We start from the raw sequence: 72089 nt of genomic DNA on the forward strand, positions 1-72089 counted from the left end.
GGAAGCACTATTTGTCGATATTTTATGTTTTTGTATGTTTTAAACAAAGATAAAAAGTATCAGTTATTACAGCAAAACTCCATCCTGAATGTGAATCTTTAACAAAGTCAGCAACACCAAGTGATTAAACTGATTTATGTCTCACAAATGTCAAGTTTATGCATAATAGTTCACTGCTATTTTTGTGTCTGACATGATAAAAGTATTAACTTGGATTCAGTGAATAAGAAAACGAATCTGATTCACTGAGCCACTCAGTTAATCAGTGGATGACTCAGTAGAATGATTCAAACTGACTCATTAAAAAGAACTCGCTAATTAGAGTTGTGTGATCACCAGTTAAACTACACTAGGCATGATGTGTTTGTTCTTGCCTGCAAACCTGTGAAAAATGCATAATTGAAAGCTCTGTCTATTTATTTATGTCTTTGAATTATTTTTAGGCAGTGTTTTGTCCTTGAAGTCAACCAATCAGATTAGAGTTTAACAGATTTGCTTCCAGCTTTTCTTCAGACGGTCAGTGAATGTGTGTGATATCTGAGGTGGAGACTTAGGAAACACTATCATTGCATTTTAGTCTAAGCTATAGTGCAATGTTCAAGAACCTTTATCAGCACCAGTAATGACAAAACTATTGCTTAAATTGTTGTTGTTTCTTAACAAAAAAGGAATCAGTTCTCTAGTGTGCACATATAAGTATCTCAAACAGATAAGAGAAGACCTATCATATTGAAAAAAAAAATCGTAATGGTTTTTGTTTTGCTTCTCTGCATCTTTCTGACACGGTACATCACCTGTCACCATGCACAGATTCTGTTTGTTTAGTTGCTTTCTTCACAACTCCAGGAGGATTTTTTTTTCTTCTTAACACGTAAAACGCGCCTATAGTTGCTCTGTTTTTTTTTGTTGTTTTTTTTACTTTTCACTTCCCAGAATCCTCTTGTGTCTCTTCTTGCATCCAACTCAATCAATACCTCACACTATGCCTGGGGCGCCATTCTGCAAAATACTACATCCAATTTACACACAGAAATAAGCAACTTTCCAGCGGGTAGTACATAATCACACAAAACAAAAACAGCCAAGACACAGCGGCCGCAGATTCTAAAGATGCCGCTGACCTCCATTTACATGGGAAAATCACACCTCAGCCTCTGTGAGGCTGGTGCCGGAGCGGCCCCGCTCTCGTTTGGATAAAAGAGGCTGTTTTGGGTGTTGAGTCACACCTCGAAATCTTGCTCAGATGTGTTTGTGTCACGGTGGCAGAGCCGGCTCGCTAGCGTGAACGTCGTCTTTATCCGCCGTGTTCTCTGAGGACCGTACCTGAGCCCCTCGCTGAGAGGAGAGCGCACTCGCTTTATCATCTCGTACACACGCATGCACACACACATATAGATGCACGTGCTGTGTTATGAGCTTGTTGGAAGTAGGTAAACAGAAAAAGGAAGGTGGTTTGAGCAGTTCCCTTTATAAAAACAAGATAATGTTAAAGTCATCATGAAATCAAAATGAACAATTTCTTGTTTTTAATGGAATATTGCGGTATTTATTATAAATGGTTTATCCATGCACATCATTTTTATTATTAGTTTTTCACTGCGTGAGGTCGGGACAACCTGTCACTCACATGGGATCCACCAATAGCAAACCACAACCATCCAAACATCCAATCAATTTCCGATGGACAAAACAAGTCACGCCCTACATTTTTTCTTGTTCCTGAAGCCGTTTCACTCGGATATACGTCACGGTAGGGAAGAAAAGGCTTTCACAACCTCTATTTCATGACGAATTTAAATGCTGTGCAAAATGAAGCCAAATTAAGTCAAATTAATGAGTCATACTTTTTGGAAACCAACATTATTTCATTTCATTCAAAGAGTATAACTGTTATAAGCGTTGTGAAAAAAGTTGTATGAATCAAACCTGCACTGTGCACCTACACCGCACTAATGATCGTAATTTTAAAGACTGAAAAAAGCTACAGTAAAACCTGTTAATTGGTAATTACTGAGTAATATAAGGTAACTTATATGGGTTAAGGTTAGGTTTAGGGGTAGGTTCAGGGTTAGTACCTAGTTATCACCCAGTTATTGCCATTACTACAATAAGTACATATTACTTATGTTCATGAGAAGCAGGACTGTAAAATAAAGTGCTACCATACTTTTTTACAGTGTGTGTAATTCAACAATAAAATACTGTTTTAACTGCACAGTTTTTGGAAGTGAAAAAGTTCATCATCGGCTCACATTTGATGTTTTTTCATTGAAATCACTTAGTTGCTGCTTATAAGTTATGTACATTAGGGTTTTATGTTACATCTTATGTTGTGAAATGACAGTTTATTGCATTATTTTAGTGTCATATATGTTATGGTGGTTAGTATTGTGACTACCGGTATGACACTGTTTGCACCTTCTAGTGCTTACCTCAGCTTATGGAAAAGCTATTGTGATGAGCTATTAATCACATTTCTTTCCACCTGTGTTTTTAAGGTGGTTGTCAGTATATTATAAAGTTACAACGGATTGTAGTCATTTTGTATATTAACATTATTTCAGATAATAATTTTTTTCTTACTGTAAAATTAATTTTACTCTGTAAAACGTAATATTTTGCAACAACAGTTGCTCTTTTTACTGCAAATTATACACATTATATATATATATATATATATATATATATATATATATATATATATATATATATATATATAAAATAAAATAAAATAAATCTTTACTGTGTGTTTATTCAAACCCACATTGTTGTTTCAAACTGCCTCATGCACCGATTGGGCGGATTGTGTCCGACTGTCAAATTGTGAATAACAATAATTTATTTCTGTGCGTATGTGACATAAAGAAGAATGAATGGTCACCCCAAAATACATTATTTATGGACCCCGAGTGTCAGACCAGACTGGTGAACTTGAACCGCCCCGTTTCTTCCCCTTAAATTGGTGAGATTTCATTTAGGACACTGCAAATGTGTCGCGTTTCCCCGCCAAACATTCACAAAGGCATGCATTACACATTTGATTTACATTACAACCACTTTTTGCTCTCTTACTGCAACAGAATAAGCCATCAAATGCAATGTAAACCAATAAAACAGAACGGCAGCCGAGTAAAATGTATAAAAGTGCACCTCGAAACCCTGTAAAATAAAGTTAGCATGGGCTTGACAACACAATGGCTCTCTCCTTGTGTGTACACATGTACCTTCTGTTGTCTCACCTCATGTCTGTGTCTAAATTTTCTTTGCATTGTGTTTACTGTATATGCCAATAGTGTAATATTAAACAAAACCAGTGTGTCCGGTGTCAGAATGATAGATTACGGCAGCCAGGCAAGGTCACCCCAGAGGGCCAAGGAGCCCTGTCTCACTCTTGCAGTTAACACTATATCCGTATTGTATGAGTGTCACGAGCAATCCAATGATTTATTGCTTGGAAGGGTCTGCTCAATTTTTTCCCCCCTCTCTCTCTCTCTCCGCCTCTCTTTTTCGTGCCTGACCAAATTGCACATTTTCTGGAGAAGGAGGCAAAAATATCCCAGCACATAGATTAGCCTGATCTTCTGCTTTGTTTGGATGGATTCGCCGTGTTGGGAGGAGAATTTAGGCGTGCTGATGTGTCTGGCCCGTTGTTAACAGTTTTTCATAGCTTATGTTTGCCAATGAGGAATCATTTGTATGGCAAAGAGGACGGCTGAGTTATTGAAAGTATTTTATGAAACTTGTCAACAACATTCCTGAGTACTCTTTCACCCCACAGTCAAACAAATATAAAACAAATAATATATATAGAACAGATATATTATTTAAACTGTGAAGTATTTATATATTATGGTAAAAAAAAAGTGTCATTAATTAAGCCTATATGATAATTTAATGAGAAAAAAATACATTATATAAATATAAAAAAACAAATCACAGTAATGAGAGAATTAGAGGGTAAATGTCATGAAAATGCATAAAACATATTGGTCCCGAAACAAGCGAAATATATATTTCTTTATTTTTTCCGAGTTGAAATGTCAAATTCCATTAAAACTAAACAAATTAATGAATAAACACACATAATTACATAACCATCATACTGCAAATGATCATCCAATGAAGAAAACATTAGCACTGACCTCAGAATGAGCGCCGTGTCACATTGCGGCGGCCCTGCACCACCAGGCCCATGATAAGATGGAGCATCGTTGCCTCAAAGGGGTTTCAGGCGGCCTGGAAAATAATGGTTTGCCACTTATCAAGCTGTAGTCACTCCTCACTTGCAAGCCATTTTCCTACAATCAATAAAAACATGAGGCTCTGATGCAATTAAATTGATTGCATTTCTTTCTTCTTGTTTTTATTCTTCATCTTCTCTACGACAGCAAACAAATGCACTGCCAAACTGAATACATTCAGAAGTGCTTACAATGAGATGCCCATATTGGTATAATTAACACAATCAGGTAATTGCAATTGCAGTTTAACCAGATGATGGACTAAAAGTTTATGTCTGTGACTTACAGTGCTGTTCTCTGATAGTACATCAGCCTTCTATTCGATATGCACTTTTTACGGTCACCGTGATTTTGCCAAGTAAGACATGTTCCTGGATCAACATATTTTGTTGTTCCTGGATCAACATTCCTGTCCCAAAATGTAGTCCTTACCCAATCCCTACCCCTAAACCTAACCCTACCCATTACTTTTCCCTAAAATTATAAGGTAATGAAAGGTGAATAACACTGATGTTTAAGTACTTCACCCTGGTTCTAAGCCTAAACTTGACATAAACTGTAAACTTGTCCCTCAAATCTGATTGGTTGATTGGAAAGTTGTTCCAGGATCAACAAAGATGTTGATCCAGGATTATGTGGTACTTGGTGAAATCACGTTCACCCACTTTTTACAGCATTTGCTTGCATCACATACGTGATACACTTAAAGTGTATCTTCGCCGATTTTTAACCCGCTTTGTATTGTTACAATGTCGGTAGTAGGCTAAATGAGCAATGTTTACTCGTTCCCTGTGTTACCTGGTTCGAGAAATTCACGTTTATTTGTCAGCAAAACACTTCATCCAGCGGACTTTTGATAGCTCCAAGGCTTTTGTGAAATCTATAGATTATACTTACGTATTTTTGCATCCCCGCCCACGGACAGTCGAATCGACAGAGGGTTATTAAAAGAAAAGTTATTGTAAGGGTAGGTTTATCACTGAAAATTAGTAGACTAGTATTAGTAGACTGTCTGCTAACACTTTATTTTGATGCTCTTCAACAGATATTCTACTGACTAGTAACTTGGCCACTACAATCCAACTTATTCTCCTAACCCGAACCCTAACCTAAGCATAACCTAACAATCTACTAATACTATAATGAGAGCTAGTTGACATGTAGTTGAAAAGTTAATTATAGTTAGTAGAATGTCTAAAGTGGACTATCGAAATAAAAGTGTTACCGAATTCTTGCACCTGAGAGACTAAAAGTGTCCTAAGAAGTATTTCCTACTAAAGCAAGGTAGTTTTTGACTCTGCTTGCATCCAAGCAAACAGCTAAAACCAGCCTAAGCTGATGACTGGTTTTAGACGGGGTTTGGTCACTTTTAAGCTTAAACCAGCTACTTCGAGCTAAACGAGCTAAGACCTGCCAACCAGCCTAGCCAGGGTTATAGCTGTTTTTTGTTTTGTTTTTTTTCAGCAGGATGGTGGGAGTGGCCTTGGACGGCAACATGCTCAGTGCATTATGGGGGTTGAAGTTTTCCTATATTTGGCAAAAGAAAAGACAACAGCCTTTTTTTCTCTGTTTTCTCTAGTCATATAGCACATATTTCAATTTTTCAGCCTTTCTACTGTATAGGCAGCCAGATTTTATTAAAAGCCCATTTTGCCAAGGGTGAAGTGCAGAGTTGCACTGAAGTACCAGTTACAACTGAAAAATTTCAGTGTGAATTTGCTCCTTTTTTAGATGTTTATTGGATATTTTGTAAAGAATTATGAAGCCTAAAAGAGAACATGACACTCTTTCTGTAGGTGTCCTTACTGAGTTCTTGCCTTGGTCGTGACTAACAAACTGCAAATCAAGTTCTAGGCCCACAGTGGCCATTTTACAAGCTTGTTCTCTTATCACTACTGTATATCACAAACTGGCACACACTTGGTATGTTCCAGGTTAAGAGGTGAAACCTTGCAATCTAAAAGCTCTCAAAAACAAAACAAACCTCTCATAAAAACAATCAACAAATAAATTGATCAATAATTACATTTCCTCCAGAAATCTGATTGAACATAAGGGCACAAGATGTTGCGTCAGCTCAGCTACAGCAAGACCAACATTTTCATAAGGGTTGTGAGTTTAAAACACCTCTCTTTTTTAATAATTCCATCCAATGTGAAGTCAAAATTCATGCTCACTTATTGAATTTCCAGCCATCTGCTCTGTTTAGATTTGCAGGATTTGGCCTTAATGAGTCCAGTAGAGAGAGAACCTGTTGAATTATTAATCAAGATGAGCGAGAGATTAAAACAGCCTTCTTAACCACTCATCTTCAGATTAGTTACTGTAAAAACAGTAACTGTATGATGATTATATAGGTGGTGCAGATCAAACTTCAAAAACACATTTGACATTTTAAAGAAAAACATGAAATGGATCATTATTTACTCACCCTTATGTTTTTGGACGTCAGTAGCATTGAATATAATTGGTTCTACCGTTTCTCGTAACTTCTTATCTAAATGAAAGAGGTGAAGATTATCAGCGAAAATTATTTAAATTGTAGACTGTTCCGCACACAAATATAGTATGACTTTATTTAGAAGAAATATAACACATAGGTCCTATACTGTTGTTGCATGAAAAAGGTGAAGATTGTGTTTCTTAGAAAAACTAACAGCATACGGGTTTTAAACAAGTGGATGAGTACATAATGACACATTTTTCTTTTATTTGTGAACTTTAAGTTTTAAAAAACAACAACAACATTACTTTATGCAATGTATCAGTTTTTCTTGTGCATTGCCACCATTTAATTAACTGCTAATGCACTTCCTGTATTGCACATGTTGGCGTCAGACAGGGTTTGACGCAAACAGAAAGTGGAAACAGTAGTTTTGGGCTAAAGGGCAGATTTGTGTTGCCCTGATTTTCTAATTGAGATGAAATTATTCATTGAACGTTTGAAAATTACACCGCCCACTGTTCCCGCACAAACGCCTGAACTACCTAGGGCTTACAGAATTTAACATGTAAATTGCAGAAGAACATAGAAATCTCGCTCCAAGTCCCAGAAGATCGAGATTAAAATCGAACACACGGCAGCGGTTTCCTTTCCTCTCTGACATTGTTGTGTTGAAAAACTCTTCTGAAATGAGATGTAGGCAAGGTGAAGATGAGCCCTATAATGAGATTTTGAGAGGGAGAAAAAGCTGTCTGTCTTTATCTGTTTAAACAGATTAACTAAGGATATTCGCACACTTCAAATGCCTTTTCTCCTGAAAGTCCGTGAAAATTAGTCAGTGTTTCATGCGATTAAACACTTCAGATGTTGCTTCATGAGAAAATACTTGTCAAAAGAATGACACCAAACTTAAACATATACTGTCATGATTGGGATCCATCTTATACCGTGGACCGTTAAATGTTACCATTCAATAATCTGTGTTAAGTCTGAAAAGTATGTTATTATCTCAAAGGTTCACACTTTTGACGAATACGTTAATTTGGTAACACTTCACAAGGTGTTATTTGTTAACATAAACTAACAATGAACAATAATACTACAGCATTTACAGTATTATTAATGTATTAGTTGTACATCTGTAAATGTAAATCTCTTTAATGTAAAAGATATTTTTTTTAATGTGAACTAACATGAATGAACGTGAACATTTTTATTGACTAACATTAATAAAGTTTAATAAATGCTGTAAAAATAGTTTGTTCATTGTTGGTTAATGTTAGTTAATGCAATAACTAATGTTAATCAATGAGACCTTACTGTAAAGTGGTACCAAAATATTTTACAAAAAAAATATTTAAATTCTAACAATCATACAAAAATACCAACTTATTAAAATTATTTCAATGCAAGTAAAGTATTAAAATACTTTATTTTACAGTGTCCTTATTACATATGTTACATGCAGTTACTATACACTCTCAGAAAAAAAGGTACAAAAGCTGTCACTGGGACAGTACCCTTCAAAGGGGTTCTAATATGTATCATGTATGTACTAATATGTACCAATATTTACCTTTGAGGGACTAATATGCACTCTTTAGGTGTACCTTTTGAAAATTAGAACTATAAAATATGCATAATTACATACTAACCCTAAACCAACCCCTAATCCTAACCCTGTAAGTACATTTAGTTACTTAATATTACTATAATATTAGCAAAACTTAGCGCATTATTTTATTGTAATACTATATAAACATATCTATTATACAATACAACTCCAATGATACTTTAGGACGTTGTATAATAGTACTGAGAGGTTTCATGAGGTTCACCCTTTAATTGTCCTTTTTTGATGGGGTCAGAGCAGATAAAGACATTTCACAAAGATAAGACCCTCGGTGCAAATACCTTAACGGCATGCACTGCGAGTTCCTTTTGAGCAAATGGCGTGTAGCGATATGCATTTTTCATGGTCACAAGGATGTCATACAGACCCACTGTACGCTTTGTGCTCAAAGCCTGAAACATGATGTTATCGTACGCTCACAGGAAGGACAGCACAAGCAGTCAGAAAAAGACCAGACCAAACCAAAGTCTCGGCTCAATGCCACCACGGGCGGGACGTCCCCCGGGAGAGAGATGGAGAGGAGCATTAAACCTTATCAAGTTTCCTCATGTAAATATTTCAGAAGCTTTGCCTTTTATTCCACTCGGATGCTCGCACCAGTCTAAAAGTGAAATGCTAAATTTTAATATTGATACATTTTTAATGGTTGATAAATTATAGGCTGCTAGAGTGGCAGAGTAAAGTAATTGTTAATAGATCAGGGGTATTTGCAGCAGAGGATGGGGATAAAGCATCTGACTGCTGTAAAGATGACACGCTTAAATAATGCAGGGGAGTCTGAGCCGTCAAATAATTGACCTAAAATATGTCGCCGGGCGGAATCTGCTGAAGCGTGAGAGTGGATCTCTTCACGTTAGCAGTGCTTGCTCACTGTCCTATTAACTTTAATGCTCTTTTTCTGATGTTTAAGATTGTCTCAAACATGGGCTAAAGCTCACTTAATGCATTCTCAAATTGACTCAATCTGTGTATTATCAAATAATTCTGTCTGCGTTCAACTTCCATTAGAGCTCGACACAGTTGCGCTGGATTTTGAATGAATGCTATAGCAGATCCAGACGTGTGACGCTCGAGGCATCCCTGAGGTTTTGATTGCATCTATCGCTGGAAAATTGATTTTGGACACTTTTCATGTTCATCCAGCAATAATAATAAATCATTCTTTAGGTTGATCATGATGCTAAAATAGAAATTAATATAAAGGCAAAGTTGGCGAAAACTTCCACATTTATCTTGGGATCAGAATATGTTAAAGACGTAATGGTGGACTTGAATCAGTAAGCAACTACACCCTAGCAACCGCATTGCAACACACAAAAACACATTTAGAACACACTAGCGTATAGTAGGAAAGTTTTGCACATCTCAAGGGGTCGGTAAGATTTTTTTAAACGTTTTTGAAAGAAGAAGCCTGCGTTTATTTGATCAAAAATACATTAAAACAGTAATATTGTGAAATATTATTACAATTTTAATAAATAAATAAGCAGAATTTTCAGCATCATTACACTCTAAACAATGCTGGGTTGTTTTAACCCAAATTTGGGTCACATATGGACAAACCCAAATGTTGGGTTAAAAATTTAATAAAAAAATTTAACCCAACTTCAACTTTCACTTTCAACTGTACATTTTTTTTATTACATTTTTAACCCAACATTTGGGTTTGCTTCAGTCTTCAGTGTCTCATGATCCTTCAGAAATCATTCTAATATGATGATTTGATGATCAAGAAGCATTTATCATCAATATTGAAAACAGGTGTGTTTCTCAATTTTTTATATATTTTTTTCTTCCAGGGTTTTTTGATGAATAGAAAAGAACATAATTTATTTGAAATAGAAATCTTTTGTAACATCTTAAATATCTTTCACTGTCACTTTTGATCAATCTAATGCATCCTTGCTAAATAAAAGTGTTACTTTCAAAAATAAATAAATCTTACTGACCCTAAACTTTGTATATATATATATATATATATATATACATATAAAACTGTAAATTCTAACATATATAGCGTAAATCTAAAAGCAATGACGTCAACATACTGAATTGTGATGATCTATCTTTTCATTCGTGCATCCATCTATTTATCCCATAGCAATTTTAACACTTCTAAGTCAGTTTAAGGTTGTGTGTTGTTGAATCTAGTGCACAGCCAACAGAAAACAATACGCACGCTAAATTTCATGCAACTCTGACTGACACAAAGCAAATAGCAGAAAACTAAAGCTTTCCTTTAGCTACCTAGCACACTACTATTAGAAAATGTGAATTCAAGTCGGTTAGAATAAGTGTTTGCAAATAAAATGCACAGTATCTGAACACTATGTGGAGCGCTAGAGTAGAATAGGAATGAACTGCCGGGGTTAGGCGCTGGTGAAGATGAGTTCAGCTGCTAGCAGGGGGCTGTGTAAAGGGGGTGCTGGGCTGGTTTAATGGTAGCTGTGTCCCCATGACCTCTGTGTCCACATTCATAAATTTTTCAGTGCATGAAATAGTCAGGCCACCCTGCTTAATGATGTCTGTTTTAGTGAGCACGGCAAGTCTCTCTCTTTCTCTCTTTCTCTCTCCCTTCTTCCACATTGTGCAGTTGTCTTCTGTGAAAAGTGATGAAACCAGTGCCATTTGTTCTTTTAAAGAAGTCAAATAAAATGAAAGATTAAAGTATATCGACTCTACTGTCATATATTGTATATAGAGGAGAACAGGGCTATAGTTATCATAAGTAAAGGTATCAAAAATAAAGGTTTTTGTTTTACCATGTTTATATTCTGTAGATTTGTTCTTTAAAATCACTGCAGAATATGCACACAATCCCATCTGGACCTGCTCATTAGTGACAGAAACGGATGTAAATAAAGAAAGAGAGAGAGAGAATGATGAATAATCGGAGTCAGTCATATCTGTGCGTAATGAATTACAGAGCTCACACCCTAACCTGCCTAACATTTTACAGAGGTTGCGCTTCTCTCCACAGCAACCAATTATATCATCATCCTGGCATTTACCTGGACGTGATGATTCACGGCCTCGTCCCTTCTCTGGCATAATTCACCAGCAGCCAACGGAAGGCCTAAAATAAAATATTCATTATTGGCTAACTTCTGTCCAGTAATTAAGACTTCTCTCGCTGTTGTCCTTTAAATTCTGAGCAGCTGTCTCTATTAAGCACAGGGGAGTATGGGATAGCTGATTATTCTGCCATCACCAATGCCTGGCCTGGATTCATTTGGACCCGAGCTCTATTTTAAGACCTCCTGTTTGTCACTGCAAATGCCATGTTATTTGTAACATTAAAAAAAATATGATGAATTCGTTTTTTTGTTTTGTATGTTAATATTGTGTTATTGTACTTTAATATGACAGAAAAAAAAAGTGATGAAAAAAAAAGGTTACTTAGGGGACACTTTTTTCAGTTTATTCAGAGGATCTGAGGAGACATAATTTAAAATTTTGAATCCAACTCGGGTCATTTACCAATCCCAACATCATCCCTCTATACTACTATACTATACTATACTATACTATACTATACTATACTATACTATACTATACTATACTATACTATACTATACTATACTGTTCAGTGCTATACTGTACTGTACTGTACTATACTATATGATTATGTGCTATACTATACTGTACTACATTATACTGTTCTGTGCTATACTATAATATACTGTACTGTACTATACTATTCTATGCTCTACTATACTGTACTATGATTTACTGTACTATATTTTACTGCTCAGGGCTATATTATACTGTACAATAAAATACTGCATTACAATGTACTATATTATAATGTACTATACTATACTATACTATAGTATACTATACTATACTATACTATACTTTTCAGACACAGCAATGAAGCCACACCCAGGTAGTTTTGCAGACATTGTGCCAGTGTATCATTCTAGAATTCTACAATTATATATTTAAAATTAAATTGTATGAATTATATTAAATTCTCAAAACTTACATTACCTTTCAAAAGTTTGGGGTTGGTAAGATTTTTTTCATGTCTATAAAATAAGTCATTTATGCTTACCAAGGCTGGATTTATTTGGTCAAATATACAGTAAAAACAGTAATATTGTGAAATATTATTACAATTTAAAATAACTGTTTTCTTTTTGAATATATTTTAAAATGTAATTTATTCCTGTGATGCAAAGTTGTATTTTCAGCATCATTACATCATTACTCCAGTCTTCAGTGTCACATGATCCTTCAGAAATCATTCTAATATGCTGATTTGCTGCTCAAGCTGTACACATTTTTTTTTTTTTTTTTTTTTGGAAAAGTTCAAAAACAATGTTTATTTGAAAAATAAATATTTTGAAACATAATAAATGCCATTACGTTTGATTTGATCAAGTTAATGCATCCTTGCTGAGTAAAAGTATGATTTTTTTTTTTTTTTATCTTACTGACCCCCAAACTTTTGAACTGTAGTGTACAAATACAGTACGTATGCATTATGTGAAAACTCTCTCAGTGCAGGGTGGATGAAATGGCACCCATCAAGAAATATGCATTACTAAAATTAAGGGCTCAAACACATTCTGATAACTATATTTATATGAAAAAGCATGTCAGAAGAGTTTTAATTAGGCGGCTATGTCATACAGAAGCACAAACATGAACATGCAACATCTAAGAATTCACACCAGTCACATTCAATCCACTAAAGCATCTGGGACTAGCATAACTGGAGAAGAAAATCATCTCGTGAGGAGAAAAAAGCAGACAGGGGAAAGTTGGAGAGCAGAGAGGCGTGCACTGCACAGATCCAGCAGGTCTTGAGATGTAACAAAGAGGTTTGCGAGTTCCTGTGAAGGAAATAATGGGTCTAGCTGGAGACAGCAGCGCGGCAGTAACGACTTCACACTCCAGTCTGTTCAAGAAGAGAATGACAAATAACTCTCTAATAAATGCTGACCCACATAACATCATTTGGTGACAGGACTGGCTGCTTTCTGCCGGCACGGCCGACACCTCGTCTTCTTTCTGGGTCACGCGGTCCACACACATACATGTGCAAACACACATACACACTCGTGCACGCATACGCAAACTAAGGTGAGCTCTTGGGCATCAATAACGCATGTAATTTCTACCATGATGGGATAAAACACTTTTTTTTTTTACCATCAGCAACAAAACAGTCATGGTTAAGAAGTACTATCCTTTATTTGTGGGAGTTTTTACTGTAGAAAATACCCTGTGAAGAGTGCAGTTCTCACATAACAGAGCTATTTCTACTTATAATTATTTCTACAACTACTTAGGCTTAATTATTTTGAGTGTTGTAAGCTACAGTCAAACCAAAAGTTATTCAGACCCCAGATATAATTTGTGATATGTTTTTACTAGTGTCTGCAGGACACTATAGTTCATTTATGTAAGTGAGGATGGCAAAATAAAGTAAACCATGACATTTTATACCCAGAAATTCTTCATACACATGTATGTGTGGACTACCAGTAAAATTTCCAAAAAAATTTGGGACCAAACACTATTATTCAGACACTTTGACCTGACCATGGTTTGCTTAAGTGTTTTTTCTTTAATTGATAATGCGATCTTTTTACACCACAGACTGAACAAAATGAAGCATTGCTTGGTAATTGGTTGATCTAAATTGGTATTATCTAATAGTGTAGTTAAATATAACAGCTGACAGATATTCAACCTCATTCATTTGTGAGACAGTCTAACAGAAGGATGGACAAAAAACAGTGAAATATCAGCTGATTTGATAACTCTGAGTTCTTGTCATATTTTATTACCATTTTCTAAACTATAGCGAATAAACTGTGATAATGTGAGAAATATTGAAGGTGTCTGGATAAATTTTGGTTTGACTATGTAGTTATAGCTTAATTCAGTGTTAAATAATCCAAAAAGCAACTGTAAAAAGACTACAGGGAAGTATGTGCCTAGCAATTTGTAATGAATGCAAACATACTGGTATATAAATAAAGAACTTTGTACAGTTTGTAATATATTACAAACTGTATAAAGTTCTTCACAGTAGCCTGGTTTCTGGCATTTTAATGAGCATCGCAAGTGCAAATTCATTGGACAGTTTTCAATGTGTCGTATCTTATTTTATTTTTCAAAAAATAGTTTGCACTTGAATAAAACCAGTTCATTTAGATGTTCCATGAAACATTTTTTTTTAAATGTCCTGACAAAACGTCCAAAAGCTCCTATTTGATTTCAAAGATGTGATGTATGAACAACTCAAAATGACAGCCAATATAAATGACAACACACACACACACTCCTGGCACTGAGTTCACATCAGAGCAGTTGTACAACAGAGTGCATAATGACTGTAGGCTACAGTGCGCAGATGTATCCGTGGCGACCCGGGGTGCGACTGTACTGGCAGCTGCCTGGCAACCGCCGGGGCCCCCACATGAGGGAGAGGGGCCGAGCTCATTATGAAGGATGGCTCCTGTGCGCACAGGCCGGGGGGAGGCACTTTAAAACATATACCATATGCAGTCAGGATAGAACTCATTTATCAGGGTGGAAATACTATTTTTTGCACCTCAGGTCCCTCCTCTCCACTCGCTCACCCCCTCCTCTACCTCTCCCCCTTCTCACCGGGAGATTTGACAGGTTTCAAGAGGCAAAAATTTCATCTCAAGTGCCGAGCGGCCCCTTCGAGTGCTCCATCTCTCTTGCTTTCCGCGGTAGTGGGCGACTCCTCGACGGGAAGATCGTAAAGCGCCTCCATGTAAATTAAGGTTCACCTGAAGAATGGAAAAGTGAACAGAGAGAGCGTACCTGTGCTAATGAGGTCTCGCAACCAGGGATCAGGCCTCCGTTCAAAACAGAAGGAGGGAAAAACCCTCCGAAAATCGGATCATTTGCAAACGAAATGCTTCCGACAGTAAAATCAGGCGACTATTTGTTTTGGCACGTCAGAAATAATGTGCTTCGAAAATCGGCAACAGGCGTGTGAACTCGGTTGGGTCATCTGTTATTCCTAATGGTCTAATTGTTCTGCTGGCAGACATAAAAAATTAGAGCCACTTTATGTCATTTACCAAAAATTCCTAATTAATTCAAAAGTATTTCACAGAGGCGAGGCGGTAGAGGAGCGAGCGCTCGGCAGGGAAAGATGGCGTCTGAAAAATGTCCTGCTCCCCTCGTGCTCCATTTGTCTGGAGCGCAGGGTGACGGTGGCTTTATCCTAAGCAGCGGGAGCTTTAATCAGGGTAAGTGGCAGGCAGTGTTTCTCCGCAGGATGAAGGCCTCTAATATATCATGCCACTCTGCCCGGTGGTAACAGCATCATACCAACACAAACACGGCGAGGGACAACGGGATCAAACTGATTTCTGCCTCTCATTGCATATAGTTGACTAATCCAGCTGTAAATTTATAAACCTGAAAAATGACTAATTTGTTACTCCAAAAGTGTCCCCAAACACTTGGTATTCTTGGTAACACTTGCAATATACACCATAAAGCCTCATTTGCTAACATTAGTTAACGCATTAGCAATGATCAATATATTTTCCTAGCTTTAGTAACCTTCGTTAATGTTAGTTAATAAAAATACAATTGTTTATTGTTTGTTCATGTTAGTTCAGAGTGCATTAATTGTTAACTTTTGCTCTTAAATATGAATTAGCAAATGTTGAAATGAACTAAGATTAATAAATGCTTGTTCCTTGTTAGTTCATGTTGACTAATGTAGTTGACCTTACTGGTAAGCATTACCATATCCTTAATATGTAAGCCATTTGTAGGTTAATACCCCCAAAAAGTGAAACATTGCTGTTTGCTTGAGCATTCCGACCAGTCGCACACAGCAACTCAACCAATGGCATGACTTTGGAGGCGGGGCTATGAGTTTGTCTGACCAATGTCAAGTCATTATTTTTGCAAATCCGCCAGAATGTCTCTGCATTAAATAAACTATCAAACCAAGTGGCATCAATTTAAAGATAGAGAACACACACACGCATTTTAAAATAGTAGTAGTTTGTTAGGATTTAAATGATAAAACCGTAGATAAAGTGTTTTTGTGGTTGTCAAAAACAAAGTTAATGTGATGAACTTACCTTTGTGGTCTTCATACTGTACATCAAATCACATTAGAACAAGCTAGTTTAAGGTACCTGCAAAAAATGTCAAGAAAAGGTACCTGCAAGAAAAGTACAATTAGTTCAGAAACAAATGCCAAAAGATGCCACTTGCTTTGACATATTTAAGGATCTAATGCAATGACATTCAGACATTCTTAAGTGTCCCAGTGTAGAAGGTTATTTTTCAATTGTCGAGTCTCCCAGATCTCCTCCAAAATTTAACTGAACCAGTTTGCCAAGAATTTGAGTACTAATTTGTTTCTGAAAGTGCCTCTTTTAAAAGCAAGTAATGGTTACATTTTTCTCTGTCCTTCCTGTAGCGCCTCAAGGCAGTTCCTCTCTCCGTCTGCCTTGATTCTCTCATCCAACGACCTCAACCTCAGCACCTCCGTTACGTAACAGTCTCGGCGTAAGCAAAAGAGGCAGGACCGTAGACAAACTCCTTTTTGAAACACGCTACCCACCTTGGCCTTGTTCGCTTTTTCTCTGTTTACAGTTCCCAAATATATTCGGAGGTGGAAAATAGACCGTCCGACCGTGCGGCAATAATGCGACGATGTTAAAGGCCACTCTCCTGGAAACACACCTCCATCCCGGATTCAAAAAATGTATTTAATGCAATTAATAATTGAAGACGTGAGAGCACATGCTTGTCAAGATGATAGATGCATGCTCCGCCAACAATGCAGGGCTCTGCGGGAGCTACAGGACTCGGCGCGCTGACCTTGAGTGGCGGCGTACAGGAGCCAGGCCTTCTCTCTGCTTGTGCACGGGCCCCTCATCAGTAACTGCCCTTATCCCAATTAGAGAACTGTAAAAACATTCAAATTAATGCAGCCTTAACTCCAGGAGCAGGCCCCACTCACTTAATTAGGGAATAATTATTCACATTTTGATTTCTAGGGGAGTGATCACACAGAAATTATTTCAGGCGCAGTAACAATGGAAAACTCCACTCCAAAAAAAACCCCATTAGCATAAGGAAGTGATTAACACTTAATTACAGTCGAAGCAGCATCACTATTAATGTTTGATAGCTCCTGCCAATCATGATAGGACACTGGACTATGGACTATTGCTAAGAAGCCAAGGAAGAAATTTGACTTTAAAAATGGACGCCATTCGGCCAGGCCGGCACTTTGAAAGAGTATCTCTTTTTCTTTTTCTCAATGCAGTCATATAATATATATTATAACTTTACACAGAAAAGGCCAATTAGTGATTCCATCACACAGTCTCGTGTTAACACGTTTAAGTCATAGGGTTATACTTTATGAACAGTGAATCCTGGCCTCATGTACTTCCGTTGTAAAAGCCTTACTGTGAACACTATTTCTGAGAGAGATGAGATTTCAAACAGTCATTATGCCACAAATACTGTCAATAGAGCTTCACTTACATGCCATTTAACCCAGAATGTTCCTTTAACGTTGTACCCTAAGCACATGTGTTTTCATTCATACCTTCTGTAACCTCTCACCTCAACAGTTTCTACTGTACAGGCCATTTAAAGGACAATTTAGTGAGAGGGCCATATCCTCTGTATTTGAAGGGGCTCTGAAGGAAATGACCCCTACAGAGCCATGTACACATGCACGCTCACATGTGCTCGGTTATCTCCCCAGCAGCTGGGTTTTGAACTTCTGACCCCTACACTTTCAGGGTCAACAAATTAGCGCTCTGGTGCATTGACCCTCTGGAACGCAAGCACTTTTCTTCTGCTGCTCGAATGTTGACACAAGCATAGAGCTTTAATAAGGCGATGTCATCCGGCTGGAGAGGAACGTGTCATTTTATCGGAGGTGAGCTAATGCAGAAACAATATTGACATTTTACGGCAAATCAAAATAACCGCGGCTCACAGAACAGTCAGAATGCATGGGAATGAGGTACAGTACATCCTCCCAAACCGCCTATGGCATTCACAGAGACATTCCTGCCTGCAAGGTAACCGAGAGCCGCTGAGAGACACAGGGACATGCTTTGGTTTGCATCCAGTGAAAATTTAAATCCACATCAGAGATTTTGGGGCTCGCTGTCTGATGGAATAACACTTTACCATTGCACTTATTCCTCTGGTCCTCTGCTGAGCTCTGGGCGTATAATAGAGCTTCTCTGCGCATAAAAAGCATTTTCAGAAAGGTTTTAGGAGCATTCAGCCTTTCTGTCAATTTGTTCTTGAATGCACTGAAAAAATAAGATCAAATGGTGTAGGTTTTACTTAACAACTATTTTGCATTCAGAAATTGCTAGTAAAATTCACGGTAACACTTTAGATTACGGTCAAATTCTCACTATTAACTATTATTTACTACAACTTTCACCTCAGTAAACTCCTAAGTACGGCTTATTGGTAGTTAGTAAGGTAGTTGTCAAGTTTAGGTATTGTGTAGGTTTAAGTTATATATGGTCATGCAGAACAAGGCATTAATATGTGCTTTGTAAGTACTAATAAACAGCTAATATCCAAGTAATATAGTAAGTCACCATTCACTTTCACTGTATGACAAAGCTTTTAAGACCCACATTTGCGTTTTAAAGAAAAAAAAATACAATTTTGATTATGACAGAATTTTTTTGAATTTGTCCCTTAAAAAAAAAAACTTTAAAAGTAAGTCAAGTTAAAAATGGTTTAAAAATGCATTCACGCATACTTCCATTAACAGTGACGGGAAGTCCAGTTTCATTTGCGACTGTGTGACACGTGGGCGTGTCCAACATTGTAACAATGTTGAGACAAGGTTAACTTTATGCAAATGAGCAGTGGAAGCCAGCAATGAACTAATAAAATCCAGTGTGTGAACGCTCCATTATTCAGAATGAACCATTCCTTGCCTAATCGTGTGAAAAACACAAAGCACAGAAAGCCTCGTTTCTGAACAGTGGAAAATGAAAAGCCCATCCATGTCAATTAGGAGTACATTTATAATTAATAACTGTAGAATTGGTCCATTCACAGACATAATGGCGAATATGGCAGAATGAGTTATTTGATTATTCTGTGACATTTTTATTTCATGTTATTATTTATTTATTTTTACTACTAAGACAGAAACGGCATTAACCGCATTACAGTAATTCACTCTGTATTCTGAGAGGATTTTTCATGAATCCTTCTAAAAGAGCTTATTAGAAAATGATTAAATGTATATCCATGCTTGCCGTAGAGTTCATTCCAGAGAAATGTGCCACTTTGTCAAAAAATTACAATCATGGCCATGAATATGGCATATCAAGGCAGATAAATTGCCTCACGGTTGCCTCTAATAAGGGAACAGGACGGTGCGAAATGTAAAAATCAATTAATGCACTTGGTCTGGCTATAAATTAGAGGAGCACTATTGTCAGATGTCTTTATCATAGAAACCACAGGGGGAGAAAAGTGGTCTTTAAATTAAGCCTGTAGTTCTGTCACCTTTTGCATCAGGCTTCAGACGGAGCCCGCAGAGGCCAGAGTCACGGCTATTTTCATCGTCTTAAGCTCACCTAGTTAAACGACCGAAGCACGTTTGCCATAATAAAAGACGTGTGGACTTTATTTTACGAATGGGCCACTGCCTGGTCCACTTGTTCTGTTATGTAAATCAAAATAAATCATCCCGTCTCTGAGGTGTTCAACTAATTAATCCTACGAGGCCTCAATGTTGCAGATTTTCATTATTCTGGAGTACAGATGTGGGACTGCATGTAATAATGCCTTTCACTATGGTATGGATAGTTCCTTCCTTTCCTTGGAAAACGTTATCTTATTGTCTGCAAAAACTCAACTGAAACCACCCAAACGATAAAGTCTTAGCCATCTATGAAATAATCACTACTAAATTATATAACATTACATATAATATTGCTTGGTTTTTGGGCTAAGAAAAGGAAATACCATATTAGACTTATGGAGACCGGGAAATCATGCCAACCGCTCAAGCATAAGGCCGAATCCCCAAAGCCAACATTATAGACCCCTGGTGTGCTGCTGTTTCATGTTAGTGAGCCTAAAGGTGCTTGTTTCTGGTGGAGAATGCGGGCAATAAAAGGAGGAGAATTTATTACAGTTCATCATATCAAAGGTGCTTTTTGCTGTCTAATGTAGACTCATTCGGGAGGAAAAAATCTCACAGCAGGAGACCAGGTCATGTGACCAGCCTCTCAACACCCAATATGTTTCTTGTTAAAGGCTACTTAAAATACACAAATAGCATTAAATCTGCATTTGTTCTTCATGTTATAAATATTGTAAATATTCAAAAGAACAGTTTTTTTTTTTTTTTATAGAATTATTTATAATGTCTTTACTTTCATTGAAGAACAAAATTATTCATTTCTTTTTTCTTCTTCTTTTTTTATCTTACTTGCCCCAAACTTTTGAATGACAGTGTAAAACTGTTTCCACAAAAATATCAATTCAACAATGATAATAATAAGAATGTTTCTTGAGCAGCAAATCAAGTAATGATGCTGAAAATTCAGCTTTGGTCACAGAAATGCATTACATTACATTTCAAATATATTAAAATAGAAAACAGTTATTTTAAATTGTTATACTATTTCACAATATTACTGTTTTTGCAACATATTTGATCAAATACATGCAGCCTTGGTGAAAAAAAGAAGACTTTTCTCAAAAACATTAAAGATCTTAATTAATCCTAACCCTTAACCCATGAATGGACATAAAACATTGTTTATAATATGACCTGTTGAATTAAAAATATTAGATTACATAGATTCCACTTAAAAATAGCACAACATTGTAAGAATTGGTTGCCTGGGATAATAATCATTTACAGATTAGTGGTCATTATACAAAATTATTTAGAAAAACAAAATTGATGATATTTAGATTTTCCAGACAACCGTGTAATAAAAACGTATTAGAAACTGGAAATTTAACAGCATGATAAGACAAATAAGTTACTGTATCTGGGTAGTTGACATGGAATACTTTTGGAAAGTATAAGGCATCTAAAACTAAAACATTTGCTAATTATTTTATCATTATTATGCATAAGCATTTAGAAAAAATAACTTGAAATGCTGACAGCTAAGCACACTTTCCCTTTCACTTTCATAACAATTTCTAATTTCCAATTATTTGTTCCTAAAACGTGCTAAAACAATCTTCAATGTAATTATTTAATTACCATAATCGTTAAAGTATAATAAAAAAAAACATGTTATCATGTTTTATTTTTTAATAATTATTTGTGAAGCCTTTAAACTTGCTATGGCATCCAGCTATAATTCCCCAGATACTTGCTTCATTTTGCATCACACTGCTTTTGCTTTTATGTTCCCATTCCTGAAGTCAAAGTATCATTGCATAAAAAAATAAAAAAAAATAAAAAAATAAAAGGCATGGATGAAAAAAGTACAGAAATAAATATTAAACAGATAAATGCCTACAGCACGCTGATTTAAACATGCGAGCGTGTTAAAACTATGACTGAGAAATGGCACACGGTGCTCGTGTGTGTGAGTGTGTTTGATTTACACAGGAGAAACCTTCAGAGTGTCACATTCTCACCACACGTTTAGCCACTTCCTGCCCCGTCCTCCTCCTAAGTGCGAAGTCTTGCGAAGACGCACAAACAGAGAGAGTGAGAGGAAGAATAAAAAAAGGAAATCTGCATAAGTGAGATGGTGAGTGACAGAAAGGGTCAGCCTCCGTCTGCTTAATGACAGAACCCCTCACACGCTCCGGATTGTTTAAATACGACTCGCCAGTTTCAACAATCATCATATCTCTCACTTTCACCCTTCATACCCAGCAGCCAGCGAGCTGACACATAATTACACACTTGCTGATAGTAGAGCCGTGCCGATAATTAAAACTGCCACTGGAGGATTACTACCGCTAGTCTACAGCTGCGATGCTGTCAAGAGGTGGAACTCGCAGTCGTTTCTGATGCTATTTCAGCGTCGTTTTAACGTTATATTAGCCCTCGCGTCGTATGCCGCCGTCTGGCTTTCGCTCGGGCCGGCGCAGGCGGTAATGGAAAGGTCTCGGCCGAGAGTTTGCGGTGTCTCGCACAAATGAGGAAAATCTATTAACAATTCTGCAAGTGACACGCAAACAGCTTCACCGAAGGGGTTGCACAACACCGCAGTGGCCGTCTGTCCGCCGATCAATCCCGCGCTATTACCTCAGCACTCACAGATCTGATTTGGCAGGGTGTCACTTACCAAAAGGCGATTTTAGCACCATTAGAGCCGGGGCCACACACGTCTAACTGGAACAAAAGGGACGAAAGGGGTGCATATGCACACACCTTTTAAATACCGGCTACCACCTGCATCAGCGCCATCTGCTCCATGTCAGAGAGGGCCTGATAATAATGTGATATATAAATATATTGCAGGTGAAATTCATATCAGGAGTGTGAAGCGGGCCCTCGCTCTGTCTCGTACCTGTAAACACAAATACACTAGAAAAATTTGCCCGTAATGCATGAGGCTGCTAGGTAAGAGAGTAGATTCACAATATAGCAAGACCTTGTGTGTCTTACTTCTTTTAAAAAATTTGACAAATCCCTTTTTTTATATTAGATATGTTAAATAAACTAGAAAATAGCATAAAACTAATATAGCATGAAAAGTAAAGATTTAAACGCATAAAATGTCTGTATCTCACACTGTATCTCACACATGGGGATCTGAGGACTTGACCTTTTATATTTTAACACAGTTTACATGTATTGCAGCATTAGGTACATTCAAAAAAGCTCGTTCAACAACCATTCTTTATTGTTACGTAACCTTAAATAAAAATAAAAAAATAAAAAAAAAATTATATATTTATATTGGCCAGCTAGTAAAGAGCTGTTCAGGTAAACCTCCCTCCCCTGACCTTGAAAGGCATGCTAGAGGCTGTGGTCTTTACCATCCCTGTTAGCGAGCCAGCCTCCCATGCTGGAAACACCGGTTCGAATCCCTCTCGGATGGGTGCAAGTAGGACCAGAGGGGTTACAATGGTACCATGACCTGGATGGGAGTGAGGCTTAGGGGGTGAGTGCAATAGAGTAAATGGTAATGGTAAATGGACTGCATTTATATAGCGCTTTCACAGAACCAATGGCCACCAAAGCGCTTTACATTTTGCCTCACATTCACCCATTCACTCACTCATTCATACACCGACGGCGGTGTCAGCCATGCAAGGCGCCATCCAGCTCGTCGGGAGCAGCTGGGGTTAGGTGTCTTGCTCATGGACACCTCGACACTTGGTCAAGTGGAACCGGGGATTGAACCACCAACCTTCCAGTTTGTAGACAACCTACATAAACCACTGAGCCACTGCCGCCCAATAGAGGCCAACTAGTAAACCTCACTCCCCGGACCTCGAAAGGCATGCTAGAGGCTGCGGTCTTTACCGTCCCTGTTAGCGAGCCAGCCTCCCATGCTGGAAACATCGGTTCGAATCCCACTCGGAGTGGTGCAAGTAGAACTGGAGTAACATCAGTGCCGTGACCCGAATGGGAGTGAGATTTAGGGGGATGAGTGTAACAGAGTGTAATGTGCCCGCCTCCCATTCTGGAAACACCGGTTGGAATCCTGCTCGGAGCGGTGCAAGTACTGGAGGGATTACACAATAATCAATAATTATACCAGCTGAACCAATATTTGATTTCATGATATCACCTAACAAGTGACACCATATTTTAGGTGAAGTATTTATTTATGTACTTTTATTTTAAGAATTTAGACCCTTGTATTCAGACATAGCCTGGGAAAACCCAGACAACTTCCGGCAAATTTAGATTTGCTCTGAAAGTTAGTCTGGCAAAGAGCTCATTCAAGCTCATTTCCAATCCGCCGAAATCGAGGCACCAATCAGAAACGTTGGGGCGGGCTTTACACGATGACGACAGCGCTGGGATTTTGAAGCAGATTTTGTAGCCTACATTACAAAGATGGATGCCGCCGTCGAACATCACTCGTCCAAATCAGCTATCGCGTCTGTTTTAAGCCATTTGAACGTGTCCTTTTAGTTAAAAACCGAGCAAAGAACAACACTCGGAGATGTTTCTCCGCCGCTCTGCATACGTCATCTCCTTCATCGCTCTGATTGGTTTTAGGTCTATCCGCGACGTCCGTTGGTGACGCCCCTCTGGAAATGATTTGTCTATGAAGCTTTGCCAGACCATAACTCAGTTACAACTGAGAATGGTCTGGTTTTAACAGACATGTCCCAATAGGCTACAGACTACAGGCTACAGACATGCCCCAATAGAGTAAACAATTTCACAACTCACCGTTTCCACAAAAATATTGAGCGGCACAACTGTTTTTAACATTGATACTAATCAGAAATGTTTCTTGAGCATCAAATCAGTATATTAGAATGATTTCTGAAGGATCATGGTGACACTGAAGACTGTAGCTTTGCCATCACAGGATTACATTTTAAAATATATCCAAATAGATAGTTATTTCACAATAGTGATTTTTTTACTGTAGTCTTGATCAAATTAATGCAAACTATTGAATGGTAGTGTACATACACATCTGTTTTGGCCTATACTGTGGTTGTCTGTCAGTATTTTTTAAAAGAGGTTAAGCACCTCTTTTCATCGACCGTTTGCTATATAAAAAACAACAACTTTTTATTTTCTGGCCCTACTTTGAGCCAGATATAATCTTTAATATGTGATCTTCGGTATATAACTGCTATGGTATGGTGCACACTGCACAGGTGTTTCACATCATACATTTACTATATCAAGTATTCAGCACAGAATGCAGAATTGACCAATCACCATCATCAAGGAACTATCAGTTTTAAACTCAGGATATCATTTTTAAATCGTCACACACTATGTGTCCCTTGCATTTTCCAAGAAACACACTGATGCATTTTTCTTCTTTTTCCCACCCTCACTCCCAATGTCTGCATCCAATATTGGAAAAGAGAGAAAGAAAGATCTCTTCAGTCTTGTAACGGAATGGAACAAGCAGCCAACTGTGCGAGTGTAATATCTTGTTTTATCCAAGTCTTTGTTCTGATTTCATAATTGCCTCCCGCAGTAAGGGCCTCCCCAGGGATCGGCTGATCGATAAAACGACAACCAAAAAAGTATTACAGAAAGTACCTTCATGTTTTATCAAAATCCTCACTCTAACATAATGGGAAAAAATTGACTGCGAACACAAATAGCCACCCGGAAAGGTACGTATTCAAAATTCTGACTCAGGTGCGTGTCGTCCCGGTTTCGGCAGTCTCAAGCCGTCAAGAAACAATTAAATGCAAATCAGTTATTGAGGGGATATAAAGGGGCTTCGCCGCACGGGGCTTATTTTATCTGCGTTACGACATGAGAACCAAACAGAAGAGAACACAGGCGGATCGGGAACGGGACGGGGTGCCGTTTTAACACGCTACTGATCTTGCTGTGTTTACGCCCGGTGGGTGAAGTCGGGAAGGAGGCCGTGGTGCAAAGGGTGGGGATTCGGTCGGTGAACATCTGAAGAGCCATCGCTACAGAGAAACAGCCACCAAACCTGACTCCACGCTCCATGTTTTCTCTTTTATCTCCCTATGAAAATCCATCCCGCTGTGAAAACAAATCATTCTTGCCGCCTTTCTCTTTTTACCTCATTCCCATTGGTGAATACTACTGAACATCGCTAATCAGGTCCGGATATGCACATGATAACGGGCCGCCACTGACCTGGACCTAAAAGAGCGAATTTCTGATTCACGGTCCAGTCCACCGAATCATAAGTCAGACTGAGATGGTAATGCACGTCCCTGCATACCCTTCATTTTATATTCATCCATGCCAACAACACTTGCCACAAGACAACTCAATTCTGGCCTTGTAATTCCAGTTATTACTTCTGCTTCCCTCTTCAGTTGAGGGCAATTTACTCACTAAAAATAAAAAGACAAATCAGGATGGAATATGTAAAAGGTTATTCTATGTAAGAAGGCAGTATGCTAAAAGACTGGAAGGAACAGAACGGTGTTTAATTCATGTCATGTCTTGCAGGTAAGTGTCACTTACACACAAATAACATGGGCTGTGACACCACAGAGCTTCATATTGAAGTATTCCCCGAGGACGCCCTCCATCTAATGACTCTTTAATATCCCTGAACGAGCTGTAGGCTACAGAGAGGAGACTCGCACACTGCCAAGATAAGGGCCCTCGGAGATGATTTTTTTTTTTTTTTTTTTACTGTGCTTTATTTTGAAGAGAGGATAGGTAATCTGTAATTTCAAACATCGTAAAAAAAATCTTCTTAAAAACATTTTGTCACAGCATTTGAATGTATGACTGTGATTGGTTGACAAATGTTCAGAGTTGTTTGTTTTCTGCACAAAAGTAGTACCGTTACAGTTGCATATCCCTTTTGCAATAAAAGAGAGTCGTAAAAAGGTTTTTTGAAAAAAGTTAATTATTTCAACTATATGTGGTCATCACATAAACATTTTAGAGAATGTTTAGTCACTTTGCAACATTGAATGAGACAGAGGCTGCATCTGAAATCACATACTTCCCTACTATATAGTAGGCGAAAAACAGTATTTGACAAAAGAAGTATGGCTGAATTCACAGTATAAAAGAGTAGGCAAAAAGTACCCGGATGACCTACTACTTCCGGCGAGATTCTGAAGCGTATGATGGACACTTTACTATCCCATGAGGCCACGGGAGAGGATTTGTGCATGGCAGTGAAGCAACGTAACTGACGCTGGTAGGTCACATGTTAATGACAACATTTATACTACACACAATCATACTATATAGAACGTACTTTTTTAGTGGTCCTGAAGTAATTACTTATTCAAAATAAGTACCTAAGAGAGTATGCGATTTTAGATGCAGCCAACAGTTTCAAAAAGCCTCTCCAATGTTATTCTATTCTTCTGCGATCCAGAATGGCAGCACAGCTGAAAGGTTTGTTTGAGCTGCGCCCTCTACTGTACAGGAGTGAATTTACATTTTCTTCAGCCTGGGGCTTATCCATTTCACTTTTGGCGTGAAAGGGCCTTTATATTTGCCAAAAATACAACTTTTTTTTCTTATTTTGTTTATTAAAAAACAAACAAGCAAGCCAAATGTAACGCAAAAGTAACGTAACATTACTGTCCATCAAAAGTAACTAACACAATGGTTTACTTTTTAGAGAGTAACGAATATTGTAATGCAGTACTTTTAAAAGTAACTTTCCCCAACAATGAACATTGATACTTATCTAAAGAATATGCCAATGCCATATGGAGCCATATTGACTCCTTTTTTTTTATGGTACTTTTTTTTTTTGTCATTGTGGAGCTTGTCAGCCTCAGTTCCCAGTGACTATTATTATATTAAAAACAGATGGTGGAATATTGCACAAAAAATTAAGACGACAGGGTGAGTAAATAATGACAACATTTGTGAATCCATGGTCATAATCATCACAAACCCATGTTCATTGTTCATTGCAATGTTCATTGAGTGATGCCTGGTTCACACCCGTGATGGCCTTCACAAATACACAAATGCTTATCACACCACTGCGCCCAATCCCAGCATGCCCTGTCTCTCGGCCCGGAGTCAGGTGTCCAAACCGGCGACATGTCCTGGCCCCGGCATCGTAGAGGCCAGGGTAACGTTGAGAAATGATGATAAAGTAAACAGCATGGCTGCTAAACGTGTCTTGGCTCGGGCTCCCGTCCTCATTAGAGCGGTTCGGCGAGGACCCGGCATTCACCCGCCGAGGGCCCGCAGGCTTTTCACTCCCGGGTTAGCGCCTCATTTCTCGCTGACGGCTCTTTAGGGCGGGAGCTGATGGCTCCTGGAGGTGTGCGGAGTGGACAGGTGTCCACCGCAGAGAGCGTTTCGCTGCAGCTGGTACCATCTGGCACGGGCACATGCCATTCAGCGAGCTGGCACCGTACCCCTCTGTCCCACCGTCCACGGAGAAGGCATGTCAAGGGCAGGCACGGTACAAGCTTACTCACAGGGCAGTGCGGACCCCCCTCGGGAGGGCCTAGAGCCTGGGGTAGAGGCTAATTTAGCTTCCACACCCACGAACCACACCACCTCCACAGGACTGGCAACAATGAGGCCCGACGGTGCCAAGTGTGGGCCGAGTCGCTCATTGTGTGTGCGTATGTGTCTGATTTGTATTTGAAAAGAAAGAGAGCGAACCATGGTACCTATTTATTAAGAGCTGGGCGGCATCTCTCATGTTCCAAAGCAAAACAAATAAAAAAGTGTTTAATTACCTTTACCCTGGACTAAACTCGTGCATCTCCCTCTGCTGCAGTCCTTTTTTGTTTTTTTTACGCTGTGTTTACATCCATTTCTCTGACTGACTATGTTTACATGTATAGATTTTCATCTATATTAATTAAATCCAACCTGATCATATAGGCTAGTTTGAATGTAGTTTTAGATGAACATGGTGGAATGGTGGTCGGTCACTCTATCCACACTTTTTTTGTTTTGTTTTTAAGGTTAGGCTTAGCAAAAGAGGGGGGTATATATGGAAATACAATTTCTGTGCATGCTAAGAGTGGCATTTAGTGTCAATATTTTCTTTTTAACAACTCCAAAAAGGCCCCATATGGAAATATGCAGATAAAACAATATTGTGAAATATTATTTCAATAAAATAGCTGTTTACAATTTGAATATATGATTAAAGCTGAATTTTCATCATCATTACTCCAGTCTTCAGTGTCACATGATCCTTCAGAAATCATTATAATATGCTGATTTGCTGCTCTAGAAACATGTCTTATTATTATCCATGTTGAAAACAGTTGTGCTTGAAAAAAACATGTTTCATCATGTACTCACCCAAGTCATTCTGTAGATCACAAAAAATATATAAATTAATCACGAAAATAATATATCACTCTGTTCATGGAAAACTCCAATTATTAAGGGGGTTGAGCTTAGCGAAGGGTCGTAGCATAATTTAAGATCTATACTACCAGTTTCAATTGGATAGAAATTTAGCTCAAGCTCACTCTTATCAGAATGAGATGTTTACATGAAGGCTTTTCATTATGATTGATCAGTCACCTTATTAACAAATTATTAGGTTGCATGCACAGTAAATGTATGTTCAAAACGTTGAGAACACAAATGGAAAAATGTACATTCTATGAAAGGAGATTCTACATACAGGCTGTAATATCTGTCAAATGCATCACTCTTGAGGTAATAACTATAGATCAAGTTGGGTATCCTCTCATCTGAACAACAATAACTGATATGAAATGGAAATAAGCCTGTACATTCAACCGTACAACACTGCAAGATAGTCCTATTTGTATGAGCCTACTTCTGACTTATTTTCATAACAATTTCAAATGACAGCCGTGAACAATGCCGGTCATAATTTAGCAGAGCCCTTCAAAGACAGCTTTGATAGACACTTATGAAATGCCTGCATCCGCTCAGTTGCATCTGCATCCATTCAAGTGTTTAAAAAGTCTACTTCACCTGGCTGTGCAAGGGCCGAAAATAGCCAACCGAAATTGAAATGGAAGTTTCTATTAGAATGATGAATGATTTTATCCTTACACATTTCCTTTACTTGCACTAAAACATATTAGCCAGCAATGCTCAAAACACTCAATTTCACATATAATTGTTCCACTATCGTTCCAAATCCCTCTGATTGAGATGGTGGCAGATTTCATAAGAAAAAACACCTCTTCTGACTGTTAAACGCTCTTGTAATGAAGCCTATGATCATTGCATTTCACACAGAATGCTTCTGTCAAGACGTCAGGAATTTGTGATGCTAGCTTTAGTCGATTAGCTATGCTCACACTCAGATCTCTTTAGAATCGAGGGCTGCTTCTTGTATTGAAATTGGATTATCAACTTGAACAGAATCATTGTTTTCTACAATTATGCAGCGTGCAATAAACAGATGTGAACAATCATACATGAGAATAATTGACAGCCATAAACGTTAATCCTGAAGAATCAATAAGATATAAAAGCAATCAGATCGGCAGTCTTAAAGAAATCGATCAGCGTTTGTAGTGAGTGGGTAATGTGTTTCCCTGAGAGAAAAGCAGCTAATCACAGCAAAGAAAGCTGGGTTGTTTCAGCACTGCAATGCTATTGCAATGCATAATGGGATAGGGCTATATGATGTTCAATGAGAATGCATGATCATAAAGAATAATATAAAATATTTTTTTCATATGAAGGAAGGGGCTGTGTATTGTACAGGGAAATTATGCTTTACACCAGTTTTTATTTCTTTTCTTTTTTTACACCCAGAGGCCTTAACCTAACCCATTAATATAAATATATAAAATAATAATAATAATTGTAAAAAATATAAATATTATATGAGGCATTTTCCGTGACAGTGTATATATATATATATATATATAATAATTATTATTATTATTATTACATACACACTCACACACAATTTAGCAGCTTGCATACAATTTCTATGCAATATAAAATTGTATACAAATATATTATATAATACATGTGATTTATTTTTATATACAAAATATATCTATCATTAAATAAAATAAATATATTTTAATCTGTGTCCAATTGGAAAGCAAGTTCAGAAAAAGGGCACATAAAAGGAACAGTGGCGGTTATGGTGAAGATTCATCTGACCACAGTAACAAGGAATGAATCCCTTGCAAGGTCACCGCTCAGCTCTCACCTACCCTGTGAAGTGTGAGGTCAGACAGCACAGCATTATGGGAGGGCATTCCCAATGATGCGTCACAAAGTGGCGTTTATGGAGGACTCTGACACCTCTCCCTCCTCTTTTCTGACCACTTCTCCTTCCATCTGCCTTCTCCTCCGTCTTTATCAATTTTAAAGCGAGCGATGGTGAGAGCAGGAGATATATTTGTCGGTTGACTCTTGACCCTTGCCCAGGTCGCCGGTGACGTTTTCAGCAGGAGGTCTGGCCTGCCTTATCACACATTCTCCTTACACACGCTCAGCCACGTCAAGGCCGTTCTGATGGAGGCAAAAGCCAGACACCACTTTAAATTTCATAAGCCCTGGACACATGATTTGGAGAGAAAAAAGAAAGATAACAGACGAGCCCCCCTATCCAAATGCAGTCCTGCTCTCTCTCGCTCGCTCGCTTTCTCTCCTGTCAGTCATTACCGGCAGATTTCTGCAAGCCTTCACTAAGTTGGTAATTTGATAAATGGGGCAGCCCTGCTCTCATGGTTATCACTTTAACAATCAAACAAGGCGGTTATTGTATTTCAAAACACTGGAAAGACCTTCAACCCAAAGTGGCCCGGAAAATGTTTAGTACTGTCAGAGTCGGCTCGAAAAAATTCCACCTGAGCAAGGGCTGTTTCTGATTAGAGAGAAAATGCCATGTCAAAATCTACATGATTGCAAAGCCTGCTATATAGTGTACTGATGAGCTTGTGTCCAAAAGCAAAACAATCAGTAAAAAATAACTCAATACGTGCAATTCATATAAGCTAAATACATAGACGGCCCCATGTAGGTTTGATTGTTATCCATAGAATATATTGCGTTTGCAGCATGTGAGATCCATATACAGTACAACAACATATAAACGTACAACTACATCAATCCAGTGCATTGTGTTTCTGCTCTGTTCTAGTCAAAGGGCAAAAATTATCATACTATTCAACATACATAAATCTGTCTTTCTCAAGACTCAAAACTGTACAACTCCACTTACAATTCTAAATGGATGGGCCATATATGAAACCACTGTAAAAGAGCTGATACAGACATATTAGTAACCGTAGTAATCTATATTAGTATGGCTAGTTGCGATGACGGCAACCGTTGACAAACGAAACGACAGAAGTTCAGCTTGACTTGTTGACTTGTAAATAAAGTAGTTCTTGCCACTGGCCACACGGTATAACAAAGTCTCTACCGGCTGACAACCTTCACGGTTCACAGCATCATCGTGTTATGCCATGTTGTGCGATGCACGCTTTACCATACAGTGCGTTTATAATTCCGACTGCCTTGTGTGTCTCTCCCCCTCAAATGTTCAGAGAGAGTGAGAGAGATGGATAATCACGTCTGGCTACACATTTTAATCAGTTCGCCCAATCAAAGAGATAATTGGATTGCATTGCCTGATTGCAAGACTCGCTGAAATTGGATCGCAAATAAATTGCCTCAAACTTGTGGAAAAAAGGGGAGGATTGGAAAACAAAGAGCCCTCTCCATAAACAAAGGGGTCTCACATGCACAAACATCCATTACCAAGTCTAACCGATCTCCTCGTCCGAAAGCCAAACTATTAGGTTGCACTTTTCTTTCTGGCCGAAGCCTTCACCTGACACGGATCCAAAGCAGCTCAGTAGACAATTAAAGGATCTGTGCTGAGCCAGTAATGACCTACTAACCCTCTCCTGTGCTGTCCCCACCTCCCCCCCTTGGCCCTCCCGGGACCGCCCCTGTCACGGAGTTATCAATGGCTTCCTCTCCAGCGGTGGAAATAAGCGAGAACGTATGGACTCCAGACCGACCGAGGACTCTCCACTGCGGGCTAAGAGAGAGTCGCTCCAGATTTATATGTTTATGCCGCATTAAAGTCAAGCCACCGGGCTAGACGACACCAGCGCTCGGTAATAAAGAGAGCGTGGGCGTGCACGGGTGTGCACGATTGCGAGGCATCTGAAATCCATCAACCTGTACCAAACAATAACAGCCCCAGCTTGGCCCCTCTGTCATCAGAGCTAATAAACTCGGCAGCACTCATTAGAGTGAACAAGACACACATTAGAACGGCATTATGTTCTGGGCAATGCACTATATTAATTTCACCACCATAATGTGTGTTTTATTGCATCCAATAAGCATTTTTAATAAGCAAAGTGATAAGTGCTTCCCTTGTAAAACATCGCCAATTAGAGCGGCGTCTCCAAATGCTCTCGCTCAACAAAGTTAGCGCTAAGGCTCGGCTAATGACCGCCCGCGCAACAACTTTAAGAGACAAAAGAAACTTGACGCGAGTAAATAGACACAAATATACAGCCCCTGCTCCGCTGAGAACAAAGCCGGACGAAATTACGTCTTACATCACCGAGAGCGAGCGCGCGCCTTCCTCTCGGAACGTGAAAATAATACTCTCGTAACGTCGCAGCCGCAGTTCAGATAAGAAGACAAAGAGAAAAACTGCACAGTTTCTTTTTCCCTGACAATTTGGAGATCTTGTAGGAGGTTTAATTGTGTAATTGGGTGTCTCAGCTGGCTGGTGCTTCCCCCGGCTGCCTGCAAAGCCAGGCGGTGCGGCATCACTTTAATTAGCCGAGGCAGACAAAGGGGTGATCTCTAAACACAAATAAACGGCGTACACCTAAGAACCATTGGAGAGGGGTCTTTTGTTGGAAAACTTTGCTTTTTTTTCCCCCCCTTTCAAATGACTTGGTCTACTGTGGGTTGTTATTCTTACAACTGCATGACAGCTTATTTTAATGGATGCTATGATGTCGCGGGGCAAAGCGCGTAGTCTGGCCCGGCCTGCCGCTAATGAGACGGTGAGATGGTTCTCCTGCTGTTATCGTTACCAGCGCTGGCAGAAAGAGGGGCTCATCTTTAATCTCAGCCCCCTGTCCTTTGGGTCCAATGTTAAGGCATCTCCAAAATCATAACATACTAATTAATTTTATTTTTCAGGAGGGTTTCAATAAGCACGCCTGCCGCAGTACTTTGTGTGACTTACAAACACTGTTTGCTTTCAGAGAAGGGCAGCTAATTGCTTCCCGGCTTGACATCATTATATGGCTATGCGAGGGGATGTAGACTGTTTAATTAAGGTTGGATGCAAGTTCATTATTAGATTCACACAGAGTCTGTGTGCACAGGCTTCTTTCCTGCAAAGCCCCCACTGTAATTTAATACAAAGGGCCTTTTGATTTGCAGTTTTATTTTATTTTTCCAATATGCGAGCCCCCCGCTGCCCACCCCCTTCGTGAAATGCCACACAGCGCCTTGTGCTGACTGCACTCTCCACTTGGCCTTCCGTTTAAGCGCGATCATTTTAAGTGCATTTAAACCCTCGTTCTTTAAATGCATTTAAACCCTTCCATGCTATTGGGAAGCCGCGCGTCGTCCTCCCTCCTGTGCACGCCAGGGTGTGCAGTGACAAAAGATATTTATCAGCAAGTCCGAAATGCAAAATGATCACTCTAATTGAAAAGTACATGGTTAACTAATGCTAATAGTCTTTAGATTAAGTCACTGGCTTTTAACCCTACAACACGTTTCTCAGCTCATCTAGTTTTTCACCCAGACAGCTGGCCGCGGCGTGTCATTTGTCTCAATTACTGATTGTTAGATTAATTTGATGTTACCTTTCCGCAAAGTGCTCCTCTTTTGATACGTGCACTGTGACAATGCAATTAGGTCATCGGAGGGCTAATCCAATTTAGCACGTTAGCGTCCTATGCGTAAGTGAAGACGTTAATATTTATTTATTCCTAATTGCGCACAACTGTCCAGGCAGCGTACGCATGCTAACGGGGGCTATCCATCCTGCGTTAGGAAGCCATTTTCACTCTGTCAGAAAAAATAAACTCCCTTATTAACAACTCACTCTGAATAATATCCTCTCCGCTGCTTGAGTAATCGCCTACAAGAGTGGCCCTGCGTTTTACATTCACGGGGCCTGTGAACGTGTCGTCTTGATCTAATGCGGGGCGGTACAGCACGGCGCAATCGCTGATCAGCGTAATCTAGCATCTCTGTTTTGAGAATGCACACTTGCCTCTGCGCTGGCTTGAGGCGCTGGTGCGATTCAAACAATTTGTAATAACGTGACACGGTGAGGTTAACAACTGCCTGGCAAAGATATTCACAAAGAAACATACAATATGAATATCGCTCAGAGCTGCAAATGTGGGTTGGCGGAGAGATGCATTCTTGATGAAACACAAAAGCAAAAATCACTAGAATATAAAGCATAATACCTCAAGAGCAACGCGGCGGCTTCAAAGGTTGTTAGAATATAATTGACACTTTCAACTTGTAGTGTCCTGAAGTCATTTGCACCAATGAAAAGAAATGAGCACTAGTTTTGATTTCTTCCAAGACTAGTTGATTTGCATTCATATGGAAAAACACATGGCGATTTAAAGCGAACCGCGTACAAACACACGAACTCTCTCACCCGGCAGTTTTGACCCTAATTGCCTTTCACGCACTCCCGTTTTTGAGCATGCTAATTTGGTATCGTTATTCCAGTGGTTGTGTGTGTAATGTCTGCGAGAAAACAGCATGAGCCTGTGCGCCTCAGGGTGCTCGCACATGTATGCGTGTGCAAGTATGTATAGTATGTAAGATGTGATGCAGTACAGTGTATAAATAGCTGCTATGTGTTGGTCTTAATGACGGTGCAATGGCTTGCTGTTGCCCTAAGGGCCAGTGCACTCAGAAGGAGCTTGTGTTCGGACTCTGTCTGCCTGTGTGTGTGTGTGTGTGTGTGTGTGTGCAATGACTTCAGGCTTCCAGCTTCAGATGACCTTGTACGGGGTCCCACAAATGGTTTTTCAAGCTCACTGCTGTGGAGGGAAATTGATATGTTTACACAAGGTGCAATTATTTATATGACATTACGCACTGCAGGTATGGATTCAATTTGGCTTGATTTGAACAGATCCTGCCTGAAAAATTAGCAAAGAGCAGTGCCAAAGAGCAGTCATTTCACAGTTTTATTTTTAGTTATGCAACACTTTTATCACTAATGCAAATGTATACGGTCATATCTAGTCAGTCATATCATACCTTGAGAAAGCTACCCGTTGGCATTCCCATTCAACTTCTGACGAGTATGCTTTCTGCCATCTTTGCATATGGGCACTTTTTTGAGACAATCTCCTAGGTTGAAAATGCTATGGGACAAAAGAAAATTGAATTGGTTAATGGCATATAATATATATATATATATAAAAAAAAAATTTATAACATGATGGTATATTTACGATATCTATCCATACTAGTCAAACCTAAAAGGCATTGACTTCCCACTATAGGAGACAAATCCTGGACGGGAATGCATGTTGCAACTTTTTCTTCCCTGCATCTCTCTCTTCTGCTGCTTTTTTTTCATGCTCTCTTTAAAGCCCATTAAACTCTAATTGCATTCATTGATGCTGACTAACAATTTCAGCAAAACATTGCGGTTAGTGTAATACCATGCAAAAATAAATAACTACCAGCGATTCAGCCACATTATAAATCATTTGTGCTGTCTCTGCTTAGTCTAGCAATTAATTTTTAGGCTCTTGAGCGTGTTGCTAAGAGGGTATAATAATACGAAGCACGTATTTATGCTTGCCATATTAACTTGTTAGCGTCATTGTCTACATATGGTGTGCCGGAGAAATCTGTCCCCACTACTTAGCAAACGATAAACGTCATTTTGCTGGAACACAAATGCATAAAGCAGGGTGTACAGCATGTCAAAGCTAAGCTGCTGAAATGAAGCGTTACATCAGAGTTTAGGCTATTTAGCTCTGTTAGAATAGCATACTGGCATACTATCCTGTAAATGCAAATATGTAGGTTTTTTGTGTGTGCATAGAATAGAATATGCATACAAAACCGTGCAATATACAAAAAAGCACACTTTATGGAATACTATGTCCCACAATGCAACACGCTTGGATGCCACTTACATGCAAATTGATCTGGTCTTGTAACAAAAACGTTTGAATTGTTGATTTACTTATGTAACTTACTTTTCACTTACTATGTAAGTGAACACAGCACACTAGTTTTCCATTTCGAACACAGCCATTTGTCCTTTATAATGGATAAGTTGTTGTTTTCTAGCGGGCCAACTCCCATGTCAATCTTATCTGTCAAATAAATACTCCTTTAAAGGGCGGCCGGGTTATCGTGTCGATCTGCCGGTAATGGTGGGATCCCTGGGCTAAACGTGTTTGGTTTAGCATGACACGTGTATTTGTCTGCTCCGGTTTCTCGGTGCCGAGTGTGAATTTGTGGTCGTTGTTATCTGCTTGGATTAGGGGCCAGCGGCGGCTTGTCCGCTGTGATTATCCTGACAGCCAGTCCACTGACCACCGCTTCTCCTCTCTCCTTCTCAGGCTAATTGAAATGTAAGGACTCGCCTAGCCGGTTATCCTCCCTTATGGAAAATAAATGGATTGAGGAATATTTATTCCATGCCCTGACTGCGAAATTAGGGCAGAATGTAAGTTTGACTAACTCAATCAATGCATTTAGTAAAGATGTATTTCAGAGCGGTATTTAAGGATTAGTCGCTCCGTTCGGAAATGAAACTGGGGGTGGGCGGGTGACGTTTTGACAAATCTATCTGGGACAAGATCAACAACTTAATGTTTAAACCAATCACTCTAAGTATATATTTGAGCTCGGATATGCAGATGTGATGTTCAACTCCCTGAGGTTCAAATATACACTCGGAGGATCAACAGCACTCAAGATGGCCAAATTACCCCGAAATCCTTCGAATTTATCAAACATGAATTTCAACAAGGAACCTCGTCTGAAGAAACACAAGAAGCGCCCATTAGTGCACATGGAAAATAAATGCCTTCAAGGTTTAACTACTTATTTTTGACATGCAATCAGCTTGACTGTGTTAATTTACATAGCCTGATAAATACCATCTGGACAGTAATGCAAAATAACTCAAGGTACGAAATTGAGCATTCGCCCCTGCAACCAATCAATGAAACAGCTATGGGCAGCCTCCTCCTCAGCCTGCCTAAATATGTTGAGGCATCTGATCCGAATTTTAATGATATAGCTGCGTCTTTCCATTATATCTGCACAGATGTTAAGCACAATGTTTTTCACTGTTTATTTTGTATTGTTTTCCATAAAGGCTTAGCTCTCACCAAAAAATTAATAAAATTAATAAATAAATACATACATAATTAAATAAAATGTTCTGGCATTATATACCAAAGTGCATTTATATACACACATAATAATAATTGATGGTTCTCGCTTGAGTTTGAACATGCTAAATATAATATGTTCTCCTCATAACTATAAAGTTCTATTTCTCACACAAAGCTATCATACGACTTAGAATAAAGTCGTATTAACTGATTTTATAATTTTATGGTGCTTTTTGTACGAGTTTGACATCTGTGGTCACATCACACTGTCATTGTATGGGAAATAGACTCACTAAAAGAAAAGAACAGACGTGAGGGTAAATAAATAAAGGCACAAATGTTTGGGTGAATTATTCCTTTGAGCAGTTATATATATCCTTTTTTTTTTTTTTTTTTGCAGAGCATCACATAACCTTGCTTTAGTGTAACTTGTCATGTTAGCCTGTCAGCATTGCTTTCCGATGCTGTTTTGTTCTTGTCAGTTTGTGTCACTGCGTATGTGTTTGTTTTTATGAAAACAAAGACCTTCCAAAAGTGTCAGTCACACAATGTTAAATGTGTATTATTGTGTGCGTCTGACTGAAATTTGAATATCCAATAAGCAGAGACAGAGGAGGTGAAAAACCCCAGGGAATTCCCTCCACCCCCAACACACACCAGCGCAACAAAAAGAGGGAAAAAAGCAATTGAGCATGTTTGTTTCTCACCAAGATAAACAGATCAGAATTATGAGAAAGGAAAACAACAGTAGACCTCCCCTGCTGTAGCAAGACTTTAACTTCAAAACTGGAACAACACTGTAAGAGATGTGAGAGATGGTCGGGCCTTCATTATGTCAGTCAGTTCTTAATGATGTAGGGAGATTGCCTAAAGTTCATCGTCGCTGCTAATCAACAAAGCTTAGCTTATCAAGCACACGTCCTGCTGTTACATCTTAATTGAATTATACCTTTAACCCAGCTTTACCACTTTCTTTGAAATGGGTAAAGTTTAGAAGGTCATTTACTCCTAACAACATTCTTTTCTTACAAACTTCAAGGTAGTTGGAGCTCCGGTGGTACTGTGGTATATGTCAATATGTTATATGTTAAATGTGTTAAATAGGAGATATGTCAACACAGGAAAGAAAACTTCATTCATTAAATGGGGTCATTAATTGTTATACTATGGTACTTAAAACAATACATTATGATATCAACATGGCAAGACAGACAGACAGACCGATATATACTGTGTATATATATATATAGAAAGAGAGAGAGAGAGAGAGAGAGAGAGAGAGAGAGAGAGAGAGAGAGAGAGAGAGAGAGAGAGAGAGAGAGAGAGAGAGACAGACAGACTGACTGATCGATATATATATATATATATATATAGACAGACAGACCGATTGATATATAAACAGATAGACAGATCAATATGTATATATAGACAAACAGACAGACCGATTGATATACTGTATATAGACAGACAGACCGTTTGATATATATATATATATATATATATATAGACAGACAGACAGACACATATCATATATATATATATATATATATATATATATATACAGACAGACAGATCAATATATATATAGACAGACACAGACAGATCAATATACATATATATGTATATATATATATATATATATAGAGAGAGACACACATATATATATATATATATATATATATATATATATATATAGACAGACAAACAGACACACACACACATATATAGACAAGCAAACAGACACACACACACACATATATATATATATATATATATATAGACAGACAAACAGACACACACATATATATATATATACACACACAGACAGAAAGACAGACAGATCGATATATAGACAGACAGATTGATAAATATGTATATATATTCAGACAGATCTATATATATAGACAGACACAGACAGATCAATATACATATACACATATATATATATATATATATATATATATATATATATATGTATATATATAGACAGACAGACAGACAGACAGACAGATAGATAGATAGATAGATAGATAGATAGATAGATAGATAGATAGATAGATAGATAGATAGATAGATAGATAGATAGATAGATAGATAGATAGATGATAGATAGATAGATAGATAGATAGATAGATAGATAGATAGATAGATAGATAGATAGATAGATAGATAGATAGATAGATAGATAGATAGATAGATAGATAGATAGATTTATCTCAGTGTACACATTTCTACAATCACATGTTAAATACCCCCTCATTTCTAGTTAGTAATGAGACTCAAAATGACCTTTTCTCTCAGTTAAGTGTCTTAAAACTACAGGATATCCCGTGCTCAATAACAGAGCATGTCTGGGTCTTTGGCTCGGCAGCTGTACCCACAGTAGTTTTGCACAGTCATATTTTATGGTTTGCAGATCTAAAGCGCACTGCATTTTTTCTTTCTCTGCCTGAGCAGATCCAACTTAAAGGCCTGAAGAGAAATCATGTTGTTGTCATGAGCAGGGCGACAGGCCAGTGGAGATGGATGATTCATTTCCATCCCCATTAATACTATGATTTGTTTACAGATGCATTGCAGGTCTAGAGAGAAGTACTCTCTTCTTCCTGAGAGTGAGAGATGATTTGTGTACCGCTGGCTTAGATTAGCTCCAGTCCCCATATTGGACATCATATTTCCCAAGGTATTTTTCCTGCAGGCCTAAGTGAAAACCAGATGTCACGCACGTCAGCTGTGAGAGGGTATGAAGTATGCTTTTTTGTCACCGTGATAGTCGAGACCATAAAAAAAATGTGGCGATATCTTCCCAACACCTATATATATCCTGTTCTCGCCCCTCGGCCAGGCTTTGGATTAAACAAACCCATCACAGAGAGTTTAAACACAAATCACTGTCTATCATGTTGTGTTATTGAGTCAAAGCACTTTGCTACGCACAGTTTGGCTGCTGCACAACACTTTTTTGAGTGCGTTTATAGAAATATCTCACATAGTTCTTTTGTTATGCTAATGTAGAGAGGCACAAATCCTTGACTGTGAAAGCCTGCCTGTAACTGAGCTGTACAATTATTTAACAGAAGAATTACCGGCTTAGAGCCAACACAATCAAACCCCAGCCTTGCATCATCTGAACAATTATTTCACAATTTTTTTTTTTCACAAGTATGCCAGCGCTGATCATAATGTATTTTTTTGTCAATGCATTGCAAGCACGTGAACCCATTAAACACACTCGACCTGCAATCTTGCATTGATGTGGCAGTAACAAACTCCAGAACTCAAGAGGGCGACGCTGCGACTGAGTGACCTTTACAAATTAGTTCTATTAAAGCCCATGAGTTATTATTCGGATAGCTAACTATAAGAATAACAACTTTAACGCTTGCTCAGTATGAATCTCTCCAGTTGGTTTCTTTGCACAAACATTTAGGTTGATTCCCACTTAGCAAAACCTACAAAAATTCTGAAAATATAATGTTTAATTGTGTTGCATAACAAATTGGTTTGAACCCATTTTTAACTGCAATGTTATGTAAAAATCAAGCTTGCATTGCTAAAATACTTACTTGGAGTATTTTGGGCCTTATAATGTCACGTAATAAGAGACTTATGAATTTCAACATAAACATTGCTCGCTTTACAGCTTTTTCTAGCCACAACCCTGTTGAAAACACAACTAAAACCCAGCCTAAGTTGGTCTTCTAGCCTGGTCATAGCAGGCTGCTTTTAAAGGAGTTTTGACCACTTCTTTAGTTGCTCAGACTGGGAGACCAGCTGAACACCAGCTTGTCCAGCTTAAACCAGCTAAGAATTTTTGAATGTAAAGTGACCAGAAAACCACATTTAGTTTCATTTTAATGTACGGTTTGAGCAAAATCCATGACTTGGATGATAAAAAATAAATAATAATGGCACAACAATGCCAGTCCGTGAAAGGATATAGTGTGTAATAAATACCTAATTATTTTACATACATTTACATTTATTTATTTAGCAGATATTTTTTTTATCCAAATCCAAAGCAGACATCTATTTTACTTGCTAAGTGTCTCAAACTAAACTCTGAATATATTTTAACGATCAACCTGCTAAACTTTGGTAAACTGTTTGAATATTTCTCACTAAAAACGCTCCGAACAAGTCTTTGAACCAGGGGATTTCTAAAAACTTGCGGCGTGATTCCTGGAAATCGCGTTTCGAATCCGATTGGAGTTTACGATTTCCGCAAGCGCTTGCCAGTTTTGTGTGCATCAGACGGTCATCGAGCGGACTGTGGGCGGTCCGTGGGCGAGACTTGAACACTGATAACCTTCAATCACACTAGCATGTGACAAAGTTAAGGCACACTTCGGGTTTGAAGAGAATTATGGTCCCATAATGCCTGAGGGCTGAAATGAAGGTTGTGCATGCCAGCTAGCGATCCTGTGTGGTTAAGGGTAACAGCTAAGCACGTGCCAAGGCATGGCGGTACCCGACAGCAGCGGCCCGCGCGTGGGGGTGTGGCGTGGCACTCGTCAGATGGAGGAGCCGCTCTCCATTAGACGAGAGCTCCCCAGGGACCCGCCGCAGCTGACGAGCTGGAAGAAGTGTCTGCTAATTACAAAAGTCCAAATTCGAAGCGCTTTGAAGATGGCAAGCTCGGAGAGTCTCAACAGGAGTCGTGCGCTAACCTTTCGTTTTGGTCAAGATGGGGGCCTTCTCTCGCTCTACACCCACCAAAGGCAGACTCGTAAATCTACAGTCAGGAAGAGGTAACGGTCACGCAGAGTTCAGCCCGTGTTGTTTTTTCTTGCTCATGTATGTAATTTAATTTCATATAATTTTATTATCCCGTGCTCACTCAAATTACACGCTACACACTAAGGTACTGATAGACCAAGGGTCTGAGAGGAACACGCTAATGAGGTTGGGGGGAAAGTATGCAGGTGGTCATTGCACTAATGCATCAGGTTTATACAAGTGAAACTATGGAGCTTTTAGCTTTTATTTCCTCCTTATGTCAATAGATTGGAAGCAGCTGCATGTAATGAATGAGACTATTAAAAAAAGCCCTCATCAGTTAGTGCCTCACTCAGTAGGAATGCCGGTTTGAAATAATCCACATATTTCCATGTAAATCATAGTTGACTGTGACTCGCCTCTGCGTAATTGTCCGAACGCTGAGTTTTTTACAGTGTCACGACGTTTCTGCACCATTAGAGATGAACAATCGGCTAGATTCATCGCACACGTGTTTCACACAGTTATCTGTAACCTCCCGGCTGATTAATCTTAAACAAACAGAAGTGACCAGTTTTTACCCTCGACATTAAGTACAACAGTATGCAGAGCGAACCGAGCGTAACGAAACTTTTTTTTTTTTTTTTCACTGGTTCAGTGTTCAAATGTGTCCCATGAGGCCTCCAGCAAATCACATAGCTCAGTAAAATCAGCACGAACCAGAGAAACTTCTGGAAATCTCATCAGCGAGGCGCACGACCGTCAATCAAATTCGCAAATCGGAGGGGTTTGTGACCTCAGATTTGCGGGGAGTCGCTTCGGGCTGATCAAATTAGCTATCAGTATATCGAATGCAGGGACATTTTGGCATGTTTGAAAATCTTAATACTTTATTACTCTTGAGAGGACCTGAACCTCATAGACGTTTCATGCCTGATAGACATAATACTCCAAAAGCTCTGTAATTTATTCCAGTGAAAACATACAGAAACCACTGTGTCTTGTTCGAAACCAAAATGTGCGCAAAGAAAGAACGTAACTCCTATATGTGTCCCATTTGCGGTGACAGAGTGAAGTGTGGTCTGTGTTTTCCTCTCCACACACACATTCTCTATCGTGGGTTTTTTTTTTTTCTCCCATGGGTGCAGCAATGGAGTCCCAACAGCATGCTTCTCATAATTGTTCACAATCTACCCTGAAATCATTTTAATCTGCAATACTCACACAACTACACAAAACACACACACTAATTGTTTGTCATTTAAAATATGGCTGCACAGAATGACATTGTATATTCTAAGAAATGTGTCAACCGGTAGAGATGTTACTATACTGTAGTAAATGTATTTAGACTACGGTCAAGGAAACATGAAAAAAAAAGCCAAAATAAAAGTGAGACATGCACTTCAAACAAGACAAAACACTGTGGCTCATCCAATCAGACCTGACTTATAATATTAATAAAGTGAAATAAAGTGAAGCTGATTTTGCACTGAATAATTAGAAAATAAACATTTAATTGTTTAATATTATTAGATATCATTGAATATCTCAATATGTTTTTGCATGCTCAGAAAGTGAAATAATTTTGTATTATTACATTATATATTTAAATATTATTATATATTGAAATAATGAAATGATTAAACATACATTTCTAGCAAGTATACTCGCATTACTCATCACGCCACATAAAAGTTTGGTCATACACACTAATTTAAAATCCCTACAACCTTCCTGTTTGTCTGAAATATAGTTTCACCTCTTAAATAAATAAATACATGAAATAATAAAAATGAATTACCAAAGCCATAAACTCAATATTTCAATCCATTATGTCTACAAGAAAAGGTCAGTGTTCCCTGGTGGATGTTTCAGAATAGCACACAAATAGGACTTAACATATAGATCCATAAACAAATGTGTCATTGGACCAAAGAGAAGTGTACAGTAAATGTGTGGCTGCACTTACTAATGTTTGGGTCATTCTGTCGAGGACGTGACTAACACAGATCCATTCATCTCCATTTCTTGAAATGTTGTTAAATGAGTTGAAAGACGTTCAAAATAACATCTATTGTACGGATATTTTAAGTATTCAAGCTACATTGTCTAACATCAGAACAGAAAATTCAGTAAGAAATGTGCTTAAATGAAGTATCTGGTAAAATAAGCCTTGTCCAAATGACCCCCTCTGGCCTGGTTTATCCTTTACATCCCACATATCAAATCCCTCAGCCGCTCTTCCTTGCACTCGGAGGAGGAGGAAATTCCCTGGAAAATGAGACACATCCTTTTGGCTGGGATATCCTGGATCAGTTTCATCCTCATCCGAACCTGATACTGAACTTGTGCAAACTCTCCCACCGTGTGTGTTCATAACCCTGTGCTCCACTGCACTGGAAAAAAGGGAAAAGGAGATATTTAATATTGCGTAAAAAGATATTTAGCATGTTTATGTAAATAAAATAGTGCACATGTACAGAAATGCATGTTTCACACATTCAACAGAGGTTCGATTTGCTAATTAAATTAAACAAAAATATATCAAACAATGAAACGTATTAATATTACAAATTGCATAGGTCCAACAATATGTAAAACTATTAACATGACAGTTGCTGAATATAGAAATGTACAATTGTCTAACAACAGCAGAAGTGCAAGTCGTATTTTAATTCACATGTTGTATTTTTGTTCATATTTTTTGAGGATACTAACAATTTTCCTCACAATCTTAAAAATATTTTGATCTAAAGGTTTATGCTAAAGTTCTTACATTTTTGTAGGGGAATTTTTTTTGTTTTTTTTTTACTGCTGTATGTATTAAGTTTACAAGCCTACAAATTTAATTTAAGAAACTTTTTTTTTTTTTTAAGTAGGGGTGTCCAAACTTTTGTCTGGTATACTTTATTTGGCAGCGCATTTCTGCATGGTTGAACTGTCAGCGTGAAACAAGTGGTTTCTCCCATCAAACCTGACCCATTATCACCTTGTTTGATTATCATTATTAACCAGCGCAAACACAACAACATGCTGACTGCACATTTGAATCTTCATTTTCACTGCAAACCAACAGTGACAGGCGAAGAGTCTATAGAAATAATCAGAGTGTACGTGGAGGGTGAGAAGTGTGCTAATCAGAAGACGAGACCCCCGTCCTCCCCCACCACCTCCCTCCCTTCATTTTCCCTTCTAATTACTTTGTCTTCTGATAAAGGCATGGCTTTGGGATCATCAAAGGTCCTTGAAACAAAGAGCAATATATAGCAATTACTGAGCCTCTCATCTGCCGGCCTCAGATTAAAAAGCAGCACACAAGAACACTCCAAACTCTCGGCATGTACGATCGGAGCTGTCATAACATTGCGTCTGGAACGTTCTATGGAATTCTGCAGTCCTCCGAAGGCAATTAGGGGGAACAATTAGCCCGTAATTGCTTAAGACTCGCTATGCACATCTTAACTTGAATTCATGTAAAATCACTTTATATGTATGTGTAAATCTGAGCATTGTGTTGCTCTGAAGAGGTTCCTTTTGGGGTCATGATATAATGAGGACTTTTGTTCAGTTTGTGTCAGCTATACTGGATAACATACTTTGGCCTTCCAAAAACACAACATAAAAGCAACATTAAAGTAGTTTACGCTATATGCCAAATCTTCTGAAGTCATGCAGTTTAAAGTCATGCAGCTTTCTGGACTATATGTTAATCACTTTTTTTCATGTCAATGTGTGAACAGCTTGTAACGAAACTTTAAAAACATTCCTTGACTTCTTAGGTTGTTTATAAAAGCCTGTGGAGTGATTTTTATGTGAAGGACTCGGGACGTTTTTTGCCCGGGAAAAATAAAAGGATGTGACGTTTACACTCGCTCCCGAGAGCCTCTCTTCCATTCAATAACACATCAAATGAATGCTTATACAACGTTCAGGATAATGCCGAAAGAGATATTATGTACTGTAAAGTAAACAGATAGTCCACAAACAGAGATATTTAATAGTTCACTGTTCGTATGAATAATAGTCTATGTATACCATATGTAGGCTAAACTATAACTTGTATATGGTCGTTTGTTTAAACAACATTAACCAAAATGTTCTTTCTTTCTATATTTAATAATACAATTAATGCTTTATAACATCAACTCCACCAAATCTTTGTTTGTTTTATTATTGTACAGCAAATGTCAATAGCTCGTTTTAATTTTTCATGTTTGTTGTAAGCTTATTTGGAAATTGCCACAGTTGTAGTATTTCATCCTTACTGTCAGTTGACATTAGCCCCGCTTACGTTTCAAAATGCGGCAATTGCTGCTGTTTTGCAAAATGTCCCTTTGTGCCACCCAGCGGTCATTTCGAGAACGATTTTGAAATGCGACTGGTTTATTTTTGCCGGGGCGGTAATAGGCATTCCAGTTGACCACCAACTGTATCATGCAGAGAAAATGGATTAATTCAAACTATAGAGTCTATAGTCTCAAATATACTTTAGAATCAAACTCTCATGACCTCACCTGTTAACATGATGCTGGGAATTACAGAGCGTATGCACACATATCCACATCGCTATGATCAGATGCTTTCTCACCGCTGTCATTTTTGTTGTGTGTTTATTTTTTTTATTGAAAGGAAAGCGTGCATCACATATTTACCTATTCATGTAAACGTCACTCTCAGCAGCGTGGACGGCGTCTGGATGTCCGTTTACAGTATAATGCTGCAAAGGTATTTCCAACTTATTTTTTACTTCTAAGCAAATTACAAAAAAGACCTTCGCCATGAGTATAGTGGGGCATTGAATCACATTAAATCTCTTGTATGTTACATGTGCAAGCACAAGCAGTAAGTTGCCGGCTGCAGTTCACTTAACGTCCACCGGTGTCGCCAATAACAAGGGTTTCTGAATTCTACATACAGCCCTTTTAAAGATGTTATTCACTGTTAACCTTCCCGTCTGTGAAACAACGTGAGCAAATAATAACATCTTTAGCTAAAATATATTGTTAACGTCCACATGAAAAGACATTCACAAACCCATTTACTTCCAGAGTGAAAAAACAAACAAAAATAAAAACAACAAGATTGATTCTGTCCATCTGCAATTGGCTGGATTATGAAAAGCAGCCACTATGTTAAAAGATGAGGCATAACTTGTACAGATGAATCATGCACACAATAAGACCAGGAACATGCATGGAAAAGCAAATAGTAAGTGTTAAAATTACAGTTTCATTAAAGGACAATACATGCAATCACAGATAGAACTAATTGTGACAGGTGTCCCATATAGATCAAACGTGATAACAAGAGCTACACATAATCTGACACCTAAATGTCTGAAACCTGAGTGCTGGTCTTATTAAGTTCTTATAGATGGAGCCCAAGCGGTTAACATCTCTAATGAACAGGACTGTTCACAGCCCTGCCTGCACAGTGTGAACTTACATCGGAGTCATTAGCTGTTAAAAAGCTGATTATTGTGGAGGAAGTCTTTTCAAGGTTAAATACTGCAAGGTTCTGCTGTGAACACCCCTTAATTGCAATTATATTTGAAAATAGTTGAAACTCTTTTACGCCAGCACTTAGTGTGAACGGTGAAAGTGTTAAACAGAAAAAAAAAAAAAAAAGAAGCATTGTGCCTGTCAGAATTCAGTAGCCTTTTTAAGCAACACATTTGTCTGATTTTCAGTATTTCTGTTCATTTACTATTTAAAAAGACATTAGTGATGCTGTACTTTACACAAACAAAGTGAGATGAATTCACTTGATGCCATGAAAAAATGATGGCATGCAGCTGCAACCACAAACATGCCCAGAAAAAACACTTTACTTGCAGGCCTAAAATACCTAAATAAAGGTAGCCTGGGAAAACCCAGACAACTTCCGGCAAATTTAGATTTGCTCTGAAAGTTAGTCTGGCAAAGAGCTCATTCAAGCTCATTTCCAATCCGCCGAAATCGAGGCACCAATCAGAAACGTTGGGGCGGGCTTTACACGATGACGACAGCGCTGGGATTTTGAAGCAGATTTTGTAGCCTACATTACAAAGATGGATGCCGCCGTCGAACATCACTCGTTCCAATCAGCTATCGCGTCTGTTTTAAGCCATTTGAACGTTTCCTTTTTGTTAAAAACCGAGCAAAGAACAACACTCGGAGATGTTTCTCCGCCGCTCTGCATACGTCATCTCCTTCATCGCTCTGATTGGGTTTAGGTCTATCCGCGACATCCGTTGGTGACGCCCCTCTGGAAATGATTTGTCTATGACGCTTTGCCAGACCATAACTCAGTTACAACTGAGAATGATCTGGTTTTAACCAGGCTAAAATAAAGGTGCACCTGACAACAATGCACATCTGAATACCAACATTTGATGAATTACTGTTGCCATGATCTGCAAACAGAAAATGAACACAAACAACTTCATTTACCATCTGATTTAAGGCAAAGAAAGGGCAATCTATAACAAGTTAAAATAACAAATATCGGTAAAACTACAAATACAGGTTCCATTTGTTAACACTAGTTAACCTTATTAGTTCACATTGACAATGACAAATAATTCTAAAGCATTTCTCATCTTTGTTAATGTTAATTTCAACATTTAACTTAACATTTTTTAATGGACCTGAGCTTATATGAATTATCAATGTACAGCTGTTCAATTAGTATTTCTTTTAACTAACATTAACAAAGATAAATAAATACAGTAACAAATGCTCATTGTTAGTTAATGCATTAACTAAAGTCAACTAATGGGACATTGTAAAGTGTTATCCAAATCTTTTTCCAGTTTTCATGGTTTCACTTGTTACAACAGCAAAACATTTGTTGACTCGACTATGTAATAACACTTAAGCCAACTAAGTAAAATCCATTACTTTAACCTCTTTTGAAAGGTCGACTCCACTCTCAAGTAAGGTTAAATCAACAATTCAAGTTAACATAACATTTTAAGGTAGTGGCATAAGTTGACTCAACCTTTTTTTTTTTTTTTTTTACAGTGTATAGTGTAAGCCTAATCATGTACATCCAGTAAAAAAAAGAAGGCATGATGTCTGACTTCACTTTACAGTATGTAACTACATATAAAAATAACACCCCAGATAATGGCTGGTTAACCTGTTTGGTTCAATAGTATGCAAGATTGTTCACAGTAGTGTTTCCATCTCCCTGATCAGATAATGTGCGAAGCTCCTGCGTGTCGCTATATGTGGTGAAAAATGAGAAAGTGGGAGGACAGGAAACGCATCACCAGTCAGAGTCACAACTCCCTCTGAATTCCTCACAGTTCCTCGCACAATTACGTGGCGTGTGGAGCCGCAGCGGCGCGCTGCTTACACACACACACTTCTCTGATGACAGCCCATCTACAGGGACGTGTAGAATCAACGGCCATAAGACAGTAGGTTACAGTTCAGAAGAATTTGCAAGTTAAGTAGGCAGCGAGTGGGGAGGACATGCAGATGAACGGGGAGCCACATCATGCCATTGTTAGCTTCGCATGTAGGTTAATCATGTGACAAACGCATGGAGAACATTTACTTATCGAGCCTCCCCATTGGAAGAACTGGGGAGAGATGCAAATCCAGGCAAACTTAACTACGGCAGTGAAGCCATCTAGAGGGATTTTACCTCCCGTGAAACAGGTTGCACAAAAGCACAATATTGCAGCTGTATGTGTTCTACCATATTCATATCGTTAGCACAAAAACACTTGAAGACCCAAGATAATACATTGAAATTAAATGTAATTGAAACGCCGGTAACACTTTAACAAGGTCTTATTTGTTAACATTAGTTAATGCATCAACTTACAATGAGCAATATATTTGTACAGCGTTTATTAACCTTTGTTAATGTTAGTTAACAAACATGTTAATACTCGTGTTAGTCCACAGAGCATTAACTAATGACACAACCAATGAAATGTTTTGATATTATGGTATTAACATTGTTAATAAATGGGAAAACTTTCAAATAAGGTCCCATTAGCTAATGCATCAACTAACAATGAGCAGTACATTTGTTCTTTGTTAATTGTTATTCTAGGTCCATTATAATATTAACTAATATTAATAAATACTATAGAAATATTGTTCATAGTTCATGTTAACTAATGTAGCTAAACTAATAGTGGCATTTGCAAACAAATGATGCTCAGAACTAAGGTTACACTTTATTTCGATAGTCCACTTCTGACATTCTACTAAGTAACTTTGCAACTACATGTCAACTAACTCTCATTAAAGTATTAGTAGACTGTAGTAAACTGTTAGTCGACTGTTAGGTTAGGATTACTGTAGGTGGGTTTGGGTTAGTATAAGTTGACATGTAGTTGTAAAGTTACTTATTGTTAGAATGTCTAAAGTGGACCAGCGAAAAAAAGTGTTACCAGAACTAATTTCACTAAACTGACAACAACAGTTGTCACAGTTAAACCATATAAACTTCTTTTTTTATTAAATGTTTTGCTTGAAAAGCATGTGCTTCCTTTATTTGAAATAAATGGCACTTAATTTGACATGATATCTAATACAATGACATTGTCTTACACTTAGTGTCCAAATACGTTTTGTAGCCACTCTACATCAGTTAGCCAATTAAATGCTATTAACATTACTAACCCACATCATATAACAGCACTGCCCACACACAAAGGTTACAGGTTCAATCCCAACAAGAAGTGACCCTGCAATGGAGAGTTACTAACCGGCTCTATTACCATTGCACTCTTGAGGAAGACACTTAACCCCTGGTTGCTCCAGAGGGACTGTCCATGAAATTAGTGTTTTGTAATTTGCTTTAGATTAGAAGTGCAAGCAACTAAACAACGCATTTGACTCCATCGCTTTACAACCTTTGATTGCCCTTTATTTCTGTAGGATAAAAACATCAGGTAGCTGTATCTATCAGGTGAGGAATCCATAGCGTCTTGCTTCACTTCAGGAAGTGCCAACACATAAAATGGAATTACATTCCCTGTTCACTCTACTCAATTAGTCCTCATCAAAAAAAGGAATATTCCCATGTAAAATATACAGAGGCAAGTCTTTTAATCATTTTAAAAAGGCCCATGCTCCACATGTCTGAGAAGATTTCAAGGAAGCAGCCAATTAGAAGTGTGAAAGTCGGAATATACTTGGCGAGTTTAGTTAGGCTTACATATGGCGTACGCTGGCGTTTCTATAATTTAGCAGCGGTGCAATTAACAGTTATAATGTATGGTACTTTCCCGTGAAGGTCTAATTTGAAGGTTTTGCGCATCTGCATATGAAACGCAGAATATCGCAGAGGTTTTTGCTTTGACTGAAGTCTAGTTTCCGAACACTTAATCACAGAGGTGAGGTGATCAAGAAAGACATCTAGGAAATCCAAAAGATATGAAAAATGGTTATTTTTCCTTCCCAGTGATCTAAGCAGATGTAAGTCTGTTTGATTTCATATTACTGCTGTGACATTTGAACTTTTACTCATCACAAAACACACTTGATTTCAAGTAACTGGCGTAAACGGTGGTTCTCAACTTAGTGGCCAAAAGTGATGTCCGGAGGGGATATTTGTTTTTAATGACCCTACAAGTTTGATTAAACCATCAAAATATGAGGAACCCATTTTGATATTTTGAATATTTTAAATATGAGGGGAAAACAAAACGTCTCAGGTTACGTATGTAACCCTGGTTCCCTGAGAGGGAACGAGACGCTGCGTTTGAGACGCGGTGGGAACGCTCTGCGTGATTGCGTCATGAAGCACGTGTAAAATCAGTCCAATGGAAGCCCGATACGTCATAGGTGACGTCATAGACCAGGAAACTATAAAGCACCCTTGAAAACAGACCGCGACAGCTTCTGAAAAGTCTGAAGTAAGTCGATCAGGGTATGCAGGAAGTATGGCAGGCAAACGCAGCGTCTCGTTCCCTCTCAGGGAACCAGGGTTACATACGTAACCTGAGACGTTCCCTTTCAAGGGAACTTCGAGCTGCGTTTGAGACGCGGTGGGAACCCCATACCCACTACGCCATAGTGACAAATGCCCGTTCTGTGTGAAGTCCTTGCGCACACTAAGAAGCAAGCAACCTCGCCCCAGGAGTGGAGAGGTCAAGGTCATAAAACCTGACAAATGTATGTGGAGAGGACCAACCTGCCGCATTACAAATGTCAAGAAGGGAAACACCCGAAATTAAGGCCGTAGAGGCCGCCATACTCCTTGTAGAATGGGCCCGTACAGCCATAGGTGAAGGCTGACCGGCCGCTTCATAAGCCAATGATATAGCCTCAACTATCCATTTGCTCATAACCTGTTTAGATGCAGGGCACCCTCTTCTGAGTGACCCAAAACATACAAATAACTGCTCTGACTTACGCCACAGGGCAGCTCTGTGAACGTAGGCATCCAATGCCCAAACTGGACATAACAGGTTCAGTTGTTCCTGATCTGGGGTATTAAAAGGTGGAGGATAAAAGGCCTGCAACACTATTGGGCCCCTAACATTAACTGGGACCTTAGGAATATAACCCGGTCTAGGGTATAGAAATGCTTTCACCATACCAGGTGCAAATTCCAGACATGACGGAGCAACCGACAGGGCATGCAAATCTCCAATTCTCTTGATAGATGAAATAGCAAGGAGAAATAAAGCTTTCAAAGTGAGGAATTTTTCTGAAACCTCTTCAATAGGCTCGAAGGGAGCCAGAGCCAGACCCTCAAGTACAATGGCTAAATCCCAAGCCGGTGCTCTAGAGTGCAGTGCAGGTCTCAACCTCAATGTACCATGGAGAAAACGAGTAATCAGAGGATCTCTCCCAAAAGAAGTACCCCCCAGAGGGGTATGATAGGCCGAAATAGCCGCCACATAAACTTTTAAGGTGGAAGGAGATAATCCAGCAGAGAAACGGTCTTGCAGAAAATCGAGAACTGAACCAACAGGGCAGTTAACAGGATCTAACTGACGCTCACCACACCAGGTGGAGAATAATTTCCATTTCAGTGCATACAGTCTTCTCGTGGAAGGAGCTCTGGAATGGAGAATGTCTCAACGACCTCAGTCGAGAGACTGGATTCTATGAGCCTCCGGGAGCATAGATATCGGGGGAAATGCGTACAGGTGCAGCCTCGGCCACACCTGCACCATCGCATCCAGTCTGAGAAGAGCTGGCTGCGTGAGGGGGAACCATATAGAGCAATGCGTTGTACAAACGATGTGAAAGGTCGACTTGACTTTAGTTAGACCAAAGTTCTCCCTAAGAAGCTCCACCACCTCGGGGTGAAGTCTCCAATCCCCTGGGCCTCAGCCCCTGCCTCAACAGGATATCTGCTCTGATATACGAGACCACCAGTGTGTTGTCCGCCATTCGCCGAGCAACCACTCATGATCGCCCCCACTTGTGAGGGAAGCATCCGTCGATAGCAATATGCGTCGACAAGAAGCCCCCAACACTGGGCCTGGGCGAGGAACCAAGGTTCTTCCACATGACCGAAGCACGAAGGCATAGCCGCGTGACTTTGATCATGCGAAAACGTATTTCCCCTCGGAGAAAAACCCCTTGGTCCTGAGCCACCACTGCAGGGGTCTCATGAACAGAAGGCCAAAAGTAATACGTTGGACGCAACTGCCATGAGACCCACCCGTCTGAAACTGTTTCACAGTGAGTGACTGGCCTAGATATACCCCATTACGGCTGTAAGAATTGCTACACCTAGAAAAGTGGTCCTCAGAGCACACTCTTCTTGGCGTTGAGAGGCAACTCCAACATCCTTAATGAGACAGAACGACATCTCGATGCCGAACTGCCATAAACTCAGATTGAGCTAGGAACAACCAATCATTGATGTAGTATAATACGCGAATGCCCTGGAGTCTCAGAAGAGCCAGAGCTGCATCCACGCATACTGTAAAGGTGTGGGGTAATAAACCTAGGCCGAATGGAAGAACCCGATAATGGTATGCTTCGCCCCCGAAAGCAAACCTCGGGAACCTCCCTCATCCTCTTTCGGAAACAATGAAGTAATGGCTGTCTGCTGGGAGGAGGAACCCCTTCTACAGCTCCTTTTGCAGAAGTGACAGTACTTCCTGCTCCATAACCAAAGCCTGCTCGGGGTCCACCAATGAGAGGAGGACCCCTAGAAATCTGGGCGAACGAGAACCGAACTGAATTCTGAAACCCTTTTCTATAGTGTGCAGGACCCACTGAGAAATATGTGGCAGTAGTTTCCACGCTGCCAGAAATTTACTAGGGGAACCAGTCTCTCAAGACTGGCCTCTGGATTTGTTTGAACAGTCACTACGGCGCCCTGAAGCGGCGAACCGGCAGGGAACAACCGAACTGACCATTCTACGACCCTCCTCAGAGGATCGTATGGGGATGCTGACACCTCGGTGCCCTGAACGGCGAACCGGCAGGGAACAACCGAACTGGCAGCGCTGCAACCCTCCTCAAAGAGTTGCACCCCAGAGGAAAAACGATTTCTCAAAACCGTCCCTTGGTTGAACAGTCACTACGGTGCCCTGAAGCGGCGAACCGGCAGGGAACAACCGAACTGACCGCTCTACGATCCTCCTCGAAGGATCGTATGGGGACGCTGACACCTCGGTGCCCTGAACGGCGAACCGGCAGGGAACAACCGAACTGGCAGCGCTGCGACCCTCCTCAGAGAGTCGCACCCCAGAGGTCGCCGAGGAGAAACGATTTCTCAAAACCGTCCCTGCCCCGGAGGAGCCCTCAGAAGCCTGATAGCCTCGTTTTCTTGCGACAGGACTTCTTGTCTAAGCTTTATTAGAGATGATGACAGTCCTCAGATCTTGCCTACCTCTAACTAGCTTAGTTCCTACGACCCTCCTCGGAGGATCGTTGAAAAAAGCAGGCACTTCGGCGCCCTGAAACGGCGAACCGGCAGGGAAACCGAACTGACTGCTCTTCTTTTATTTGAAGGCTCGTTTGGGGACACTGACACCTTGGTGCCCTGAAACGGCGAACCGGCAGGGAAACCGAACTGGCAGTACTGCGACCCTCCTCAGAGAGTCGCACCCCAAAGGGTGCTGAGGAGAAACGATTTCTCAAAACCGTCCCTACCCCAGAGGGGACCACCCTTAGAAGCCAGATCGCCTCGGCGTCAGGGCTTCTCCTTTGTCAAAGCTATTTTAGAGATAAAACAGTCCTCAGATCTTGCATGTCTCTAACTGGCTAGACTGCGACCGCCACCCAGGTACCCCTCAATTGCGGAGGAGCCCGAATGGCGACGCTCTGTTTTGCACTTTGTGCTGAGAGGAGCATAATAGTTCTCAGGAACATTAGATTGGTGAGGAAGAAACCTCTGGAACGCCGCTGAATGGTTTATTTCTTAGTTTTCTTGAAAGCGGAGCGTCCAGAAGAACAGACATAATTATATCTTTATTTTCCTTTATCTTTATATCAGAAAAACTTATATATATATACATATATATCACTCTGCGGCCACCAGCAGGAAACAACCGAACTGGCAGCGCTGCGACCCTCCTCAGAGAGTCGCCCCTCACATTCATCCATGTCCTTATATACTCTACCCACCAGCGCTGCCCAATAAAAATGTACTCATTATTAAGATGGCTGGTGGGTAACGTCGGGGTTAATAACGATAACGCCGACTCGGGAGAGAGAAAGCTCGCAAGCGTCTCTTTAACCCGAGGCAATGTCATACTATGATACTTAATACCCAAACATTACTATAGTCAGACATCTGGGGATTAAACACATAAAATACAAACCGGTTTATTCCACGATCTCGACACCTCAGTGTGGAGATAGGGAAAAACCACAGTCCCCGACGAGGAGGCTGAGATACAGAGTTTTCCTGTTTTAAGATACAGTTCATCTAACAAACTCTTCTTTATTTTCAATCTCATAATGTTCAGCTGGCCAGTAAATATTTAACTGGCAACAGCACTAGATAAAACCTCCTTTTTTTCTTTAAAAAAGCTCCTCTTTATTCAACAGAGTTATGAGCTGGAAAATGTATTCATTGAAAACTCAAACATCTGCCTTTTTAAAAAGATTTGTATTTGTTTTCTTTCTTTTTAAACAAAACACTAACGATACCAATTCCTCGGAACTGGAAATCGCAGCACACTAGATCTGGCATGTGAAAGCTGAGAAAGGGCGGAGCCCGTCCCAACCCCCGCTGTCAGATCCGTTTTCGAACCCCGAAATACGAGCCGTCTCCGAGCCTCGGCAACAGAGAGACCCGCTCGGGGAACGCGAACCGAACCGTCCTCCTCGAAGAACGCCCGGCGAGAGCGGAGCGTCCTCACGGACAGCTTCTCGCAATGCACAGTCAGATCCCTCGAGAAATGACTGTTGCATGCTCCACTCCCAAACAGCAACAAAAAGCTGATGTGTGTCCCCACCCGTGATGTAACGAGGGCAGGGAACAACACAACGTCTATAATATTGCTTTGCTCGCCATAATGATAGATAGTGATATATATATTGGGCTTGACAAACAACAATAAATAGACAAGGACAGAATCACAGAGAGCGCTTGCTGAAGACTACAGAAGCTGTCGCGGTCTGTTTTCAAGGGTGCTTTATAGTTTCCTGGTCTATGACGTCACCTATGACGTATCGGGCTTCCATTGGACTGATTTTACACGTGCTTCATGACGCAATCACGCAGAGCGTTCCCACCGCGTCTCAAACGCAGCTCGAAGTTCCCTTGAAAGGGAACCCCAAACTTCACCAACCAGATTTTGAGGATTATTAGGAACACCTGTTCAATTTCTCATTAATGCAATTATCTAATCAACCAATCACATGGCAGTTGCTTCAATGCATTTAGGGGTGTGGTCCTGGTCAAGACAATCTCCTGAACTCCAAACTGAATGTCAGAATGGGAAAGAAAGGGGATTTAAGCAATTTTGAGCGTGGCATGGTTGTTGGTGCCAGACGGGCCGGTCTGAGTATTTCACAATCTGCTCAGTTACTGGGATTTTCACGCACAACCATTTCTAGGGTTTACAAAGAATGGTGTGAAAAGGGAAAAACATCCAGTATGCGGCAGTCCTGTGGGCGAAAATGCCTTGTTGATGCTAGAGGTCAGAGGAGAATGGGCCGACTGATTCAAGCTGATAGAAGAGCAACTTTGACTGAAACATGTCCATCCCTTTATGGCCACCATGTACCCATCCTCTGATGGCTACTTCCAGCAGGATAATGCACCATGTCACAAAGCTCGAATCATTTCAAATTGGTTTCTTGAACATGACAATGAGTTCACTGGACTAAAATGGCCCCCACAGTCACCAGATCTCAACCCAATAGAGCATCTTTGGGATGTGGTGGAACGGGAGCTTCGTGCCCTGGATGTGCATCCCACAAATCTCCATCAACTGCAAGATGCTATCCTATCAATATGGGCCAACATTTCTAAAGAATGCTTTCAGCACCTTGTTGAATCAATGCCACGTAGAATTAAGGCAGTTGTGAAGGCGAAAGGGGGTCAAACACAGTATTAGTGGTGTTCCTAATAATCCTTTAGGTGAGTGTACACCATATAATTTTCGTCCAATGATTGGATTTTCTCCCTGCCTGTCAACGTGTGTATTTCCATACCTCCACGCACCTGCTCGCGCAGACATCACACGTCATCAGCACATTTCATGCTATGCAGAGTTAGACAGACGTCAGTCACCGAGCACCTCAACTGAAACAGCAGCCGCCTTTTACAATTCCTCATGAACCAAAACAATGAGTTTCACGCCATAACTACTGTAATTTGGAAGAGATGGAAACCCCTGACGTCATACTTGGAGCGGTACGTGACTTGAATTTATGCGTTTCAATGGCAACACTATCAATGGCGAAATGTAACTGCAGCAGTCAGGTGGTACAGGTCAAAGCTCTTTAAGTTGTTTGTTCATTATTATTGTAATGTTATGTGGATTTAGACATGAGGAGTTTAACGCCGTCTCACTTGTTTGCTCCCTGCTGTATGCGTATAGCTTGCCTTTCCGGAAATTGCCTACTCTATGTTTAATATGAATTTTAATACGATAGTCCGCTTTAAACAGTTCTGTTGACTATAAGTACACTGTTAACAATTTATTGTAATTTTACAGGAAATTCCTGGCAACTAATTGCAGTAAATTTACAGCAAGTAATATACAGGATTTTTACTGTTTGCAGTAAAAAAAAAGTACAATAAAGTACTGTATTTATAAAGCAGTGCTACTGTGATTATAGTAGCTTTATTACAGTAAAATGCTGTAATTTATTACAATTTACTGTACATTTACTAAGTTCCGTATTAACCCATTAAAAACACAACGATGGTAAAAATTTACCATTGTACAATTTTTGGCACCATTATGGTGAACAGTGTTGCCTTTAGTTGGGCAATTTGAAAAAAAACACACACACAGACATCAAGAATCTACAGATGAATCTCAACAATGGTGACATGCTTTATGCCGCAATGCATTCTGGGAGGCTACATAGTTTAAAACTCCCAGCATGCATTGTAGCATGAAGCATGTCACCATTGTTGAGATTCATATGCTGATTCTTGATGTATGTTTGTTTCTAAAAAAAATTATAATGATAAAAAAAAAAAAAAATGTATACAAAAATACCCTGTGTCAAGTAAGGTCAAAGTTATTTATTAATAACAAATTACAACTTTTGGTCAGGGTCCAGGATAAGATTAGTGAATCATTCTCCTTTTTGATAATGAAAACTAAACACCTGAACACCTTTGGTTTTGTTTTCCTATGTAACAAATTATGTGCTTTGGTAAACACTGTTACAAAGACCAAAATTTAACTTAAAATGCTAAGAGTCAAACTGCCCAACTAAAGTAAACACTGATCATCATAATGGTGACCAAACATTTTAAAACATCGACATCTAACCTCCGTTCATAGACTTATGACTGAAATAAAGTCAGTCTGGTTAGTAATAAGTGAAGCTGGTAATGCTGTTTGTGGAGTTGTTTAATCCTCCTCTGCTGAGATCTTCAGAGATTTAATGTCTTATTTTTATCTTTATCTGATTTTAAGGCTGTGACTGGATATCCATAGACTTATAAAATAGATTTCATGGTAATGTTTCATACCTGATTCTTCCTAAAATGTTTGATTCTGGTACCATTGGCAGCCGCCGGGCAATTTCAAAATTCAAACAGCAGCGATCCCACAATGCTATGCGGTGGCTGTAAAATAATGCTTCTACAGTGTAGTTACAATAAAATTACAGGACTGTCCATACATTTCCCATCATGCATTTGCATTTACAATAAAAACATGAATACAATATGTTGTTGTAAAATTGATTGTAAAAATTACATCAATTGCTAACAGTGTAACTTAGCACCTACATGTCAACTAACTCATTAGAATAAGATGTATTTGCACAGTTACCAGCAGAATGTCTGTTGGAGAGCATTACAATAACGAGAATAAGCAGACAGTCAACTAATACTAATGAGAGTTAGCTGACATGTAAGTGCAAGTCAACAGAATGTCTAAAGGAGGCCATCAAAATAAAGTGTTACATTAATATGTTATATATATAGAAATACTAACAAATGTAATATTTATTTATTGCTATCCTAACTATGGCAACACCCTATGCGACCTGTTTTTGAGTCTCGAGTGACCGGTTGAGAATCACTGCTGTAGACGGAGTCTGCTGTTATGTGTCTTTTTCACAGAGGATTAAAAGACTCAGGTATCTTGGTGGGCGCCTATGTGTTTGTGTGTGTGTGTGTGTGTGTGTGTGTGTTTGGCTTCGAAAGGCTCCTGGAAGCCATCTGTCTATTCGGGGTGGTTAATATCCAAGAAATAATCCATTTACAGCCTTAAATCTACAGCTTGAAGTGTTCACACACTCTCTTGTCCTCCTAAAGAGCCGCAGCCTCTGGTGAGTACCCAATAACAGCGGCCTGTACAGCCGACGCACGCTGGGGACAGGCAACTTTTCAAATGTATATGCATGCTCACTAATCTGCCTCCATTCACTGATTATGTAAGCCAGCTTGGCTCAGTGGCTCTGAAAAAAGAGAGAGAGAGAACAGGCAGCGTATTGTGCAAATCACTGTATTTTCTCCAGGGTGCGTGTCTACCTTGACATCGGAACCCGATTGAGCAGAAAATATCTTCTAATATTCACAGCGGTGCTCCAATATATCAAAACATGGGCTGGTAAATATTTGCCACATGTTATTAGAGCACATAAACCACAGGGTATTTGGAGAGGTGAAAGGTCACCCCTAATGCCGTCCCTGGAGGGAGGAGTTTTGTATATAACCAAATGGAGCCACGTCCAGGAATCCCCAACGGAGCAATGCAGGACATTGTAAATGGCCATATGCTAGTCTGTGTGGGTAAGGACAGTAAATATGTAAAGGAGATGGCTCATAAACCGTCATTATTAAACGAGTGACAAGGCTAATGGCGTATCTGTGTGCGAAAGCCCTCCTCCACTACGCATAGGCCCATTAAAAAGCTCGGGGAAGGCAAATAGAGAGTTAGGTTATAACCTAACAAGGTGCAATTTTATCCCCACAGATCTCACACGTATTTTTTAAGGCTATTTAAAGTCAAGAATAGCTTCTGTTTAAGCCCTCTTGATCTACTCGGAAAAGAAAGCTGAATATTTAATGCCAAACTAGCTTTGATAGGACTTTTTCTCACTAATTAAAGCCACATTTCAGCCGGGCTCAGGGTAAGGTGAGTATACAGGAGCAGAGGGTGGAATATTGAACATTTCTGGTCAGCAGTTCTTCCCTTAAAAAACTGCCCATTAAATCAGGCTTAGTCGTGCCCTCATCTAAAAGGCTTTCGTTCGGTTTGGAAAAGGCAAAGCTCGTTTATCTACGCGCTGTAGTCGATAACGGGCCGAACGGGAAACGGGAACGGGTAGGGACATTATTGTACCTCATCTGTCAGAGATTCTGTTGGATTAATAATGGATGCGATGTTTAAGTAGGCATGTCCATTAGGAAAGAGACATCATTTATTTATTCAGATTGGGTGAAACCATCCAGCCTCTGAAACGGGGACGATTCCACATTTTCAGCTCAGTCGAACTATTAATGCAGCAAATGCACTGTGGACTAATGTTTTTAGAGCAATAATAATATTATCACTGGCTCTTGACAGATATTAAGTATTCCTGAATATTGTATGTTTGAAGCAACGGGTAATGGCTCCGCTTGGCCTGCCCTAACAGAAGCATTAGGCGGGTCAAGTCTATCATGCACTACGATGAACACTGCCACTTAAAAAGAATAATAATTATTATATGCTAGTGTTGTGTTATTAATTAATTAAATTAATGAAGCACTGCTATTTAAAAAAGTATAGTACAGTATACTTATGAACAAAATCAAGCACTTAGATTTTTTTCAATTAAAACTTGATTCTTTACACAACAATTTGACAGGATGCCGAACAGGATTGAAGTTACTGAGAGTGTACAACCATTTAAAATTTAAATGTAAATGCAATCAGACTAATGTCTGCATTTGTATCCAAACAGATGCAAAGTTCTGGAGTGAGACAGACCAACATCACAAAATATCACAGAATTCATTGCTAATACTTACTGCAGTGCGGAGTCGTTTTCCCTCCAAAGTGATGTCACTTCCTGGATAATGATGTCACTATAAGGAAGAGGCTTTTGTTATTTTACAAAATACTAAAAGGATGGAAAGTGGCATTGAAGACACAGGAAACTGGTTATAAAAATAATATGTATTTCCATTAAACTTAAAAAAAAATCCTGGAATCTTTCATAATAAAATGAATTTTGTTTTTACATAAAATAAAATAAAAAGGATACCCCTCATATAATAATCAATAACCCAAATAATTTAAAAATATCATCTATATTACATTAATTGTGATATTAAACATAATAATAATATTTAAGATTTTAAAACTTAAAAATCTATCCCAGAAATGGCCTAGTCCATTCACGGCCCAAGAGACATTAGTAGAAAACAGTTTATCTTCATGCTTCAAGTAATATTTTTCTACACTTACCATGATTTATTTATCTATACTTGCATTATTTGATTACATTTTCTTAAAAATTCATAATCTAAATGAAGATAAAAACAGCACTTGGGCAACATATCACATTGCTGATATTTATTGATATTCATTTTTTTTTTTTTTTTGCATGTTTACATATGTATGCATTGTTATTGTGGCCCACTGACATTCCCAGATGGGAATTAAAACCAACTGCCCTCAGGACAAATGTTTCTATTCATCCATGAATCTCAGGCCCTTTTATTACATGGGGGTCTGATATCTAAAATGAGCCAATTACAAAGTCGTCCCAGACTGTTAAACATGCAGACACTAAGCGTTTAGCTCCACTGAGTGTTGGCATGTTCTTTCATTGTTTCAAGTGAAGCAATCAAAATTCTGCATGTTTTTTTTTTTCTTTGTGGGGTCAAATCAATCTGAAGTACACGTGTGTATCATTAAAGGAAAAAGGAGCAGTAACGTGCTTGTTCTGGATAAGTTCAGACAACTGTAAGCCATTGCTGTGATATTGTCCTGCTTTGTATGTGCGTTCATTATCAGTTAATGAGGTTCAGACGGAATTAAAAGAATGAATAATTTCTCACTTCACAGGTGTTATCGAAATGAATGATTTTACATCCGTCCTATTCAATGTCTCACACATTTAGATAGGCTGCATGGAATGACTTGATGGCGTTTTCTTTTTTATGTTGACACATTTCCTTTTGAAACAAGAAGTTGAGGTGAAGTTGTAGCCTTTCCACCACAGTCCCCGCCTCCTTTCACTCGCTTCAGCTCGGACCACATGATCCACCCGGTCAACTGTAGTAAACGCTACACAATGGCAAGTGGATATATTGTTTAATTCAGCCATATACTGTATGTTTGAACTGTGTATAAACGGATTCAGAAGAAGAGGAAGAGTGAATTATACAGGCTCGTCGATGTTTTAGAATGGTAATGCATTTATGTATCGCTCTCTACAACATCAGACACGTAGCTGTCATTTACATGATTAGCAGCTTGACTACATTATCAAACGGCTAATAATCTGTTGCTAATGTTACACAAACCATGATCAGACAGCTGCCTTCCAAAAATCAGCATCCTTAGAAACGCTCGGTGTTGAAACAATCAGTGTTGCCAACTATTTTCAATAAAACGTAGCTGAAGCCTGTTTAAAAAGTAGCTAAATGTCGCTAGATGACATAACGCGCCAACTGTCGGCACTTTACATCTGTTTCCTCTACTTAACCATGCTCAAATACTGTATTTTAATAGCCTGGCAAGCCAGACCTACATCAAGATGTTAGGTCTGGGAACTCACAATTGGCATACCTCAATCCGAGGGGCGGGATAAACGGTTGTCTTTCAATTTCCCTCGGCACGCAATAGGATAGCGCTACAACCAACCAGAGCAACGAACGGCTGTGGATGAGTGAGTCCCATGCGTTTTTCCACCAGTGAACCAGCTAGTTGGTATATTAAACTTTTGCCGTATCCGGTCGTCAAAACTCTGAACACATCTTCCTTTTTTAGGAATGACTTAAGTGACGTTCTCTTAACTCCAAGTCATCCAGAGTCGAGGGCAAAGCCGATTCGAAAGACCGCTGTTCGCCAGCAGCATCTTCTTTGTTTTCAAGCAGAGGGAAATCACCTATGGAAATCACGCGGAACCGTCACAACTCTGCCGTCATTATGTTAAGCCCGCCCGCCGACTCTATACACGATGTGATTGGCCGGACCAGTTTTTGGTTTTTCTAGCTCAAAAGTCTATGGAGAGTTGCTAGACCACACTTTGCTGCAAAATAATTTTTGCTGCCGCTAGGGTGCGTAGAGTCACTTTTTTTTTTTAAAATGACTTAAGTGACGTTCTCTTAACTCCAAGTCCTCCAGAGTCGCGGCCAAATCCGATTAGAAAGACCGCTGTTCGCCAGCACAACATGACATCATGACTTTGCGTAAACATACACGCCACTTTCAAGTCAAGTGGCGTGTTATCTATACGCATTTTGAGCTATCCGCGTGTATGTCCACGCCGAAATCTTTTGCGTGTATGTCTACGCCATTAAACATCCGAGTGATTCCGCGTGTATGTGTACGCCGTTAAATGTCCGAGCGAAACGAAGCAAAATCTATATCTACATCTGTGGAGCGATATTTCTTTTCCTAGGAGAAGACTCATAAATGCTATTAACCCCAGTGACGGGTAGGTTTAGGGACGGGGTTGGGGTAGGTCATATATCTATATATACATAATACAGTAATATAACGTTAAGTCAAAGGCGTTGATAAACACGCTGAAAAGCGATTATGCGTGTTGATAGCACGCCAAAAATGGAAATACGAATTGGCGTGTCATACATACGCCATTTCATGACATCTTCCTTTTTTAGGAATGACTTAAGTGACGTTCTCTTAACTCCAAGTCATCCAGAGTCGAGGGCAAAGCCGATTCGAAAGACCGCTGTTCGCCAGCAGCATCTTCTTTGTTTTCAAGCAGAGGGAAATCACCTATGGAAATCACGCGGAACCGTCACAACTCTGTCGTCATTATGTTAAGCCCGCTCGCCGACTCTATACACGATGTTATTGGCCGGACCAGTTTTTGGTTTTTCTAGCTCAAAAGTCTATGGAGAGTTGCTAGACCACACTTTGCTGCAAAATAATTTTTGCTGCCGCTAGGGTGCGTCTAGATTTCTAGGCTAGTATTTTAATGCAATATATAGCCAAATGTCCAATAAAGCTGTTCTCATTTACAAACATTCTGTTAGACAATGGAAATAGCCTACAAAAAGAAAGAGACTGACTACTGGTACTTGAGTCCAAAAGTCGCTAGATGTGTCGCTAGTCACTTTTTTTTTTAAATCACTAAAGGGGTGTGAAAGGTTGCCAATCTAGTGACAAAGTTGCTAAGTTGGCAACACTGCTAAAAATAAAATGTATCCGTGTCATTTTAGTTGTAGTGTGGACTCCACTGTTCTAATGGAATTAGAATGATTATTCTAACTAGTTATCGTCCTTGGTGTGAACAGGCCTTTAGAGTCCAAAATGTCTAGTGCCGGCTTTACAGTAATGTGTTCATTCCCAGACAGCAACATAGTGTCGGCCCAGATCCGGCCCACATCTGGTACACGTGGTCTGACATTATCTGTCTGGGTTGTTATAGTATTTAGATGTGTGATATGTCTTGCTTCTGACAATGCAATGCAAATGTAAAGTCTATTCTTGTATAACTAGTTGTGTTGCATGCTACAGTATAGACTAGATTCCCTTGTGATTCATTGGTTCCCCAAATAACCTTTCAGTGATCAGTTCTTAAAAGAACCATTTTCTTCTTAGTGTGAAGAACATTTTAATAATCCAAATAATCTTTTTTTTTTTTTTTCACTATAAAGCATCTTTTGTGCAGTGGAAAGGTTCCATGGATGTTAAAGGTTCATCATGGAACCGTTAATGCCAATAAAGAAGCATTATTTTTAAGAATTTAATGTAATTTTAATGTAAATAAAGTCTGGTATACTCAGATATGTACTAAAAACCACAAAAGTCCAATCATGATTTCATTTGGGTCTTTAATGGCCTCTTTTAATGTCCCTGCAGTTTTGCAGCTCTCAATCTATAAATTCCCCTTCAAATTTAAGCTTCGTATTGATGCATTATGTCGCTACCAGTCATATAAGTTTAACATTCACGTCTGTTCAGACGCCGTACGGTCAGGAACAGGAAAGCCCCGTTATTAAAAGCAGCGGCGGCGTGATTCCCTCCACCTGGCTCTTTTAGGCCGAACCTGACTCTGTTAAAGTTGTCACGACTGGCCCGTGTGAGCGTGTAAGCTCTCATTCTCTTGTTAAAGGTCAAGCAGCCCCTTTCTAAACAGTAATTGTGTATGATAGGTTAAGCATGTAATATGCAGCGGCGCTGAAAGCAGCTTCTCACCCGTTCACGTACTGACCTGTTCCACTTCATAATGGTGATGTTGTAAAAGCGCAGACGCCTGCTGGGTCGAGCGGTTAGCTGTAAGAGCGGCAGGCTGAATGGTGAATGGCTTTTTCAGTGTGTTTTAAGCAGCGTTCAGACTGTCCAGCATTGAGTTCTGCTCTAATGAGCTGACTGTCAGCGATCGGGGGCCAGAGCCGTTTCACTCTCATTCTCTCGTATTAATGAAGCTCTCAGGCCCCACTGTCAAACGTTCCACCATGACGTTTGATCATTTGGCACAAAATGCGAAATTTGAGCCAAACGGATATTGTGGAAGTTCCATTAAACTTTGTTCTGTCACCTCAATGAAAGTGCTTCAGAAATATGATATAAAAAACTGAAAGAGACTAGTCTTTCCTTTCCCTGTGTATGTTTGGATGGAAAAATGTGTGCAACGACTTTAGTGGGAATATGTGTTGAGATTCAAGCCCAAAGTATAGTTTGGCTTGCGTGACGTAAAGAGGATTGTCCGTGGATGTCCGCGGTGAACGTGATTTTACCAAGAAAATCATGTTTCTGAAATAATATTTAATCAACTAATCATATTTGAGGGACAAGTTTACCGTTTATGTCAAGTTCAGGCTTACAACCAGGGTTATGTGCTTCTAAATCAGTGTTACCTATTCTCTCTGATTTTAGGGATAAGTTATGGGTAGGGTTAGGTTTAGAAGTAGGGATCGGGCTATAGGTCTAAATTTTCAGACAGGAATGTTCTTCCAGGAACAAAAAAAAATATGTTGACCCAGGATCATCTTACTTGGTAAAATCGTGGTGACCGGATGTCCACCATCTATCCACGCGGACACAAAAATTAGGCTGCACGCGGACCGTCGATGAGTACAACAGTGCATGTGTGAGTGACTTGAGCACTTGGAAAAAATACCCGTTTTGCACTTTCACTGGCCGAGTTATTCAGTTCAGAATCATTTATAACCCACTTAGAAAGCATGCTGGGTAATGGGTGGAGCTACAGTATGTCAAAAGCATAGATATAAATGTAAACGAGTGTGAGTAAATAATTTTGATGTCTAGGTGACCTATACAAATTACAAATCCCTGCTTCAGTAAATTTGAAATGAAAATAATCCACTCCTCAAAATGGATATCAAATTGTATACTTTGAGTTAGCGATTTATTCAAAACTCTTACCCCAAGTATAATAACCACTAATAAGACTGTTCAAGCTTATTGAACTCACTCACCTGTGCTGAATCTTTGATCAGACGTGGCAACGCTCTTACAGCAGAAATAGAGAGATATCGTGGGGCTAATTTGAAGGTGCTATCTGGTGTAGGTATGTTAATGAGTCTTGGGGCACTTGGGTTTCTGTCTCTATGTGTATCGACTGCTGAGGAGAACCTGGCAGAACTAATCCCGCTGTCTGATCTCCCTCCTGCTCCATGCCACTCTGTTAATTACCGAGCTACTATTGACAAGCTCTCAGCTCAGTGCGCTGATCCATCAGCCGGCAGTACAGAGCGATTAGACGATCACTCCCCAAATTTATAACGCCATGAGAGAAGGCCTATTATTCACTTAAGAGAGGAATGACAATGCGTCCTTCTCAAACCTGGATCACTTTTAGAGAGGGTGGGAAATTAGCTGTCTCCTCTTCTGTGCAGAGCGAAACCCTTCGGTGTGTTTGGATGGTTTTAGAAGAATTGCACTGGAATTAAATGTGAATACTGTTAAAATAGTCTGTTTGTGATATTAAGTAAACATGCAATCAAAATTACCCTACTTCAATGGTAGATGTCTTTGGCTATGGTTACACGGAAACGATCTGAAGAGAAAACGCAAAAGTGGCGTTGCATTATCATTTTTTATTCTGTGTTTAGAAGAGCGTTATGGGTGGGAAATCCGCGTGCACATGGTGACGCAAAAGTGTGTGAAATTCGATGTAGTATGCACTCCAGGCGGCTAGGTGGCAATGTGAAGCACTGCCACACAACAACACTGTCTAGCAGACTTTTGCGTTTTTACCCTTCCCAGACGGGAATGCGACGGTGGAGCGTTTTTAGGATTTCCACTCTGGAGGGTGGTTTCACTTTTTTGTGTTTTTAAGCCCCAATAACGCCGTCGCCGTGTAAACGAAAGGCACATCTGACAAAATATTTTTACGTTTTCACCCGCGAGCATTCTCGTGTAAACAGGGCCTTTGTAATCTTTCATTAAGATAGGGGTTTGGCTTTCACGAAACACTGTTAGCAATTAACAATTATGATTCTGATTCAATTATTGGTGACACTGCATTTACTCTTTGCAATAAGCCAAGTTAAAAAATAAAACTCTTAGAATAAAATATTCTTTGGTTTTATGTGTTGTTGCATACATCAAAATAAATACATTAATGAACAAACTAATAAATGTCAATTTAATTGATTAAAAAGTAATTTTCCTCAGCATGATCAAATGGTTCATTGCATTTTATAATTCACATTTAGCATAGCGCACAACCCTCAGAACAAAAAATATGACTCATTTTTAGCATTAAATGACTTGCTCCACCTTTGAAACAAAATTGCTTTTCTACTGACGTCATCTAGGCTACATAAGCGATTAGATAATATCATAATGTACTAGGTTTTTAGAAAACTCACAATCAAGCCCAGCTCTATTTTGGAATGGAATGAGCTAATATGTTCCTAATGGTATTTATTTTATTTTTTTTACTCATAAACAGAATTGGGTTGTAAATGGTGGGTTGCACATTCGTGTGCTGTAGGACTCCAGGACTCGTCCCAGCCCTTTATATTCCATGTTCTTTAATGGGACGGGGTCAATTCTACTTTACCCACATAAGCACACCTGCCCTACCGCCTCACTGCCCCTCTTTCCCTAGCCTGGGGGCAAAATCAGCCTCCTTATTAAGATGGTAATGCCTGTGAACTGTAGGGAGGAGGGGAAGGGCATCTTTTGCTCAGTCAGTCAAGCTCATCGTGTGTAACACGCCTGAATCCACCAATTCAGTCCAATCTATATGAACACCAACCTCAGCAACAGCCGACAGCCACACAGACAGACGTGAGCCGCTAGCTGGAATTTACATGCAAATAAAGTCCAAACGGTTGAGCGTCTACATGTGCTTATTTATTGCAGGGCTTCCCAATGTCTCGGCTAATATGATGTGACACCAAAAATAATACTCAATTCGATTTACAATTCATGTAATAATGTTTAATTTTACTCTTCATTTAACATGATTTCCCACCCAGTGATTACAAGACTGGGTAGTATTAATTTGAGCAAGATGTACGACGATGTGATCTTCTGTTCGGAAAAAAATGAATTCTGATCATATTCGTAAGTACGAAACAGTAGCTTAATCATCTTTTGACAATGTTCATTTACGCTGTGTGAGATTCATCTATCTGGATTCAGAAATAAATGACACTGTTGCTGTACAGAGATGTCTTATTGGTCTTATGAAGGTTGTTTTGTGTAGCTCCAGACAGTGAGACACTGAACATACAACACCATATTAATGATATATTAACCATTAGGGTGGGATGTCTGAGTACCCCTCACAAACACTGAGTTATGTTAGGTTATAACTGCCATGACTCGAGTTATTTCTGCTATATAAAACTTTATGGATGTAAATATGGAAACACTGAGGCCAGTGTGTCTCGTCCCTGTGTGGTGTGACAACAGCAGTGTCACCAACGAAACAAAGAGAAAGTTAAAACAAACACAGTCCCACTACATATCTGAAAGTGCCTCAAATCTGAATTTTACAAAGTTGTACTTTCATTTTCTAATAATTTTCGGCTTTTAGATCTATGAACTGACTCGGATCCATACTATTATTCTCTAACACAATAAGGAAAAGATAACAGCACATCACTCCAACTAAATTTGATGACAGATTTAAATGTATGGTTGACCCAAAAAAATGTATTCTGTCAACATTTACTCAACCTCAAGTTGTTCCATACCTGTATGAATTTCTTTCTTCTGCTAAACAAAAGAAGATATTTTGAAGAATGTCGGTAACCAAACAGTTGATGGACCCCATTGACTTTTATAGTAGTAGACCACACTATGGAAGTCAATGGGATACATCAATTTGGTTACAAACATTCTTCAAAATATCTTCTTTTGTTTAGCAGAAGAAAGAAACTCATACAGGTTTGGTGTTTTTGGAATCTTCATTACTATCCCTTTAATTTTATCTACACAAAACATGCCTGGGTCATATATCATACTAAAATCAAAACAAAGAAATTCTGTTTTGCATATAAAGAGAATGAAGGCTATTTCGAATTAGAGATAGAATTTAGAAATATAAAACTTTAACTAACTATAAGACTATGAAAAAAAAATATTAATCCAGAATTGTTTTTTTTTATATATTTTTACACAATATTTACAATATATATTAATATATTTAATTAAAATACACTAAATCATGACTTATAATGGGGTTATGTATACATGTACGATAAATCATTTAATTAAAATATTATTACATTTATAAGGTTGTAAGTGTGAGTCATATATTTTATAGGTGTTTTATATCCTGGGCATGATTTCATGTGTTAAAAATATCCTGAATATAATGTGTCACGCTGATTACATGTGCTTTCTTGCAGATTTGTTCACACATGGCACACATTAAAAGCATATCAGACGCGTTGGGTTCTCGTCATTCACATTGATGGCATGTGAGATCATTGAGCTTATCATCTGCTTATCATTGTGATGATTGTGCGATGATGTTTCAGACAGACAGCCGTGCAGCCTGGGAAAACCAGAGCTCCTTTTTCAACCCCTGAAGTCTCACACACTCGGGCGGGCTGGTTTGCTTCTAATTTCAGGGTGTTGTCAGTAAGAGCGCTGGCCTTGCACTGAAAAAGCCCGGGGATTGAATTACTCTCCCCTTCTCTCGCCGTGACCTCGTCAGAGGGGGGTTAGAGAAAGAGAGGCAAAACGGGCCCCTACCTCGCCACTTCAGGCCCCCCGCTTCTTACAATACCCCGCGGGCTCTCCCAGCGTCCAGCTTTCCTCGGCTCTCCCTCCGCCATTTACACCCACTCCTGCTTAAATGACCCCGCACCGGCCCGACAGAAGGCCTGTCCCCATTAGTGCTGATTGCTGACC

The sequence above is a fragment of the Rhinichthys klamathensis genome, unplaced genomic scaffold, assembly GCF_029890125.1.
Source record: "Rhinichthys klamathensis goyatoka isolate OS25496 unplaced genomic scaffold, OSU_Roscu_1.1 h1tg000148l_1, whole genome shotgun sequence".
NCBI lineage: Eukaryota > Metazoa > Chordata > Actinopteri > Cypriniformes > Leuciscidae > Rhinichthys > Rhinichthys klamathensis.